This window comes from Musca vetustissima, unplaced genomic scaffold (genome assembly GCF_032173495.1).
Source record: "Musca vetustissima isolate MV318-11 ecotype Yass unplaced genomic scaffold, APGP_CSIRO_Mvet_v1 utg8445, whole genome shotgun sequence".
In the NCBI taxonomy this organism is placed as follows: domain Eukaryota; kingdom Metazoa; phylum Arthropoda; class Insecta; order Diptera; family Muscidae; genus Musca; species Musca vetustissima.
In genome coordinates this window covers 147,890-219,978 of record NW_026881887.1, presented here as the reverse complement: position 1 = coordinate 219,978, position 72,089 = coordinate 147,890, and the positions used below count along the sequence as shown (strand labels likewise).

At 35.5% G+C, this 72,089-nt stretch overlaps 1 protein-coding gene across 1 annotated transcript; it reads left to right on the top strand.

Moving 5' to 3' along the window:
- The first annotated feature begins 34,038 nt into the window (after positions 1–34,038).
- Positions 34,039–55,237, top strand: LOC133327957 (uncharacterized). The gene is made up of 19 exons (XM_061536503.1): positions 34,039–34,214; positions 34,281–34,334; positions 34,855–35,100; positions 36,987–37,516; positions 37,601–38,298; positions 38,365–39,571; positions 39,641–39,913; positions 40,045–40,401; positions 40,461–40,526; positions 43,351–43,395; positions 43,694–43,905; positions 44,039–44,187; positions 44,257–45,984; positions 46,075–48,104; positions 50,961–51,082; positions 51,491–51,886; positions 51,961–53,056; positions 54,852–54,973; positions 55,062–55,237. Exons 1-19 carry the CDS (start codon positions 34,136–34,138, stop codon positions 55,216–55,218), a joined length of 9,567 nt encoding a protein of 3,188 aa, XP_061392487.1. The 5' UTR covers positions 34,039–34,135; the 3' UTR covers positions 55,219–55,237.
- Positions 55,238–72,089: the final 16,852 nt, after the last annotated feature.

The following is a 72,089-nucleotide window of genomic DNA, read 5'->3' as shown; positions in this document are numbered from 1 at the left end:
CTGACAGAGAATGACAGTCAGTTAGCCAGTCAGCCGGACAGACAGACAGAGCAACAGTAAACAGCACCAGCAGCAAACACCGTTTTTTTCTCTCCCTCCTTCTACATCGCCTTATTTTGGAAGATTGTTTTTATTTCAATAATAATTCTATTAAACCGACAAACAATCAGACAGTCAGCCAGCCACAGCAGCAACACTGGTGACAGTATTGAAACTCTGTTGCGACAACAAGCAAAACAAAATAAAACAACAACAGCAATGAATATAACGAACGCGACAAGGTACAGTGATTTTTCGGTTCGGGTGTAATCATATTTAATAATTATGTTCAGAAGAGGGTTATGGAGGAGCTGAAGGGTCATGGAGTCTTTTTGGATGGGCTGAAGGGCCAGGGAGTCTTTTTGGAGGAGCTAAAGTGTATGGGAGTCTTTCTAAACAAGTTGAAGCTTCTGGAAGACTTCAGCCGAGGTTAAGGATAAGTGAAAGGGAGTCTTTATAGACCAGACGAAGGGAGTCATTATAGGCCAGCCGAAGAGGGTCTTTAAGGCCTACCGAAGGGAGTCTATATTGACGAGCGGATGGAGTCTGAAGGCTTGGAAGTTTGTATGGACGAGCTGAGTCTTTATAGACGAGCTGGAGAGTCAGGGAGCCTTAAGATTAGAGCTGAAGTTTCAGGCAGTCTATCTAGTAGCAGAAGGTCAGGGATTCCATATAGGCAAGCTGAAGAGCAGGGAATCTTTAAATACGAGTTTATACAAAAAGTCTTCATAGGAGAGCTGAAGGGTCAGGAACTTTTTATAAACCAACTTAAGCGCAGATATTCTTTATAACTTATCTAAAGGACCAGTGCATATTTATAGACGAGTTGAATGTCCAGCGAGCCTCTATAAAAGAGCTGAAAGCCCAGGGAGTCCATAAAGACGAGCTGAAGACCCAGGTATTCTATATAGACGAAATGAAGATCCATGGGGTATATATAGACGAACTGAAGGACCAGGAAGTCTATATAGAAGAGCTGAAGGACCTGGTAGACTATACAGACGTGCTGAAGGCCAGGAAGTCTTTTTTTAGACTGAAGGGCCAGGGCGTTTATATAGACGAGCTTAATGGGCAGAGAGTATTTTTAAACAACCTTAAAGGCCTTCTGATGGTTCAGGGAGTATTTATATATGTCCAGGGGTTTATTTAGATGAGCAGAAGGCCTGAATAGCTGAAGAGCCAAAGAGTCTATATAAACGAGCTGAAGGGCCTGGGAGTCTATATAGACGAGCTGAAGAGTCAGGGAGTCTATATAGACGAGCTGAAGGGTCAGGGAGTCTATATAGACGAGCTGAAGGGTCAGGGAGTCTATATAGACGAGCTGAAGGGTCAGGGAGTCTATATAGACGAGCTGAAGGATCAGGGAGTCTATATAGACGATCTGAAGGGTCAGGGAGTATATATAGACGAGCTGAAGGGTCAGGGAGTCTATATAGACGAGCTGAAGGGTCAGGGAATCTATATAGACGAGCTGAAGGGTAAGGGAGTCTATATAGACGAGCTGAAGGGTCAGGGATTCTATATAGACCAGCTGAAGGGTCAGGGATTCTATATAGACCAGCTGAAGGGTCAGGGAAACTCTATATTCGAGCTGAAGCACCAGGTTGGTTATATAGATAATCTGAGGGGCCAGAGCGTTTATATAGACGAGCTGAAGCTCCCTGCGACTTTAAGCAATCTGAAGGTACATGGATTCTATGGAGCCCATCTGACGGGTCAGGGAACCATTATAAATGATCTGGAGTTCAAGGAGTCTATAGATAAACTGAAGGTCTACAAACGTTTTCTAGAGTTGAAGGACCACCTCTATGTACGAATTGAAGAGCCAGAAAGTCTATAGCGAGGTTCGCGAAGGTAGACCAGAGATTAATTAGAGAAAGGCTGATCTTTTAGATGATCTGAAGGGTCTGTAAGTCTTTATAGACAAACTGATTTGCCAGAAAGTCTTTATAGATGTGCAAAAGGCAGGAAGTATAGGGATGAAGGGCCAGCAAATATTTATAGACGTGTTGTATGGCTAGGAATCCCTGCCAGGGCATATTTGAAGACATTCTGAAAGACACAGTGTGTTAAAGGTATGCTGAAGAGCCAGGAAGTACCTATAGATTAGTTGGAGGGCCAGAGAGTCCTTATAGGCGAGCTGGGGGGCCAGAGAGCATTTTTAGGCGATCCTGTAGGTCGGTAGGCATTATAGAAGACTTCAGCCAGGATACCTATAATGTCAAGGGAATCTTTATAGACGTGTTGTAGGCAAGGGGGTGTTTAATAACGAGCTGTTGGGCCAAGAGATTTTTATAGATGAGCTGGAGCGTAGGGAGAGTCTCCATAGCACTTTATAGGACCATGAAACTATAGGCGAAGTGTGAGACCAAGTAGATGAGCTGAAGGTGCAGTCTATATTTATATAGATGCTGGAGATGAAGGTCGGAAGTCATTATTGGAAACACCAACCAGGATGCGTATAAATTTAATGGAATCTTAATAGATGCACTGAAGGCCAGGGAGTGTTTAATGACGAACTGGATTGTCAAGAAGTCCTGGATTGCCTAAGAGTCACAAAATATTATAGACGACCTGATGCAGGGCTGAAGACGGGGACTTATTATAGACGAGCCGAAAGCCCTCCACCTAAAAAGGTGCAGGCCAGGAACACATCAAGATATTAACTACAAACTGAATGCTATGGAGGCTGCATAAAAAGGGCTTAAGGGCAAGGGAGTCTCAATAGACCAGCTTAAGGAATAAGGTATATGTATAGTCGTTCCATTGAGTACTGAAGACGAGCTGAAATGTCAGGGAGTCTATGTAGATGTATGTCTATGTAGCTGGAGAATAAGTAGTCTTTAAAGACAACTGGAGACTTGGGAGTCTAAATGGATGACCTGAATCAGACTGTCTTTGTAGAATGCTGATGGCGCTAGAGTTTTTATGGGCAAGCTGAGAAGGGAATGAGGGTATCTTTAAGCCAGGGGATACAGAGAGTCTTCTTAGAGGACCTGACCTGGGAGTTATTATAGACGAGCTAGAGGTCTAGGTGTCTTTATAGATGAACCCAAAGACCTCCGCCTAAAATAGGTACTCTTTGCAGAGTGCTGAAGGCTAGAGAGATTTTATAAGTGATCTGAAGAAGCAAAACAAGAGGCCTTTAGGCCAAGGTATGTAAATGCGGGCTTAATCAAACCTACGGAACACATTATAGGTATTGGTTACCAACTCCATCCTTTAAATTATTAATTTTTTGCCTTTTCACAACCACTGTCCCCCTAAACAGACAGACAACCATATGGACCGCCGTTCGACAGACAAACAAACCGATAAGTATGTTTGGACATTTAAATTGTGGACAGACATTTGGTCATACGACAGCAAACAGCAACTTTCGCAGAAGCAGCCGCCGCTGTAACTCCATTTCATGAGACAAAATAAAGCAGCCGCTTGTCTAAATTCTGTTCCAGTAAAATGCTGATGATGTGATGGTGGGAATGAATGGCGGTGGAGCTGTCGTTTAGTTTTCAGCTTGTTGCTGTTTCTGTCGCTGCTGCTGATAATGCTGGTGGTGGTGTTGGTGGCATACGATTTAAGATTCAAGATTTTTGGTTTTGTCTGTGTTTTTTGTATTCAAGATTTTTCCTTTAATATTTTTGTGGTGTTGTTGTTGCTGTTGTTGTGTTTATTTGGCTTTTTATCTGCATTTATCGATTATCAATGTTTGTTGTCGGTTTGGCAGGCCTTTTGGCTCTGTGGTATCCATCCATCCAACGATCGATGTATCCAACCAACCATTCATCGTTGAATTTTTGCTTTGATTTTTCTTTAATTGGCATGTTTTTGTGTTTTTTTGCGGATTTTTATTATTTGTTTTTTGTTCCGTTTTGTTTTATTTTTTTTAATTTTAGCAATGTGGCTGATGATGGTGTTGCTATTGCTGTTGTTGGTATCGTTTTTGTTTTAGTTGTCGATTTTTGTTGTTTTTAATATTTTTATAATTTATCACATGCACATTGTGGTGTAGTTGTTGCTGTCTGTCCTACCGTCCGTCCGTCTGTCTGTCTGTCGATGAGATTTTGTTTAAATAACAATTCGAAAATATCGTGAGATTGGTTGGATGACTGGTTGTTTGGTCCGATTTGTATGACTGCTGCCTGCCTGCCTATATATCTCTGTTTATCCGTCAATATGTATGCATAAATGTAGATTGTATGTATGTACGTCTGTCTGTCCGTCTGTCTGTCTGTATGTTTGATTATCTGTTTTGCTGTATGTGCTGCGCACATTCATTCGCCGCCGCTGCTTGTTTGTGAAACCAATAAATTCCAATAATTTATTTATAAAGTATTTAATGAGTGATTTGTATAAAGGTCGAAAATTCCCGATGAGCTGTAGTAGTTTTTTTCTCTTGGTTGTTGTATGTATGTATGCTTGTGTGTAATTGTTTGTTTGTACTTTTTTTTTGTTTTAAGCCTGAGGAAAATTTTTGTTCTCATAAAATAATTTTCCTCTGTCATAGATGAGTGTGTGTGTATGTCTGTTTTGTTGGATGTAAAGACGATTTTTTTCGATCAGCAATTGAAATAATTATTACGAAGTGTCTTCAGAGGAAAGAAGAATATTTTTATAGAGTAACAGCAAAAGGTTTTTCTCAAGACAAATTGGGGTTTCTATAGGCTAGCTGAGTGCAAGGGAGCTACAGGGCAGATATAGTCATTATAAACGAGCTGAATCAGAAGTCTTTATAGGGGATCTGAGTGCCAGACGAGCTTAAGGCCGATGACTCTTTATGGGCGACGTAAATGCCAGGAATAGCCTAAGCGGGAAGTCTTTTAGGCGAGATGAATAAAAATCCAGGGCGTTTGTACAGACAACTTGAACATGTATTCGCAGACTGAAGGACGCGGCCAATGGTTGCCTTGGGAGTCTTTCTAGAGGTCGTAGAATTTTTATTACGAAGCTGGAGGTTATTGAGCCTTTATGCTTCGGATATGTTTACAGGCGATTTTGTTTTTTGTAGACGAAAAATCAGTGATCCTTCGTAAACGGTCTGAGGGCCGAATGTTTTTACCGACGATATGAAGACCAATGAAGGTCAGAAAACCATGAGGACCAAAGATCCTCATATAGACCAAGACCAAAAAGTCCTCTACTCATAGAAGTCCAACATGTGTTAGAAGACCAAAAAGAGTCTACATATACAAAGTCTTGGTGGATTTTTAAGTCAGGGAGTCTTTATAATAATAATGGAGGACGAAAAAGATGATAATCAGGAATTCTTCAGTATGAACTAAAGTTAGTGTTTTTTTATATGCAGATTAAGCTTAAGGTAGACTGAAGGCAGAATCTACAGATTAACTGTAGGGAGTCCTTATAGTCTAGCTGATGGGAGCCTTTATTGAGGAGCTGATGTGTGTCCTTATTGACGAGCTGAATAGAGTTACAGTAACGAAAAAAGGAGTCTCTATATGCGTGAAGGGTGTCTTTATAGGCAGCCCAAAACAGTTTTTATAGGCAATTACAGATATATTTTATAGATCTGGGAGCCGGAGAATTGAGAAACAGGGGATTATGGAGTTTTCATTGAACAAAGTATATCCCGGTAGTCTTCATTGAGCAAAATATACACGAACTGAGGAGTAAGATGTCTTATAGACGAACTGGGGAGTCAAGGAATCTTCAAAGTTTTTCCAGACATGATACATACCAATGAGTCCTTATATACGATCGGAAAGTAAGGTCTTTATAGACAAAGTTAACGGGAATTATTAAAGATAAACTGAATGCTAGGGAGCCTTTATAGACAGACCTAGAGTTAGAAGATCATTATAGACGTAGCTGGGATTGCTCAAGTCGAGATGAAGTGTCAGGGAGTCTGTGTAGAGAAAACGGATGATGTAGGAGACCTAAAGGAAGGCAGCCTCTAAGGGGGATATGTTGGTCACGCAGTCTCTGTTGAGGTCTGAAGTGCAGAGTATCTCTTTATAGATTATGAAGAAGTAGGGCTGAATCAAGTCACTTCGTAAATAATGCCAACTCCATCCTTTAAATGTATAATTTTTGGTTTTTTCACAGCAACTGTTCCCCATAACCGCCGTTCGACAGACAAACAGATGCGGAATATCTTTGGCCATTATTTTTGGGAGTCTTCATTGAGCAAAGTATACGAACTGAGGATGTAAGATGTCATATGGACGATGTGTAAGTCAAGGAATCTTCAAAGCTTTTCCAGAAATGATTAAGGCCAATGAGTCCTTATAGACGAGCAGAAGATAAGTCTTTATAGACGAGGTTCACAAAATCTTTACATATGACCTGAAGTAGGTCATTATAGTCGAGCTTATGGCCAGAGAGTCCATTTATATGATCTGATGACCTGTGAGTCTTTAAAGATGAGCTGAAAACCAGGAAGCTTTCTTCACGAGCTGGAGGCCAGGGTGTCGTTATTCACGGATTGGCGGCCTGGAAGTCTTTTTTCACTAGCTGGACATTTATTCACGTGCTAGAGGGATGCCTTATAGACAAGCGGAAGGCCAGGATGTGTTTATAGACAAACTGAAGTGCCAGGGTTTCTTTATAGATTACCTGAAGAGGCACACCGTCTTTATAGGCGAGCTGAAGAGGCAGATATTCTATAAAGTCTCCTTACTCTTCAAGGCAATGCCGAAAAATTATTTTAAATTGGCTGAAGAAAGTCTGTAGATCAAGATGGATAGGCACTTAGTTTTTATGGTCGATCATAGGGGGCAGCCAGTCCTTATATGCGAGCTGAAGAGGCATATTTATAGAGGCCCCTAAGGGTCCAGGGGTCTGAAAACAGTCTTTACAGCCAAGCCGAAAATATCTGAGCTGATAGGGCGAGCTAAGGACATGGAAGATGTAATGGACAGCATAAGACTTATTAAGCGGCATGAGGCCATGAATGTCTTATGGAAGCCTTTATATGAGAATCGAAGTTCCGGGGGACTATAGACCAGCGCGTCTTTAAATAATAACTGAAGAACCGGCAGTTTATTCACGAGCCGGGTACCAGAGAATATATATTAATTTGAGGCCAGAAAGCTTATAGACGACCTGAAGGCCAGAGTGCGTTTCTAGATAGAATGGATAGGCACAAAGTCTTTATGGGCGATCTGAAAAGGTAGGGAGTCTTCATTGGCAAGCCTTCAGCCTTCTTTATAGGCGAAGTCTTTATAGGCTGAGAGTCTTTATAGGCGAAGTAGGCAGCAGATGTTTTTTGTAGACAACCAGAAAGACTTCTTATAGAATGCCAAAACGTCTTTTTAAAGATGATTAGAAGTTCAAAAGGACTTCTCATGGAAGACCAAAAAAATGAGACCTTCTAATAGAAGACCTGAAAGGTAATCTTCCAGAATATCAGTAAGGAATGCAATCTTCTAGAAAGCAGAATGTTATTCTTCTAGAAGACCAGAAGTGTCTCCTTACAGTAGATTCTTATAGAAGAGCCTGAGGTCTTCTTAAAGAAGGCCTTCTTATGCCTTTTTTATGTAGATCTGCTTATAGAAGTCCCTGAGGACATCTTATAGTAGACCCTAAGGCCTTTAGAAGACCCTTATCTATATTTATAGAAGTCCTAGAGTATCTATATTTATAGAAGTGATAGAGTTCTACGATGTCTTCTTAATGTAGACCAAAAGTACTTCTCATGGAATACCAAAATAGGAGACCTTCTTATAGAAGATCTGAAAGATCTAGAATACCAGAAGGGTATTCTTCAAGAAGACCAAAAGTGTCTTCGTATAATAGATTATTGTAGATGACACTGAAGTATCGTAGAACTCTATGACTTCTATAACCTAGAATTCTATGATATCTTCTTATAGGAGACCATGGGTTCTGCTTCTAGAACACCCTGAGATCTTCTTATAAAAAACGTTATCAATGTTATTAAAGAAGGTGGTCCTGAGGTGTTCTTACAGACGATCAAAACGTTTTCTTTTAAAAGTCCAAAAGGTCCTCATATAGACCAAGGCCTAAATGTCCTCTACTCATAGAATACCAACATTTGTTAGGAGACACAAGTTCCTCTCTTATCACAAGTTCTGGTCTTATCATAGAAAAGCAAAACTTCTTATAGACAAAGACCAAACAGTCTACTACTCATGGAATACAAGCATGTGTTAAATGATTCCAACACCTTACTCAAAACTTTTGCCTCTATCATTTCCATACTCGAAATTTTGGAATTACAAATATTATCGTTCCGTTTCGCTTTTTCATTCTTCTTCTTCTTAAGTTTTTGGCTTTAACCATCCATACAGGTGCCTACTTCACTTCCCTAAAAAACCATGTGTTCGATGTTGGTGCTGCTGCCGATTGCTCCGACTTTCTGCTATGTACATTTTGTATGTTTGATTTATAGCCTTTATTGAATTTCTTACTTTTTTCGCATTACAAGCATAACCACTATGGTTCCGGTTTCATATGGTCCAGTCAGCCAGCCAGCCGAACGTAAGCAAACCGAAACTTAATTAAAATCAACCACATTAACAGGCGTGCTACAGTCAGTCCGACAGCAAGCAAGCAAAGCGTATTGTGAAGAATATTTTTTTTTTTTTTTGTGCAAAAAACCCAAGTGATACCCCGACAGATACACATTGTCTGTCAGTCGGTCAATGCTCACTATTTTACGATATAAAATACACAGATACACCACCACCACCACAAACATCATCGGCAGCAATACATACGTACTAACACCACCAACAACAACGTTAGCACTCTTATCATTCAAATCGAAACAATTTTCTTTTGTTTGTAACGTTTTTCGCGACATTTCTGTTTGGTGTTTTTGTTGTTGTCTTTTTTTGGATACTCTTTGATATGGTGTATGTGTCTCGTGTACTTTTTTGTAGTGTTGTTGGTGTAGTTGCTATAATGTCGAGAGAAGAACATTCTTGTAAGAGGGTTTATTACAGAGTTGCCACTATCCTTTAACGACGGAGAACAGGAAATTGTTTCAGGCTGTCAAATATTGTTTCAATATTATTATACTCTTCACCACACTGTAGTACAGGGTTTTATGTCTTTGTGCATATGTTTGTAACAGACAAAAATATTCGAGATAGACCCATGGTTCCTTTTGAGAATATGCATAGAATCACTTCCTGACTCGATTTACGCATGTCCGTCTGTCTGTTCGTCCGTCTGTCCATCCGTCCATGTATTTTTGTGAACAAAGTACAGGTCGCATTTATGATCCGAATTGGATGAAATTTGGCCCAGCTCATTTGTTTGGCCCAAGGACGAACCCTATTGAAATTGGGAAAAATCGGTTCAGATTTAAATATAGCTCCCATATATATGTTCGTCCGATTTAAGGAAAATGGTGTACCAAAGTCCCTATATATCTTTCGATTTGCACGAAATTTGTAATAGCGCACTGAATTAAGTCTAGAATGATGTGTGTAAAGTTTCCCATATATAGTTTCGCCCGATTTTAGGTAAATAGTTCACTAAAGTCCCTGGAAATCTTTTGATTTGCACGGATTTTGGCATAGCGTACTGAATAAGGTCTAGAATGATGTGTGCAAAGTTTCGTGAAAATCGTTTCAGAATTAGATATAGCTCACATATATATTTTCGTCCGATTTTATGCAATTGGTGCACCAAAGACCCTATATATCTTTCGATTTGCACGAATTTTGATATAGGGTACTGAATTAAGTCTAGAATGATGTTGCTAAGCTTCGTGAAAAGATCCATAGGGCACAATGTGCTGAAGTAATATAAATTAGTCTCTGACAAGTTTCCCTGAAATCGGTTCAGATATAGATATATGACAAAAACGCGACGTCTGTTAGGATACATATGTAGAATATACCCAAAGTGGTGAAGGGTATCATATAGTCGGCCCAGTCCGACTTTATACTTTTCGGATATTCTATTCGTTTAATATTGGATTTATAAAAATTTTGATTTCCCCATCTTCGAACTAGATTTAAATTTCGAAGTAATATTACGATGTGCAAAGTTTGGATGAAATCGGTTACTCCAAGTTGTCTGAAACGGATTTGTAGCACATTTTTGTCGTATCAAAATGTATATACCCTCATTAGCCATAAGGAAGCTATCGTCAGTAAAGTAATTTACACACATGTCTTATATAGATGGACTAGTTGGTTCAATAGTAAAAATGGCCCCCAACTTATTTAAAATCACATAAAAGTCACCAAAATCAATTAGTAATTAAAAATGGCGCCCAATGTAACTTAAACTGTGACCTAATGTCAAAAGTCTGTTCATCCTGACATAAAAATTACGTTCCAAACTAACTCATTCTCATTTTCTGTGAAATTCCCACTAAGTCTTAGAAAGCTATTGGCATATTAGTTGATGAGGACTGCTAACAAGTATAGTAAATGGGCTCTAATTTATTTGGAATCTTAAAGAAGTCTCAGCAAACAATAAGTACATCAAAGAGCTGCGTGATGCATAAAACATGCAAACATATTGTCATCTCATACGTAATCCTCCCCAACAACAAAAGCCACAACGACTTCTAAAAAAAAACAAATCGTTGTAAATTTAGCCCAAATCTATTTACATTAGACAAATTAAAAATGGCGCCCAATCTAAAATTACAGTGAGACCTAATGGCAAAAGTCTGGTCATCCCGACGCAAAAATTTCGTTCTAAACACGCTTTAAAATTTTGATGTTATTTTGAATATTTTTGAAATCTCCACTAAGTCTCCGAAAGTAATTGACATAGTAGTAAAACGTGACATATTTATTTGGAATCTTTTACATATGGAGCCCAATCTACATCAAAACATTTTGAAAATTTCCAGAATTCAAATGACACCTTAGTCACAGTTCAAAAAACATTCGGTCAAAAACTGTCGTCTACAACAACAGAAAACTCAAACTAAAATCCTAGAAGATGGCGCCCAACATAGAAAACGCAAATTCGCCATAAAGTGGTCTTGACGATTCCCATTTCATAAGAACGCATTTGAAAGGCATCGACATTTTCGCCACTAAGACCAACCCATTGTCTCATTGTCAAAATATGAACTGGACTTCATTTCAAGAGTCAGATTTTTTGTAATTGAGAACGCACTTCGACCAATCCGCTGTCTCACTGACATGGCAATATCAAATAGACTCAAATTCTTGCACTACAAAATATATTAGGTTTGGGACAAAGAAAATGGTCGTCGAAGTGTCGATAAAATCGGAGAAATGATCGAAGTTGACCGGCATGTTAGCAGTCGCAACATCGTGAAGGAGCTAAAAATCGACCATAAAACTGTTTTAAACCATTTACACAACGCTGGCTTAAAAACGAAGCTCGACCAATTAACAGAAAAAAAATATGATGGATCGAATTTCCATCTGCATTTCCTTGGTCAAACGGAATGAGATAGACCAATTTCTTAAAAGGATGGTGACTGGAGATGAGAAATTGAACACATACGATAACCCTGTGCGAAAACGACCGTGGTCAAAGAGTGGTGAAGCAACTCAAACGGTGGCCAAACCAGGATTTACGGCCAGGAAAGTTCTGCTATGCATTTAGTGGGATTGGAAGGTGATTATTTATTATGAGTTCCTTCCACATGGCCAGACGCTAAATTCTGATCTCTAACAACTGGACCTTTTGAAGATAGCAATTGACCAGAAACGGTCAGAATTGGCCAACAGGAGAGGTCTCGTGTTCCACCAGGACAACTTTGGGAAACATCGATTATCATCTTTTTCTGGCATTGCAAAATTTCTGGCATTTTTTTAAATAGAGAACAGAACTTCAATGAAAGAGGCATTATGAAGTTACCTTTAAAATGACAACAAATCTTGTTGTATGAACGGTGCATATTAGGCCCAAATCGGACATTCCGAAGCATTCCCCAACCAAATAGTATTGATTGACTACGGGGGCTTTTCGGTAATCGACTCCGAAATTCGTTAGTTAATTTGTATACTTTGCCGACGTTATTCGTTAGCGAACTTTACAAACTAAATTCAAATTTGTCATGTCCTTTTTGGCTCTAAATATTAATATGAGTGTGGTCTACACTTTTAAAACTTTCGCCTGCAACAACAGTAACCATATCTTCTAAGAAACTTCGAAAACGAAAATATAGTAAAAATGGCGCCAAATAGTTATAGTTGATATGGCTATCAATTTGTGAAATCAAATATATATGTGCAACTAACATTAATTTATTTTAAATTTAAAATCTTAAAAATAAAAAATAGAATGGGAATTGAAACTTGTTAGTGACACCGAAATCACCCAATAGCTATTGGGCTATAAGCTACATATATTCGGTAATCGCTAAGTGTTGGAATATAAACAACCCTATAGGTCTTTATTTTGATAGTGTCTGATAACTATTATCCTGTAACTACCGGATGGCCCAACTTTATTCTCCTTGTCATAATTCGCCTTAAACATAAAATGGCAACCCTATGCAGAAAACAAATTCTAGAGAAGAGAGCGAGAAACATTTTAATGCGTTTGTATTTTCTTCCACGAGAGAGAAATCGAGAGAGTCCACGCAAGAGTATGGGATTTACTTCATTACTTGCCAATTGTTTTATTTATTATAATAACTGTATTATTTTGTTAATATTTATTGTTGTTGGCATTGTTTTATATCTCGTTAACAGCTGTTGTTGTTGCTGCTGTTTTTTGTTATTATTGGGAAGGGTCAAAAGGCCATAAAAGTCCTCAAAGGATTTGAAACCAAGCGAGCGAACACATGAAACTAAATCCATTTTTAGTACAGAAGAAGATACCTTTCTTGAAGAAAGAAAATCAGCTTGTCAATCAATCATCAAAGTCTGTTGGCGGTGTTGTTGTTGTTCTTGTGGCTCTTTTATCCTACAGTCGTTGTTCTCGCCGTTAATGTTGTTGCTATTTTCTGTTTGTTTTTGTAGTATTTTATCTGCTGTGTATCTGCGGCTTTGTGTATTGAACAGTTTATGGATTTGACAATGTCGTCGACGACTTCGTCTTCGATAATATTCTACTTCTTCTTCTTCTTGCGACAACAAAACCGAGAGTAGATTGTTGTACCCCGACTATGATGATGATGATGATGATGCTGCTGAAGGCAGCATCATCATGGGATTGAAATGAATTGAATTGTTGGATTGTTGGTGTGTAGTATTGTCTTCGGCGGCTGCTGCTGTTGCATGCCTGCTCGCCTTGCCACTCTGCTGACGATGATTCGACCAACAAATCGAATCGAGGGGGACTTATGGCTTAGATAGATATTGTACTGTATTTTATATGCATGTTGGTCTTATTATTATTATTGTTGTTATCGTTGTTGTTGTGCGATGTGGTGGTGGTCTTGTTGTTATTGTTGTAGTTGGTTATGCCGCCTTCCTTGCCTGCCTGTTAGCCAGCCAGCTATCCAGCCTAGCTAGCTTGACTTTGCCGTAATCGTCACATTTATGTCTGTCCACTACTGCCGTTGTATGACTTTACTATTGTTTGCCTGCTTGCCTTGCTTAAATGGCAGGCTGGCTGGCTGGCCGGCCGTTTGGTTGACTGTTTGCCTTTGTACTTCTCTTAACACTCATTTAGCAGCATTGTCTGCTCACGCTCGCGCTCCCTGGTTTAACGATTTATACTCATTAAGCACACAGCCACACTTACTTGGGATTTTTTTTCGGATGGATGGTTGGTTGTTGCAGAGATGGATGTTTCGAATGTAATAATGGAAAGGTAGTCCTTTATTGGGATCAAGGAAAACAATAAGGAATTGACGGAGGATTAATCGTGAATTTGTGTACCCTCCATAATTGTATGAAGGACATTTCGTTTGTAACACCTTAAAATATTCGACTCAGAAGAATTTTATTTGTCGAATATATTATGAACCCAGGACAATTTCGTCATTGATCAAGTTTCCGAGTTATGGTTTCATGCATTTTTGCTGGTAACTCAAAAGTTCAGAGTAAAAGATTTTATACCTTTGTTTGGGGCAATTGCAGGGTTTTTTTCTGAGATGACATATCCTCAGTCAAATCGAATGGCACTTTTTTTTATTAAAACATATTCTCATTAAATCTCGAGTCCTTTTTGGGTCCTTTTATACAAGTCCACCATAAGGTGGAGTGTATATTATATATATATATATATATATATATATGGGCAATATTGCCAATTTTTTAACATAGCTGAAGCGGAGGTTCACCCCTTTATAACTCGGGAACTACTTAAGTATATGAAAAAAGTGAATAGTTTTGGGTTAATTGATCTGTCGTTGCAAACTGTTCATGATATTGACCTAATTTATTTTGATATGTATTTTGTGTAAAAAAACGTGTTTTTTAGTATGTGACTAAACCACATTGCTTCGTGTCAAAATAAAACTAGAAGCCAACAAAATGGGGAGCATCTACCTTTAAATGATGCTGACATTTTGAAGCTCGATTTTGAGTGTTTTTTTTAATTTTACTTCTAGCTTTAATACGCAAACAGGAATTTATAAACATCGATTATAAGATTATTGTTGTCGCGAATCTGCGTAATTTGATATGTATTTTGTGTATGTAGTATGCACAGCTTCAGAGTAATACTCATCCGAAGGTGCGAATTTTGTGCGATCAAATTTCTAAAAAACCTATTTTTGGGGCCAAACTTTTAGATCTGTCAACTGAATGATATGGGTACCCGCGATCAATAAGGTTTTTTACGTTTCGGATGATATAAAATCTTCTTCGTGAAAATCCATCTACTAGAACGGCGGGAACTGGCCTTCCAAAAACACGAAATTTGGCAAAAAATGTTTTTGAAAATATCGCGGATTTACTTGCGTTTTCTGCGTATCATTTCCGCTTCAATAAATGACTTCATATGGATTTTGATCTTTTTCGAAAAGAGAACTTTAAAAACTTCAGCCGAAAGAGAGATGTACTCAATATATCTCAAAAATAGATTTTGCTGGCACATCCATGGTTCTTAATGGACCACATTGAAATGGTATAGATCGATGTATTTTTTTAGGGTGCACACCGAAATCGGATGCGCGTTAATGGCATATGGAGTTTTCGGAAATTATTCACGTTTTACGATTTTTTGGGTGCTTCAATGTAACGTGCGGCACATCTTTAACGGTAACTTCATAATGCCTCTCTTATAGAAGCCTTGCTCACTATTTGCAAAAAAAAAACTCTAGTAGTCGATTTTCACAATCCTCCCAATGAGTAGATGCCATTAAAGAAATTTTGCAATGCAAGAAAATGATGATAACGCTTGGTACCAAGTCCGGACTGTATACGCCATACAGTATTACCAAACTCCCGAAATTTCTGGCGAGTCACTGCAGATGTGTGCGACCTAGCGTTGTCCTGGTGGAAGACGACACCTCTCCTGTTGGCCAATTCTGGCAGTTTCTGGTCAGTTGTTATCTTCAAACGGTCCAGTTGTTGACAGCAGAGATCAAAAATTAGAGTTTGGGCATATGGAAGCAACCCATAATAAATAATCCCCTTCCAGTCCCACCAAATGCATAGTACAACTTTCCTAGCCGTTAGTCCTGGTTTTGCCACCGTTTGAGGTGTTTCACCGCTCTTTGACCATAATCTTTTTCGCACAGGGTTATCGTATGTGATCCATTTCTCATCTCCAGTCACCATCCGTTTAAGAAATGGGTCTATCTCATTCCGTTTTGCCAAGGCTTCGCAGGTGGAAATTCGATCCATCCTATTTATACCCTACACAACTATGTTGTCAGAGTATTATAGCTTTGTGCAGCCCCAAAACTTTGTAACGCCGCGAAATATTGGTCCTAGACCCACCTTTACCGATCGTCATATCTTGACTAGCTTAATCGATCTAGACATTTGCATGTAGGATGGGTTCTGGTCAATGAAGACCCCTATTGTTTTTAGAAAAGATCGGTTAATATTTAGGGGATGAAATGGACCAACTACTAAATTTGGTCGCTCCAGAGGCTGCAATTATGGCCCAAACACCGCGAAATTTTGCATGGAGAAGGGGATCGGGCCAAAGAATAAGCCCTGTTTTGATAAAGATCGGTCAATATTTAGCGGGTCAAATGGACCTTGACTTTTGTGTGAAAAATGACAAATTTGTATCCTATAGCTTATAGATTTGCCCCTGAAGGACATAGACCCGAGAAGTTGATAGTATACCCAAGAGGAGAGGTTGACCTTTAAATTGATACCAATTTTATTGTCGTATATACTCGAATGTGGGAGTTACACATACAGGTACTTACGTACTCAGATATTATTTAGTAACCACACTAGAGGTTGGAATTATAGCGCTCATCGCTTTGAAATTTTTCACTAGTCAAGGTGATGATCAGATAATAATTTTGGGATGAAGTAGACCGAAAACGTATTTTTGTTTTTTTTTTTCGAGTCGATCTGCAGGCCACAATTGAAAGCCGAACATCACAAAACAACCCAGGTTGAAGGGAATGTGGACAAGTAATTAGAAGGACTGTACTGAATATTAGTAATATTTGTTGCAAATATCTCCAAATATTGCCCAAGCTCAGAATGTGGTACCACAGAAAGTTAGATGTTCATGGAAGTTGTGTAGGGTATCATATGGTCGGCCCCGTCCGATTATACTGCTCCACTCACTGTTTTTTTCTTTTAATTGATGTGGCTACCAAACATCGAGTTTCTTTTTGAATTCAGCTTTGTGTAAATGGTTTAAAACAGTTTTATGGCCGACTTTTAGCTCCTGCACGATGTTACGACTGGCTAACATACCGGTCAACTTCGATCATTTCTCCGATTTTATCAACATTTTCGACGACCGGCCTACCTGTGCAAGGTGCATCTTTAACATCAAAAATTCCTGAACGAATCTAAAAACCAAAATTGGACATAATTGGCTGTTACAGTATCGGAACCATAAACACCAATCACAATTTTAACCTCTTGACTTGCATTTTCGCCTTTGTCAAAGAACAAACTGTAAAATGTACCGAATTTTCTCTTTGTTCTCTTCCATATTTTTATCACCATGTAACTCACAACTGAATGCACCAAACAAAAAGCAGCAAAATATTTTTTTTTTTACTGCGAAATGTCACTCTGCCAACGAGCATAAATCTGCCGAAACAATAATGGGTTTCTTTTTCCCCAGCCTAATATATGCGGAAATTTACAAACCTTAACAAGCATTGGTTATCAGCCCATTGAAAATCTTGAAAATTTATAATGGAGAATTCAGGGTTTCCCTTAAGTAATACTACAACATTTGAATAAACTTCGTACACACTTTGAAATAAGCGATTTAGAACCTACTAGGGTTTTTCTATTACAAATTTTAGCACCTGTCCCTTCTACCTTTGTGTACCTTCACTGATAATCCCTATCCCTCTGACCAGTGACAAAAAAATAAGACAAGTGTGTTATCAAATTTCCATCTCTGGTTTATGTGTTGTTGGTTTGTTGGGTTGGTTGTGTTTGCCTCTTTTGTTGTTGTTGTTGTTGCTGTTTGGCTTTGCTCATTCTCTTCTGAGCACCACCAAACAAGCCAGCCAGCTATGGCAGCATACACAATGACAACAACGACGACGATGACGACGACAGCGACAACAAGAAGCAATAGTATTGGAGTAGTTTGAGTATCCGTCAGATACTTTGCTGGTGTACTAAAGTAAACACACATGCGACGCGCATTTCAAAATATTCTCGGAAATCATCATCAATTTTTATTCAGTGTGTTTTTGTGTTTTTTGTTCTACTCGGTGTCGCTAGCGTTGCTCTGTGTGCCCTGCTAACCGTTTGAATGGTGGCTTGCCGTTTTGCATTTTTTTTTTAATTTGGAATTAATGATTTTTCGGTAGTCGAAAAAAGTGTTAATAAAAATTATTATTACACACATACAGCATAAGTGAATGAAAAAAAAAAGAAAATTTGCAACAACAACAAAAAGCAGAAAAAGTGTTGAAATGTAAAAACCAAACGGAAGTTTAAAGTGAAAAAGATATTTACTACTAAACAAATAAAACAAAATTGTGAAGTAAATCATTTCTCAAAAAAAAAGAATTGAAAAAGTGCGTAAAAACCCAAGGAATAACCTAACTTCTCTGTGTATTGTGGTCTGCTGCTGATGCCTGTGGTTCTTCCTTTTTTTTCATCAACAACCCCCAATTGAATTCATTTTTCTTGTATTCTTCTTCTTCGGTCACAATAAAAAAGGTGTGTAAAAAATTATTATTATTTGCCCCATAATAAAAATGTTTATAATAATAATGAAAAAATAAATAAATGTCATGAGTGAGTCGATTAAAAAACCAAACAAAAAATGTTTTGAAAAAATATTAAATTTGGTAAATAAAAATGGATATGTGACTGTGAGTTTCCTTAAAATTTTAGTGCAAAAAAATAAAAGAACAAATCATTCAACTGGAAATTTTTTGAAAAATAATTCCAAATTCCATATAAATGTGAAGAAAATCCTAAAAAAAATGTTTGCGAAAAATTTGGTGAAAAAAATCCGTAACCATTTTATAAATTATTTAAAAAAAATTAATATTTAATAATTTAATAAAATTATTAAAAGTGTTTCACAAACCCAACAATCATTTTGTTAATACAAAAAAAAAAACTCCCAAATAAATAAATCTAGAAGAAAACGAAAAAATTAAATTGATTGATGGCGGATGAATGAGTGAAACAGAAATACTAGCCGCCAGTCCATGTGTAAGAAAGAAGAATAAGAAGAGCAGGCAGAAATAATACAAAAATTCCAAGAAAATTCGTATCTCTGTCTGCTGGTCTGGTCTAGCCATTAAAATTGTCTTTATTATCCAACCAAGCAATCGAACGACTCGGCGGCCGACCAACAAACAAAAAGCCCAAAGCCAGCCAGCCACTACAACAACAACAACGACACAGCAATAACTAGCAATTAAAATTTGTTATTACTCAGCGAAAATAAATACCAACAAAAATAAGTCCACCTCCAACAACAACAATAATTACAATATTATTATTTCAGAAAAAAATAATTTCAAAAAAATTAAACCCATTTTTATTTGTGGAAATAAATCATTAAAATTTTCACAAAATCAAAATCAAACAAAAATTTTCTTGCCACCACAATAGCTGGCCATTGTTAGTGTCATATCGCAGTGTTTTTGTGTGTATGTCTGTTTGCATCGAATGTAATATATTTTTTTTGGCTTTGCTAAATGCTCTGCTCTAATGGGTGTATGTATCTTCGTTCTCTCTCACTCTCTCTCTATCTCCCTGTTGAGTATCACCAGTGTGTGTGTGCGAGTGTACCACCTTTAATTTAAGTGTATGTATTGTGAGTGCATTGAATTGTAACAATACTCAAGAAAAACGAAAAACCAGCAAAAGAAATCATCATCATCAGCAGCAACAACAACAACACGAAAAAACAACAACACCAATAAAAAACAAAACACCAACAAGCAATTTTATTGTATTCACAGCAGATGTGTTATGCGGAGTACTCGTTCGTTCGTTTGTCGCGTACGTTTGTGTGTGTGTGTGACTGTGTATGTTTGGCTGTGCAACATTGCCACCATATAGTCGTCATCTTGGGTTTTGCGTTGCGCGTAATAACAAGAAGAAGAATAAAGCAGCCGAAAAAACCCAACCAAACGACCAACCGACCGACCATCTTAAACAACAGATACGATACAACACGAGACATCATCACCAGCACCTCTTCGACATCGTCGTTGTCTTCTTCTTGTTATTATTTTTATTATTGTGATTGTTGTTCTTTCATTTGGCCATATTATTACTTATGACTATTGCCTCTTGTTCTTCTTTGTCGTCTGTTTGTTTCATTTATTGCTTGTTCCTGCTTCCTTTGCTTCCACATTTTTTGTTTGCCCTCAAATGTTTAGTACCACACAACACCAGCAGCACCACTTAAACTTCATTTCCTCCTACATGCATACATATCCTACCTTTCTTCTTCATACATTCGTAGTGTATATGTATGGTATATGTAATTTACCTCTCATTGTCATCATCGTTTTCTTTTTGAACTCCGCATTGTCTTTTTACTGCTAAATGTAACAGCAGCAGGCACTTTTTGCTTGGTTTGTTTTAGTATTACTCTGCACAACAGCAACAACAACGAAAAATAATTTACATTACATGCACTTTAACTATTGTTGTTGTTTCCATTTTTGTTCTTGTAAATTTCATATCAAAACAACAAAAATTGGTATATGTGCTCACCACAAATAGTACATCAAACGAATTTTCTATATTCTCCCTGAGAGACGACTTCATTCTCCGCCTCCCCATTGCATTTTTATTAGTTTCCTTCCACTATTATTTGTTTTAACTAATTACAATAAAGTTTTGTATTTTTTGTAAAATGCGAAAGAGTGATGAAAAGAGAACATGAAAAAACTTAATGTTTTGTTTTTTATTTAGTTTGTTTTTATAAACAATCTGCACTAAAAACATTAATAGAAACAGGAAAATATAAAAAACACCACAATTCCATAAATGCCGTTCTCTTTCTCGCTCTCTCTCTCACTGTCGAGAGAGTGTTGTTAACTGGTGATTTTTTTATAGAAACTCGCAGTTTATTAAAATGGTAAATTGAATGGATTTTATTCCACATTTGTGTTGCAATGAGAAAACTGCATGAAAAATTATTATAAAGAATATACCTAAAATAAATACCCTCTTTAAATAAATAAATAAAACCGCGGTAAAACCATACGAGTTAGGACAGCTTGAGATGGACAATAAAAAGGCAACTTTGTAGATAGTGGCTTCTTCTGTCAAATATAAATAAATATATGTACATGTTTTTGTGTCATTTTTCCAATACATGAATAAAACAAAAAAAGTTTTGATTTCTTCCCATAATCCATCCTATCATAGGGAATAACGTGAAATGTTTGTTTCATACATTACAAAGTAATTACTTCCAGGCGAACGGGATAAGAAATAATTTTCATTTCGATTAGTTTTGAATATATTTTCATTTATTTGACATGGTATTTAAAACAATACAAAAAATATGTTTTTTTGATTTGATAGAACAAGCCAAATTGAGAAAAAAAATTAATCAGATGGTAACTATGCTCTACCTTGTAAGAAATATACCACGAATAAAACCAAAAGGGACAATGACAAAATTAAACAACTTTACATAATAAAGGTACGTTTTATAGTACTTAGGAGACATATATTAGGTTATTTTTATATGAACTATTGCACATTGTTTAATATGCTTCGGAAGTTTGTTGCAATTTTAAAGGTAACTTCATAATGCCTCTCTCATAGAAGTCCTGCTCTCTATTTGCAAAATCTCTAGTAGTCGATTTTCACAATCTTCCCTATATACCATTTTTTATCATTAAATCAGTTTTGCAATGCAAGAAAAAGATGATAATCGCTTGGTACTAAGTCCGGACTGTATGGCGGATGCATTAAAACATTCCAACCAAGCTCCCGAAGTTTCTGGCGAGTCACTGTAGATGTGTGTGGCCTAGCGTTGTCCTGTTGGAACACGACACCTCCCATGTTTTCCAATCCTGGCCGTTTCCAGTCAATTGCATATGGTTTAGAACAGTTTTATGATCGATTTTTAGCTCCTGGGTGATGTTTCGGCGCGATCATTTCTCCAATTTTATAGACATTTTCGAAGATCGGCCTACCTGTGTGAGGTGCATCTTTAATATCAAAAATTGCTGGACGGAATCTACGAACACAATATTGCACCTAATTGGCTTTTACAGTATCGAAATCATAAAACACCATTCACAATTTTAGCCGCTTGGCTTGCCTTTTCGCCTTTGTCAAAGAAATACTGTAAAATTGACCGGGATACCGAAGGCAGACTATATCCTTAAGCTGTTTCGAAAAAGTCAACATTGTTGTAAGGTTTTTTGTGGCCCCAAGAGTTTGTAACGTCGTGAAATATTGGTCGAACTTTTAGTATACCGGGTAACAATTGTGGCCTCTAGTTTCTATAGAGGCCACAATTGTTACATCATGAATGTTTACACAGACAAATAAAACTGGCCAAGGAATAAGCATGGCTTCTTTCATGATAATCAGTCAGTACTAAGTGTGTAAAATGGGCCAAGACTTTTGCGGACAAAATTGAAAAAAATTAGGATTTTATGGTGTATATATTAACTCCTGAAAGACATAGACCAATGAACAGGACTATGGTCAAAGATAGCGCCTATTTACATGCATAGTGGTGGTCACATAGTATTTAGAGGATGAAATGGACCCGAAAAATATTTTTGTCTACCTTTCTAGTTGGCCTAGAGGCCAATATTATAAGCTAAACATCACATGTGGAAGGGTAGCTGTCCAACTAAACTAAAAAACAGTTTTTTAATAATCATTAGTCAATATTTAGCAGGTCAAGTGCACAAATACACTTATGTATAAAATGACGAAATTTATATCTTATGGTGTCCATGTCCAATCCGGGAAAATACGTCCAATACGGAAAGTTTACAGTGTAAGGATGCGGGGCGATTGACAATCTAATGCCAATTATATTAATGGAAGAGGTCGTATATGGGAGAAATACTAAAAAAGGCCTATATACGAGTATTTTAGTATTATTATCATTAACATCAAAGTAATTACTAAGAAATCAACTTCAATTGGAATGTCCACATATTTTTTAAGAGTTGTTTAAAAATGCCAGTGATTGATTTATTCCAAAAATAGAGCGCACAGTAGTAGTAGTAGAAAAATCTCCCTTTATATAGAAAATAAAGATTCGAATGGAATTAGTAGATATCTATCTATAATTCTTAAAATGAATACATATTTGAAATAAAAACTCAAAAGATGGGAATTAAAGGTATTATAGAATATTTAGTCACAACATTTCGTCAAAACTGAGAGTTACTTGGAAGTAGTTGGCTTCTTATCAATTGAAAATTCTCCTTGCAAAATAAACAATATAATTGCATAGTTTGATTATTTATTTATATTATTTAAATTAAATTAATATTAATTGCCTTTTAACTATATTATAATAATGATAATCGTAGCATAACTATTATTTCATGGAATTCAAAATTGGTACATTATGAAATTTGCCTTCTCATATTTTAATTTTGACTCACTTCTTGTTATTGGTATTCTCTCTTTAGTTATACTCTCCGCAGGGTTTCAATTGATGTACCCATAACAATATTTGTATTTTTATTCCAAGAATCGAGGAACAAGATTTATTCCTTTTTTACCTACATCTATCCCTTTATTCTTAACTAAATTAAGTTTGAAATAGTGATAAGCCATTCTCCATGAGTATTTCAAATGTTGGAATTATCCCTTGTGTTTGGCAGGTATTATTAAAATAAACAATCTATCAAGTTCAAGGTGATTTTAAACTCAATGCGAAAAACTGCGTTTTTTTACTACAACGTACATGTTCAACACTGTTCGGTGCCGAACAACCATTAATATTTGCAAACATACTGTTCTATGAGATACAAAAATGTTTAATCTGTGAGATAAATTGCGATATCTCAAAAATAAAAGATAATACCAGAGAATCAACGAGTGAGAGAGTGAGAGCGCGAAATTATAGCAAAGTAATGACACACTCATACTACGAACAACCATTCAATCCGTCAGTCGGTCGGTGAGAATAGCATACACAACACAACAACAATAAAAAAAATAAATGAATGAAACTACGACTAACTGAAACAGAAAAAAATAAAAACAACAAAACGTAAAAGCAAAACCAACAACAACAAAATAAAATAAAAATTCATAAAAAAATTGCAAAATGTGAAGTAAAATAACCAAAGCAACAACAACAAAAATTAAACAATACAATTAACAAACAAAATAACGCGGTATTTATTTTATTTAATTTTTTAATGCGTAGATATCTATGTGAAATATAAAATTTTTGTGGAAGATTTTTGGTTTTTTTTTTGAATGGCCATCATCATCAATTCGCCGCAAAAGAAAATGAGAAAGAGTAATATGGCGGAGTATTGCCTGGTCTGTTTGTCTGTCTGTTTGACAGACTGACTCGTTGGTTGGTTGGGTTGGTGGCTGGCTGGCTAACTGCTGCTGCTGCCACCGATGTTGTTGCCTGCCGCCGCCTGCCTGTGCCTGGTGGTTATGTGGTATACAGATTGTGGATTACTTGGTGGGATTCATTCGTGTTATTTCTCGATAGTTGTTGGTTGCTTGGTTGGCTGTGGATGGTTGGTTTGGATGGATGGATGCGTGGGTTCAATGTCCGACCTAATGAATGAACAAGACAAACGAACGAATCGAATCGAAAAAAATAATGAAACGAACTCCTCAGTAATTTCAAGTAATGCTCTCGATATAAAACAGCAAAAAAAAACTAGAAATTGAAGGTTAAGAATTGTTTTTCGACAAAAAATAAAGAACGAAGTGTCTATAAAATAATAATTTGCAAATTTTTATAATATGAAATGGAAAATTTGAAAATAATTCATGTGTGTGCAAAATGTTTTCAAATTAAAATTACAACAATTTAATATTACTCACTGGATGTGTAACAATATCAACATGTATACAAATATAATATGAATACGAATAATAATGTTAATACGTACTTGCAAACCTATTGAAATATCTTGGTGCTGCGGCGATTGAAAGAAATTCTACATGTGTGTGTTATTAAAAATCAATTACATATCTACTGTGTAATCGACTTTATCTCTTACTGGAGTTCAGTTGTTTTGTTTAATAGTGAGATTTGTGTGTGAAATGATTAAACGAATCTGTATAGTGTTTACAATATTATTTATTCATACTTATGGCAAATATAAAAAAAATAAATTTACTAAAGTGAACTGAAATTAATTCACCTTCGCAAACGTACAAAATGATTACTCATATTTATAACTTTGAGATGAAGTCTCCATAGTATTAAAGGAAAATTTGTTTTTTCGTCTAATATTTCGCAATTTGATATGTATTGTCTACAGGAACAAGTTGAGTTTATGTTCCTTTTATATCAAAATTTCTATTACATAGCCGACCTTCGGCCGAGGATTTTAGACTCTATCATATGACAGATTTCCATCTCGGCGCGATCGAAATTTTTTTTTAAATAAACATGTTTTCCTAAATAGCCGCTAATATTACCATAATCGGTCAATAAATGAAGTTATGAATTCCGGAACTTCAGAGATCCATATCCATATCATGGGGAAGTCCATACTTCCCCATGAATGTCATATATTTTCGTGATCAGGGAGACGAGCTCTGCCAGTGGTAAAACTCGTCTCCCCCAAAACTCAACTTAAGCCAAGTTACATATTGGAGTGTTTTTCAATCTGTCTTGAAATTAAAATTTTCTCAAATTATTGGTCGACTTTGGAAACATCAATTGTAATATCTGGATTAGCTGGAGTCATGGTACAGCTCGCTATATTTAGGACATAACTATGTTTTAGAATAGCACATATTTGCTGGATTATGAAGTATTTAGGGCATTTCGAATGGTAAAATAAATCCACCCAGACATTTATTTAATACTAGATCTCCATTCCTTATTTTAAAGACCTTAAACGCATATTTCTATTAAATTTTCTGTAATAGAGTTATAATTTTCACCTATATATGAGTTCATTTTTTTTTTTTTTTTTTTTGAGTAATACCATAGACAGACGACAGCCTTCATTTGCATTAAAAAGTTCTTAATTTGAATTAATATTTACCCTTGACAGACGAGAGTTTCTGCATTTATGAACCAGTTTTTTATTTCAAAACTATTATTTGTCTTTGTGTAGGATGAAAATTTTCACAATTCTTTCCAATATTTTTAGGGATTACATCTTTATGAAATAGATACATGACAGAACGAAAGAATAACAGCTAAAAATGTAGTAAAACAGATCCCGTTTTAAAAAAAAATGCCTTTATTTGTAATATTTTTTTCATAAACGTAAATAAATTTTACAACAATCAATTTCTACAGCATTGCCATATTAGAATTGTTTAATTCAGCTTGATTTTGTGCATTTACGATACATAAAAAATAATTTTTATTAAGGCTGTCAATGCTAATTAAGGCTGTCGTCTGTCTAGGCTATAATCCTGCTTATTTTTCTATAAAAAATAAATAAAGAGCAACTGTAGAAAAATTAGTCCTAAAGAATTTGAATTGTTTCTATAGAAAATGAGTCTTCATGGCAATATTTTTTTAAATCCGAAACATATATAAATGCATTCAACTTCTTGAGGACTGATTTGTATACTTGTGTATACTTGTATACTTTGTTATTCCGTTCGCAACACCTCGAAATATTCACCTGAGAGTCACCCATAAAGTATATATAATCTTGATCGAAATAATATTCTTTGTCGATTTATGCATGTACGTTTGTTGAAAACACGTTAGAGATCACAATATTGAAAATAAAGCTCGGAAAGTTTGCACCGACATTACTAGTACTCCTAAGATGTTTGGTATTGAATATGGGATATATCGGTCCACATTTTGGTGTAGCCTCCATATATCGGGTTTCTCCAAAATTCGGTATTTTGAGGATTTTGGAAATGTTTTCCAACTGAGTTGACTGTAATTCTGTATTTTGAGTTCTCAATTACATAGCACATGCAAGTACCAAAAATTATTAATATTGATTAAAGTTTCCGGCTGGCCCCCATATAACTGTATCCCCATCAGTATTCAATATTTTTGGTATTTTGGACATGTGTTTCAATAAAATTGTCTGTAATTTTGGGTTATATAGCACATCTCCGTACTTAAAATATTTATATTGCCCTAAGTTTCAGGTTAGCACAATATTCGTTTTTTTGGGATTTGCACACGTTTTCCAAATGAATTGACTGTAATTTAGTATTTTGGGTTATTAATATTGACTCAAGTTTCAGGTTAGTCCCCATATTACACCCGCCACTATCGGTATTTTTGTGATTTTGGTTCTAATTACATAGCACATCATTGTTCTTGAACGCGTCTATTTCGGTATATTCAAGGTTTTATCACAACATGAGTTTTCTCCTAGTAGCCCCTACTGATTTTACATATTTTCGGCCGGGCCGAACTTAAAATCTTTAAACTTTTTTATCAATAATTTATTATACCGTACACAACTATGGTGGCAGGGTATTGTAGCTTTTTGTGGCCCCAAGAGTTTGTAACAGCGCAAAATATTTTAGCATACCGATAATCATATCTCGACTAGTTGAACCGATCAGTCTGTCCATTAACATTTGTGTAAAAAGACTAGATGTAGTAAATATCGTGCTGATTGCCAATATTACGTAAAGTTCCAGTTATGGTCTAGGGTATAATGTAGACGGCACAGTCCGACGATACTGCTTCGATCGCTTGTTTTTAATTTTGTTCTTTTCAAATTCTACAACTGTCCGTAGCTTGGACGTTTTAAGCAATTTTTCCCAGGTTAATAATTTACTGCAGAGTATATATTTTTTTTTCAAAATAATTTTCATTGACAAACGTGCCTTTTTATACTCTCAGTTTTATGGATAACGAGAGTAAAGTCTGTTCTAGACCCCTTTTTTATTTATTTATTTTTTTTTTAACAAATCCATTTCTGGCAATTTGGGATCGAATACGATTGTTCGTCCTTCTGTTATGATGGCTGATGTGCTCGATGACTCCTCAAAGAGGAAAGATTTCATCCAAACTTTGCACATCGGAATGTGTCTTCTTAAAGCTAGAATATCATTTGTAGATTTTTTTCTCTAAACAATGAAATAAAATATAATATTAATAATAACATATATTAAATATGTAATAAAGAATATGATTATTTAAATGTTTTTTTTTTCGGTAGAAACATTTTTGAGCGCCTGAATTGCAACCCAAAAGTTCATTTTTATCAACATTTATATTTTTTCGACTTATAATAGTGTATTTTGTAATAAAATCTAGTAAAAAGTATTGATTTTGTAAGTTTTCATCAAACAATCTTATGGAAGTTTCGTAAGTCAATTTTTTTCGAAAGGAAGTTTGAGAGCGTTCATGATACCAACTTTTTTATGAGGATTGATTTTCCTTCCGGATTTTTTGTTCATGATAGAATGAAAACTAAAAGAGAAAAATTCCTTACGGCTTAGGTATTCATGATTGGGCTGATGGATTCTCCCTTGAATTTTTAAGTTATTTGAAATCCTATTGATTCCAAATTAATACCTTTTCTTTATTTATTAAAAAAAACTCATTTTTCCCCATATAAAACATATCATATTTTCCCGTAAAATAAAATATTTAGCCTTTATCAAATAATATATTCTCCCATGTTTGCATTTGTATATGTACTACAACAACTAAAACATGAGAAATAAAATAATTATCAATGAATCACTGTATTAAAATTAACCATAAGTTGTCATTCCCCTTAATTGCAATTACAACTTTTCCATTTAATCGTCATTATTTATTCACACATTGAGCAAAAAAAAGCCAAAAACAACAACAAAATTACAATAAACTAAAAAACAATAACATTACACGAACAACAGCAACGACGACAAAGCCGTAGCAGCAGCTACACCAACAACAACAAAAAATCTCAAGTGCCAAAACAACAACGTCGAGTCATAAATAAACCTTTAGGCAAATTAATTGACCAATTTTCTCATTTGTTGTATACCGACGATGGCTACGACTACAACAATAAGAAAACGTCAACGGCGACAGCAATAACGGCTAAGAAAGACGTCGTCGTCATCGGCATCGATGACGCCGATGACCGAATACCCAACATCATTGTCTCAATAATAATAATGCTTGCGCTCACACACACAGTCAAGTCACTCGATAGTTTTTTTTCGTTTGTTTGTTGTTTGTTTTTCCCCACTACACATTTTTTTGCAATGCATTTGCTCTCTGTTTTTTTCTCTTTATTTTTCTGAAATGTACATAAAATTTTGTTGTGGTGGGGAGATAGACTTTCAATGTGTGTGTGTGCACAAATGAAATAAACGTTTTTTTTTTCATTCATTCATTTCACCATTCTGTTTTATATTTTGTATATTTTTTACTATTTTCTTTTATGTTTATTTCTTATTTTTGTATATGCCATTTACTTGCTTTGTTTGTTTCTCTGTTATTTTGTTTTGACATTTCTACTTTGTTTTCAGTTTGACATTCGTTTTGCTGTTTTATCAGTTTTGTTGTGGTCGTAGTCTTTGTCTTTTCTTGTTTTTCTTATATTAACTGTCGCTCTTTCGTTGAGTTGCGCATATGGGAGGAGAAAAAATATTGAGAGACTGAAGAAGAGAGACTTCGAACATGCAACATGTTTGAGAGAGACGAGAGTGGGATTGCTATATGTATGGGTAGCATTGCATTGATGCACATTGCGAATTGTGGTTAACCGGTTTTATTTGGATGACAGTGTTCGTTTTATATTTTATTTTTCCCACCAAAAATTATTGTTTTGGTTTTTAAATGAAAAGGGAAATATAAAAAAATTAAAAACAAAGGAAATGTAAAGAAGTAAAAATGTGTCTGTTAATTTGGGCGATTGCTCTTATCGGGATGTTCGGGATGTACTTGCAATCGGAAGTTCTTGTAATCGGAATTTTTACAAATAAATATCATGTTTACAAAAATCGTTTATTTTGTAACTAATAGTAAAATTCGATGTAGAATAATTTTGTTTTTGAGGAAATACTCCTACGATGCAGTCTGAAGGTGTTTAATTGACACTTTCAAAATTCAACAAAGAATTTGTTGCCAATATTGTTAATTTTATACTGTAAATTTGTTAAAAAAAAGCTATTAAATTTTATATATAGTTTGTTTTAAGACTCAAAGTGAAATGTGACGTAAAACATCATGCTCGAAAAATGAAGTTTTCATACAATTTGCTGAAAAAATACTAGGAAATTTCTAATATTTTTATTTTAATTAATATTTTTTGAATTTTTTTTCCTAAATTGATGCCCATATATTCGGTATACATTATATATACTGATTTCTCTTGTTCAGTGACTTATACTAAAATTTGATGGAGAATATTTGTGTACTTCGTAACATCCTTCTAAAACGAAATATAGTGGAAAAAAATTGGTACAAACTCCAAATAAGATCGATTTAACCCTACAATGAGTTTGTATATTTTTACGATTTTTGACGTTTAAGCTGAATTTCGAGTTTTGATCTATTCTGAGACTTATAGTAAAACTTTATGGCGAACATTTTTGTAGAATATTCGCACATTCTATAAACCGGTTTTAAATGAGTTTTCAATCATTTCTGGAACAGGCGATCTAAATGACCCCTTCAGAGAGTCGACTGAGGGTTAACGTTTTATACAAAAATATTCCTCACATTTATATCAGTATTATTGCCAAAGACACTATATACGTAAAATGCAAGTATGTGCAAAAATCCTTATCCGTATATTTTCAAATGTCTTGGCTAAAGATCCATCTTTTTCAAAAATGTATTTTCAACGACGTAGATAATTTTTTGGCTCAATCGGTACATAAAGACCAGCCAAGAAGCATTGCAAAAGCTACTAATGATTTCATCATTGGTCCGCACTTCCTCAAAGATGTTGCGAATAAGAACTGTGAATGGTGGACACAATCGTGAGATGATATCCAACTTTTTCCCCAAAATGCCCAAGAGCTTGGCTTGCATAACATGGCTTCCGGAATTTTTGGAAATAGTATACCAAAATTGGATATATTAGGTTAGGGAAAAAGAACTCCATAACTTTTTCGGCAGATGTCTGTACTGATAGATTTCTCGTAAAGTATAGATTAAACAACTTCAGATTTATGCTCATTGGAAGGGTGACATTTCACCGTAAAGAGAATATTTTGCTGTTTTTTGCTTGGAGCATTTAGTTGTGAGTTACAGGGTGTTTAAAATGGAAGTGAACAAAGAGAAAATTCGATACATTTTACAGTTTTTCCTTGATAAAGGCAAAAATGCTGAACAGCCAATTATGTGCAATTTTGGTTTCGTAGATACCGTTCAGGAATTTTTGATGTTAAAAATGCATCTCGCACAGGAAGGCCGGTCGTCGAAAATGTCCATAAAATCTGAGAAATGATCGAGAAATGCCTTTAAAATGACAACAAAACGGAATATCCGATTTGTCAAGTTGCTATTAAAAAATGTTATTTGCAGAATACCTTAAATGTCTCCAGGTTATTTAAAGCTTTTTGATATTCTCAGAACTGTTGACATTTGATAAGAATCGTTTTTATACCCTCAGCCTGTTGGCTAATGGGGTTATATACACCTTGATACGACGAAAATGTGCTTTATCAAAAAAAAAAAAAAATAGACCCCACGTTTCCTTTGGACCAAATTTGTTTCACACAATTTGAATTGGCCCGTCAGTCTGCCGATTTCATCCAAATTTTGCACTTCGTAATATTTTTTCAAACTTTGTTCTAGTTAGAAGATGATCAAATTTTAATTCATTTCGTAATATCATGCAATAGACTATCAAATAGACTATTATAGACTATACCTTAAATGTCTCCAGGTTATTTAAAGCTTTTTGATATTCTCAGAACTGTTGACATTTGATAAGAATCATTTTTATACCCTCAGCCTTTTGGCTAATGGGGCTGATACGACAAAAATGTTCCTTATAAAAAAAAAAAATTAGACCCCATTTTTCTTTGGACCAAATCTATGTCACACAATTTGTATTCGTCCGTCAGTCTGGCCGATTTAATTCAAATTTTGCACTTCGTAATATTTTTTCAAACTTTGTTCAAGTTGAAGGTGGGAAAAATCGGTCCATTCACTCTGAGACGTACCCACAAAATGGTCAAAATTTTACTGAAATTCTCATTCATGCGATTTGAACCAAACTTTGCACAACCTTTACCAAACCTAAATCAATTCCCAAGATGAACCCATTGATCCACACCTTCTGGTACCTCCCCCAAAAAGTGTCAAAATGTTTAAAATTTGGTAATCCTACATCAAGCGAATGGTTGTCAGAATTGATCCAAACTTTGAGCATAGTAATATTTCTTTTAAACTCAAATGAAGTTCGAAGATGGGGATACCTCCCAGCAAAATTAACATTTTAACTAAACTTTGTGAAACCTAATATTTTAACCCTGCCTGTATAAAACGGCATTTACATTAGAACTTTTTACCGGGTTAACCTGCTTTATGAGGATTTATTTGGCATATATTCAAAGGAATTGACAATTAAAACCCACAGGGTTAACGAAATCCAGTACAATGTAAACGTACAATAATGTTGGAAGATGGGACTTATCGGTCCTCTCCTTCTGGTACCACCTCTACAAAGACACAACACTTTGAAAACTTTTAAATCTCATATGGAGCGAACGGAATATCCAATGACGTCCAAATTTTGCACATAGTAATATATTTATCTTACATAGATCCAGCTTGAATATGCGTCCCGTTGGACCACTGCTTCTGATACCTTCCCCACAAAGTGTAAACATTTTGAAATCAATATCATGATAATGGAATGTCTTGTTTGATGGAAACTTTGTAATATTTTTCAAAACCTACATTAAATTCTAAGATGGCGCGTATAGGTCTGGAACCTCCCCTCATATGTAATACGCTCTGCGAGCGTTTCTTCAAATCCTCCGGTTTGGATTTTTCACGTTAAACTCTTAAAGCGATCAAATCGTTCCCATTTCATTGTCTTCAATTTTGAGAAAAAAAGCAAAAGGCAGCGGTGGCCAAGTCCACGCAGACCTATCGATGTGTGAGCAGGTGCAAAATCAATGATTGGATTTCACAATCCTTTCTGATGAATTTCTTCGCACAAACGGCGCTTGACTTCAAGATGGTATATCTTATTGACTGTACGACATTGTAGCAAGAATTTATGATGCAACACGACATTGCAGTCGAACAAAACCAAAGCCTTCAAATTTTTGGGCGAACGTGACGTATTTTTTTTTAGTTCGTGCACTTCTGAACGTTTCCGTTGGAATGATTTGGCTTTGATTTCCGTACACCCCTGATTCGTTATCAGCTATGACGTTTTTGAGACATCCCGAGAGGTGTCCATGCGACCAAGTCTTCCTTAAACCGGATATACCACAAATAAACTTGTTTTCTGGTCTTAGCAGAACGCATAAGGCAACATTTCAAATGTCCTTCGGCATTTAATTCCTTCGGTCCATTTTTTTTTTCAAATAATAACCAGTAAGTAAGGGCTTACTATATGATATATATTGGATCTATATCCAAATCTGTGGGTCTTTGGTACACCATTTACGTAAAATCGGACAAAAATATAAGTGGGTGCCATATCTAAATATAAACCATTTTCTACAATTTCAATATGGTTCGTCCTTGGGCCAAATAAGTAAACTACGCCAAATTTCATCCAATACTGATCATAAATGCGACCTGTACTTTGTTTACAATTTAACATGGAGACATGCATAAATCGACTTAGAAAGTGATTCTATGCATATTCTCAAAAGGAACCATGTGCCTATCTCCTTTCCTTTTGCCTGTTACAAACATATGCACAAAGACATAATACAGTGTGGTGAAGGGTCCAGCTTTTGGGGAAGTCCCCTTTCCCATGTCTGTTTCCGTTATATTTTCGGGTTAAATTTTGGACTCTAGGCCGATGAGAAAAACAAAAATAAAGCTCGAACCGGACATACATGAAAAAATTTCATAACTGTGGCCTTAATATATATTAATTATTAATATTTTAATAAATTGATATTAATATTTTTGATCGTAACTCTGATATACACATATGTAAATACAATTAAAATTATCACAAATACTCAGTTTTACATAAAAAAAATTATATACATACATATTTATATATTTCTACTTAAAAAATTAAAACAATTACATATTAATTTTCTATTTAATTTACGTTTCACTTTCAGATAATTTACAATAACCACAGTAACAGCAAAAACAACAACAAATTAAAGATGGCACAACACGCCTGAAATGAATATCAATCATACAAATGAGTCAATAAAACTCGACTCCCTCATCCTCCTCCTACTAGTATTATTAGTTATTACTAGTGCAAGTAGTATTAGTAGTAACGGTCAACGTAACGCATCGTTAGCGACGCGTTCTAATTTCTTTTCCAATCGGTTAAAATAAAAGCCACAAAATTAAACGCAACAATAGACCCTTTGACCCCCATACATTCATGAAAAACATGGATAAAAATGCGGGTGAGGGTGGACAACAAAATGATGGAAGTAGCGGTGGTGGAGGTGGTGGCGGCGGTGGCAGTGGTAAAGGCGGCGGTGGTGGTGGCAAAGGTGGTTCTGGCGGCAATTCAGCTGCCGGAGCGGCTGGTGGTGCCCATGATCCGGCGGCTCTGCTAGATGCGGCCTCTTTATTTGGTGAGTAGAAATGGATGGGGATGATTAGGAAAATATTATACACCTAAGTCTGTTTTCACACGGTAGATTGGTTCCAGAAGAAGCCGTGTAAAAAAAAAACCTGTAAAAAAGGGAACTCCCCTAAATTAGTGCTATTTACATTTGTTTTGACCAGTAAAAATTGTTTGTACGCGCTAAAGGTGAATTCACTTAAATCTTTAAGCTAGTGTTCGCAAACTATCGATGTTTCAGACTTTTTTCTTTCATAAATACTTTTTTGTGATATGAACATACTTCGCAAAAATTAAATTTGACAAAAAAAAGTACATACAATTTTAAATCTTGCTAAATGGAAAAAATCGTGTAAAAAAATAAAAATATTCAATTTTCAAACCATGTTATATCAAAACCGTGTACAAAAAGACCGTGTAAAAACAGACCTAGGTGTATTTAAAAAAATTAAATTATATTTATGTCCCAAAATTTGTTTGAATGAAGAATTTTAATTTTACACATTTTTTTGTTTGTTTTTATTTCCCAGCTTATTGGGGTCGTGATCCTGCTTCTGCTGCCGCAGCTGCCTCAAATCCTTTGTTCAACGCACAATTTAATGCTGCCGCAGCAGCTGGCCTAGGTTTATTACCCAATCCAGGTGGTGGTGGTTCGGCCAATGATCGTTATTCGATGGCAGCGGCCGCTGCTGCCGCAGCAGCTGGACATCATCATCAGAACACAATGGCGGTGGCAGCATCACAGGCCGCCAGCTTGGCGAGCCTTCATCCAGCAAGTGAGTTGTTGTGTAAAGTATTGAAGGAGTAACAACACAGGAAAAATGGTCAACAATATTTAATAAAAAATAATATTTACAAATATTTATTTTTTTTTTAATTAATATTGAAAGGAAGAAGATGAAAAATATAGTCAGGGTTGTGTTTATAATTTTATTTCCCCTATATCTGAAGAAGAAGAAAAAAATACGAACATTTGATTATCCCCATTTTTTTAAAGAAAAATCTCCACACCAAAAATACCTTTAAATTGTTTAACAATCTGGCATCACTTACCATTTTCGGTTCATACATCAAACATGTTGCATCATACATTTAGTTCACATCAAAGTTTGAGTAATTATTTTACCGTATTGTGTTCGAACCTTGGGTTGGTTGAACTGTCTAGCGGCTTGTGCGTTTTGTTGTGTGCAGAAAACTTGCAAACATTTCGAGGTCTCAGGTTCGAATCCCCGACCGTTGATTCTTCTTTCTCCTTCTTCTTCTTGGGGTAAAACAGCAGACACATTTGAATTTACAAGAATGTTGTTTGAAGAAAATGCTCCTAGAATAAAAAATCAGTCCATATTCAAATTTGTTGGGAATTTATTCCCGACAAATAAGGAATCCGAGAAATGCATCTCAATTCCGGTCGAGTGTGGGTGGTTGACAAATCTTTATTTTATTTTTCAATTATCTTTTAGATGTTAATAATTAAATTGAAAGGAAGTTTTTTTTCGATTTAGCGAATCCCATTGAAAATTGGGCTCATTTTGAAATTTTGAAGAATTTAGTCGCATTTTCAATCGGAAAGGGTTGTTATTTGAAGTCCTTTTATTGCCTATTTAAAGGTCCTAGCCGTATTTTCCTTTTATAGGAGGCATTCTTTTCCTCGGAGCACAAAATATGTCCTGACATAAATGTTTCAATGGGGTATTTTGAAAGTCACAGACTCTTTTTCCAAACGAAGAGACTGCAATTTAAAGTCTAATTTGCTCTGAGCATAAAAGACCTACTTTCAAAAAATGTCAAACTATGATATAGCCTTCATAAAAGGTACAGGCCGAATTTAGGTATTTTTGAGGTCCTAGCCTCACGAAGTAACTGTAATTCACAGTTTCACTGGCTCCGAGGATAAAATATCTCCTTCCAAATACAATTTAATTTGCCCTACGATAAAAGACCTCCTTCCAAAAAATGTCAAAGAAATATGTTACTATGCCATAGCCTCCATAAAAGGCACAGGCCGAATTTAGGTATTCTTGAGGTCCTAGCCTCACGAAGTGATTGTAATTTACAATTTAATTTGCCCTGACCATAAAAGGCATTTCGGTTCCTCAGAGGGTCAATATATGTTCATGTTTTAAATTAAAATGAACCCATATATCAATTCGGACGATCTTAGTTATTTTACAGCGAATTCGCTCTGATATGTCATATCACTATCTATGAAAAAAGAAAGCTTTGAAAGTAAATCTGTGCCTTTAGGTATTTTGAATTGATGGAATTGGTTGAAGTTTGGAATTTCTGTTTCTCCGATATTTCTTTAGATCAATTTTTCCAATATATCAGTGCCGCATGATTCAGATATTTTTGAGGTCCTATTCCCATTTTCAAACAAAAGTGGAGTTATGGAATCCTCCTTGTCTTCCAAATTCTATTGTTATCTTTTTATTACGACGAAGGTTGGTAAATGTTCTGATCGGTCGAACTTAAATCCACTTGTATTATGACTTACGTTCTAGTTTTTATGAAAAATTATATCAAATTTAATTTAAAAAAAAAAAATATTTCAGAATTTTGTCTCTTAAAAATATATTAAAAATTGTAAATAACCTCCATAAAATCTCCAAAATTAACCCCCCTGTTTTTTTTTCGATTTTCCCTCCTTTCATTTACACTACAGATTGGTGGGCTGTCACCCAACTAGCTGCCCAAGATTATTTCAATCGTTTGCAAGCATCTGGTCTAACACCTTTTCCACATGATTTGGCGGCGGCATTTAATCCAGCCGCATTGGGTTTAGCTGGTGCTGGTGGTGCAGCGGGCAGTGCCGGAGTTGGTGGTGCTGCCGGTGGACAAAATGCCAATTCTGGTGGTAATGCCGGTTCAACAGGTGGCAATAGTAACTCGTCCGGTGGTGGTGGTGGAGGTGGCAAATCAAGTAGTAAATCCCGCAAAGAAAAACAACGTCAACAGCAGCAGCAACAACAGCTACAACAACAACAGCAGCAACAACAATCATTGGCCAATAGCTTGAATGCAGCAGCGGCGGCAGCTGCCGCAGCAGTGGCAGCCAATCCCGCGGCCGCTCTATCAAGTATGCATGGTCTGGTGGGTGCCGGCACAACAATAACTCCATCATCGGGCCTAGGTGGCTCCGGCGGCGGTGGTGGTGGTAACAACAATAGCGGTAGCTCTAGTAATGCCTATAAGGTAGGTTTGCCCCCTTTAATATTTTTCCAGGAAAATTTATCTAATTCCCTCCTCTTCTTCTTCGTTCATTTTTGTTATTTACAGAACAACTCATCCAATTTTGGCAAATCGTCATCATCATCATCGTCCTCATCGAATCAAATACAGGTTCAATTGCCTCCACCACCTGGATCGGCATATGATCCGGTACAATTGCATAAAGAATTATTGGCCATGCAACAGGCTGCAGCTGCAGCAGCGGCCTCTGGTGCACCAAGTTCATCAAAGAAATCCTCATCCAAACAATCAAATAACAATTCATCAACGTCAGGTAACACTTCATCCTCTTCTTCTTCTACTTGTTCTACTTCTACTACTTCCCATCATCACTTAACTGGTGGCTTAAATACTTCATTACCCACTAATGTTTCATCATCATCATCAGCGAATCTAATATCACCGCATGGCTCAATGGGGGGCGGTGGCAGTGGTGGAGGTGGCGCTGGTGGTGGTGGCTCCAATTCTTCTTCCTCATCATCCTCGCGTGACAAGAGCGCCGCCGACAAGAACAATGCTTCATTGAACGCTTTGAATTCCCTATCGCAATTTGGTGCATTGTGCATGACACCGCAGCAGAGTATGCAGGCAGCGATGAATGCATTTGCTGCCAGTAATTCAGCGGCAGCTGCTGCAGCTGCGGCTGCTACATCAGGCAATAATTCTGGGGGAGGTGGCTCAGCCTCTTCACAAGCTGGAGGCAATAATAAATCTTCTAAAGATTTCATACCAACTGGAGGATTAGGGTAAGTGCTGTGAAAACACCAACGGAGATCCGCAGAACTTCAATTGTCATTTTCTCTAATTTGCAGTGACCACCCCTCATTGCTGGGAGTACGCTTGCCACCCGATACGGAGATCATCAAATACACCTCATCTATTGTGGGCCCCAAAATACCCGGTACTACTTCACGTGGTCGTAAAAAGACCATATCAGATGAACAAAACCAACTACAACAACAAAAAATTGACTTAGATTCAACAACAAATGCTCTTTCCTCTTTGCTTGCATTTCCAGGTCTTAGCCCAGCGAAAAGGGCGAGACTCGAAATGGAGTATGCTGCCATAGCGGCGGCGGCCAATGCCGCCCAACAACAACATCAGCAACAGCAAAATGCTGCAGCCGGTGGCAGTGGTGGTGCTGGCGTTGGCGGTGGTATGGGCAATTCAAGTGCCACCGGTTTGCCGGGTAATCTGACTGCCTCACAAATGGCCGTTTTGAGTGGTTCATTGGGTGCGAACAGTACAGCAACACCGGGCTCCTCGACATCGGGTGGTTCGTCGCAGAACACCCCGCATCTGGATTTGACCGGCCCCAGCAGTGGTCGCACCAGCCGTGACTCTTCCACCGATCGTGTAGAGGTCATTAAATTGCCACCTACTATTACCTCAAATGGAGCGTATAATTTATCGAATAAAAATAAAGATATCCACGATCTGACCGGTAGTAGTACAGATCTGAGTTCGGGTGTTAATCTTAGTTTGAAGCCAGCTGCCAGTTCGGTATCCAGCGCAGCAATGGCCAGTAATCAGAATGTGATCGGTGCCACAATAACCATTGATGATTTCGATGCACCCCTTAATTTGTCCATGAAACCGGATAAATCATCATCATCGAGTAATGATTTGTCTGGAGGTGCCAATAGTGGTGGTGCTGGAAGTTCGGGTAATTCGGGTGCTTCAAGTTTGCAAAGTTTGAGTTCTATTACAGCTGCCTTGGGTGGCGGCGGCGGTGGTAGTGGTACGGGTGGTAGTGGCTCCTCGGGCAGTGGAGCTGGCGCCACTGGCAATAGTTCCAATTTGGGAGGTAATAGTAGCAGCAATTCATCGACGGCCAATGCATCAAATGATCGATCCTCACAACCATCCAACTTTAAAGAGGGACGGCCAAGGAATTTGGGTCGTGGTGTGTCAAAGCCCAAAAAGAATACCGTGGCATCGTTGCTGGCCCAATCAAGGGCCGTTGGTATCAAACCCATGTTGGCCACTCAACAGTTATTGCAGCAGGGAGCTGATATTGTAAGTCCTTACCGAGAAGGAGTTTAATAAAGGAGGTTTTCTACAATGTAGTTTTTTTTTTCTTTTTAGGAAAAAATCCGTCAGGCTTTAAGCGAAGCCAATGCTCAAATGGAAGTCTCAACTGACTCGGAAAGTGTGGCTGCCGAATCGGGACTTTCTGAATCTGAGACTGAAGAACCGAATCTCTTAAATGTAACAGAACTGAGAGTACCACTCGACTTAGGCTGGAAACGTGAAACCGTAATACGTGGCCTAACCAAGGCGGGACAAATTAAGGGCGAGGTTACTTATTATGCACCGGGTAGCAATGTACCCCTTAAGTCCATTGGACAAGTTTTCTCTGTGAGTTGTTTGTAGATCAAAAATTTTAGTAGAACCACAAAAGACAAAGATTGAAATGCTATATGAGATATTTCACATAAGAAATCCGGAATTTTAATTCATTGTGTGTGTTTTTTGTTTGTTTTCTTTAGTATTTGGAAAAGAATCCCTCAAAATTATTGCGTGAAAACTTTAGTTTTTCGGCCCGAGCCATTGTGGGCACGTTCCTGCAACCGGCTCCACCACCTTATGCCAATGATGGGGAATATATACGCATGACCGATGAGGATGTGGCCAAACGTTTGGAAGATTTGAAAATATTTACACGTCAGACATTAAATGTCGAAGAACGTATACAAATTGCCAAGCAACAACAGGCTCTGCGGGATGCTAAAAAGGCCCAAAAAGAAGAAATGGCACGAAGTAAGGAGAAGGCACGCCAAGAGAAAAATGAAAAGTTGGAACAACAGAAACGTGAACGTGAACTGAAGAATCAGCAAGCCATTGAGGTATGCCGATATTTAATGTCTTATGAATTATATAATAATTTATGTTTATTACACTTTAGGCCCGCAAGAAAAAACAAGAAGAGCTGGAACGTTTGAAACAAGAGGAAATACTCAAAAAACAACAGGTTGGTATTATATTTTTATGAATTTTTTTTCAACAAATTTCTACAAGTTTTAATTATTTAGAACATCTTTTGTTTCTATCTTTGGGCTTTATAATGTGTTTGATCAAAAATTATACCAGTTTTTTGTTCTTGAAGTAGACTCAAAAATTTATTCTGGAGTATTTTTCTTTTTAATTTATAAACAATATTTGGTTTTACGTTAAGTTGTCGAAAGCTAATTTTAATACTGACATAAAGGCAAGAAGGTTTATCTTCTCAGTGACATGAGGAGGCACTCTGGCGGCTAGCCGCAGACCGATCTGTTGTTTTATATTAGCCATGTGATAGGTTGGGTTAGGGATGTATGGCTGCTGATTGCAACCGCGTTCGCTTAGGATCTGCTTGGGGTCTATTCCGGAGAAGAATGCTGAATTATCAATTTCATATTTGCCAAACTGTCTGTGTCTTCTGCCACTCAGCGATGTACACCTACAGATGATATGTTCAATTGTTTCTAGCTCTCCCTCATCTTCAAATAGACCGTCTATGATAATGTCCCATTTTGAAGTGAGAGATCTAATACTGCGGTGACCTGTTATGACCCCCAAAACGATTTCTTATTATGGGACAACAGCGAAGTTTGACCTCAGCCGCTTTCGTGATTGCCAGAATTTCTGCTTGAAAGACGCTCCAAAGATCTTTAAGTTTATATGTGTTATAGATTTCTAGTTCCCTGCAATAAACGACCTTCATCTTCGACCCGTCTTAAAAATCGACAGACCGGCGGTCAGAGGTAAGGGGCCATCAATCCAGGATTCCCTACTAGGAAACTCTACTCTCATGCCATTAAAGTCCCTATGAGAGGGAGTATAGACACTGATGTGACTACTCCTCTCCAAGATGTCACAACGTCGTGTGAAAGATGCTAGCATGGCCAAAATTCAGCGACTTCCAGCCATCCGTTTCCCGAAGCCTCAGAGCACATCTAGCAGCCTGAAATTTAACCAGAAAGACCAGTGGTTGGAGGTTCAAGATTGTATTCAAGGCTGCTTGTGGTGTGCTTCTTAGCGCTCCAGTTATCAGGATCGAAGCCAATCGCTGTACGGTATTCATTTTGGTCAGCAGTATCAGCCATGTGATAGGACAACATAGGATAGGACAACATAGCTGGTGCATGTTGTCCTATCTGAATGCTAGGCAAATGACTTTTGCATGTTTGAAAATTTTGCTTCTGTTATAAGGACTTCAAATATTCCGTTCTTCCAATCAAGTATTGGGCAGTTGTCTGAAAAAATAATTGGTAAACTCTAAAATTGTCTTACCAATTTCAGAGATAATAACATTTTTTGGTCTGATAAGTAAGAAGATTATGGCGAGGAGATTATGACGAGGAGGTCTATCTAGAATAAAATCTCCTAGCGTCAGACGGATGTTACCATTCAAAAAATGTTATCGCGGATGTATGGAAATTAATAAGAACAGTAAAGAATTGTGTTCTAAAATTCCTATTTTTTACGAAATTATATTGAAATTCCCTAGAGTAGGATGGATATAGATTCAGTCGAACCCTACATATTTTATTTTTTCAAAAATGAATTAAAACTTTGTGTAAATTCATGTTCCGATGTTGTAGCTTCTTTTTTTCATTTTCAAATCTTATTTTTTATGTATTTTTATACCCTACACAACTATGTTGTCAGGGTATTATAGCTTTGTGCAGCCCCAAATGTTTGTAACGCCGCGAAATATTGGTCCTAGACCCACCTTTAAGTATACCGATCGTCATATCTCGACTAGCTGAGTCGATCTAGACATGTGTGTCCGTCCGTCCGTCCGTCTGTCCATTATAATTTGTAAACACGATACAGGCCACAGTTATGGACCAATCTTCACGAAATTTTGCATGTAGGATGGGTTCTGGCCAATGAAGACCCCTATTGTTTTTGGAAAAGATCGGTTAATATTTAGGGGATGAAATGGACCAAATACTAAATTTTTGTCGGTTTTTCTGGTCGCTCCAGAGGCCGCAATTATGGCCCAAACACCGCGAATTTTTGCATGGAGAAGGGGATCGGGCCAGAGAATAAGCATGCATGTTTTGATAAAGATCGGTCAATATTTAGCGGGTCAAATGGACCCTGACTTTTGTGTGAAAAATGGCAAAATTTGTATTCTATGGCATATATATTTACTCCTGGAGGATGTAGACCCCAGGAGTTGATAGCACATCCAAGAGGAGTGGTTGGCCTTTAAATTGATACCAAATATATATCTACTCAGATGTGGGAGTTACAGTCAAATATTTACAGGTGCTTACGTATTCAGATATTATTCAGTAACCCATTACCACATTAGAGGGAGAAATAGTTCCAGTTATGGTCAAGAACAACGCCTATAATTTTCGGTGATGATCAGATTAAAATTTTGGGATGAAATGGACCGAAAACATAATTTTTTGTGTGTTTTCGAGTAGAGTATAATCCGAAAATCACAACGCAACCCACCGTGGAGGTAATCTGGACAAGTAATTAGAAGGACTGTACTGAATATTCGAAAAAAGTAAGGAAGGGGTGTTGTTAACCTCTAATCGGACAAGAGGGGGCAAATATCACGAAATATTACTCAGACTCGGAATAAACATCCTCAGAAAGTTAGAGTTCGTGGTAGTTGTGTAGGGTATCGCATGGTCGGCCCCGTCCGACTATACTGCTCCGCTCACTGGTTCTTCCTTTATCCTCATCGTTTCCTTATTTCAATTTAATCTTTTGTTTCCAAAAATGAAATAACCAACTTTATATGAAAAAAACTAAATGTTTTATAAATATTATGAACATTTTTTGTTTAGGAAAAGGAAAAGAAACGTCAAGAAGCTATTTTAGCTAAAGAACAGGTACAACCAAACAATTAATTAAATAATTGTCTATCCATTCATGCATTCTTTAATTTTTAACCACCACTACCTATATAATAATATTGACTACAATTTGAAAACACTTTGTAGATATTCAAAAAACATATGTACATCATATTCTTGTTCTTTAGAATAGAGTAGTTAATCACTCAAATTCCAAACTGAACGTAGTTTTTCCCCAACAAAAAAATCTTTCTTCTTTCTTCTTTCTTATGTGTTACCGTCGCTCGCTATTTATAGCAAATTTTAATAAATTATGTTTTCCCTTACCCTACAGGAACTTCAACGGCAAAAAGAAATGCTATTAGCTGCCGAAATGGAACGTGAACGAAGGCGCCAACACATGAATCTGATACGCCAACTGGAGATACGCCGTAAATTTGAAGAGCGTGAGAAAAAGAAACATCAAATGGTCTTGGATCGTTTGATATTGCGTGAGAAGCGTTTGGCAGCACGTAAACGTGATGCTGAAATTTTAGCACAAATAAGGTGAGATGAGGTGCTGTTAGAATAACAAAACAAAAACACACAAAAGGGGTTTCTCGAGCTTGGTTGTTTTGTGTGTATTGTATTGGGATTTAGATATTAATATGTTTCTCTCTCACCTATTTCTTGTCATTAGGAAACCCCAAGAGGATTCTGAATTGGTACAAACCAATCAAATACCAGATTTGGAACGTATTGCTGGTAATCGTTTGCCCGGTCAGGCCATGGCTGATTTGTTAATGGTCTTTGAATTCTTGCACAATTTCGGTGAAACTCTAGGATTTGGTAAGTCACAGAGACATCCCTTCGCCTCACACTTCAAACATTTAATAATTCATCTTCGATTGTTTTCAGATATGGAATCTCTGCCCACTCTACAAAATCTCCACGATGCTTTGGTCAGCGACAGTAATGCCGATGCCGAAGAAGAACTCTTGTCTGTGATGACCCACCTGTTGGTGTGCGCCATAGAGGATCCCGGCATACCGAATCCCGGCCGACACACCACCTTGCTTGGACAATCTTTACGTAATGCCGACATCACCAATTCCAATGTGGCGGAAATTTTACGTATCTATTTGTATGCCACTGCCACCGGGGAGATACGCCAAATGTTCGGTGTAGTTATGGATCGTGAACGTGAACGTCGTGTACCCGATCATCATCAAATCGATTCCGAGACCGTGGTACATTCGGGCAAAAATGCCGAATACTATAAACTGTTGCATGAAAATGAAACCTGGAAATTATCACAGGCTCTCAAGGATCGTCCATTTGTCGCCTTGAATCCAACTAAAAAGGCCCAGATATTGGCCCATTTGTGCAATGATTTACTCATGAATAAGGCCGTGTTGAAGCAGATCGAGAACAGCATAGAGACATGTAATCAAATGCGCAAAGAGAAATATATGACTGATATGAAGGTGAGGAAATACAAGGCTCTGCATATGCGCAAGTCACGCATTGAGGCCTATGAAAAATTACAAGCCGAAAGGGAATCGGCCATGCAGGCAATGGCTGCACAGCAAAAGTTGGATGCTGAACGCCAAGAAAAGGAAAATGCCGAAAGTGTGGGTGGTCCCAATAACAAAGAGGCGGATAATGACGGCTCGGCCAGAGGAGAACAAAATGCAAACCCCGATACTGGCCTTGGCGAGCAAAACAACAATGCCAATAACAACAAATTGGAAAGCATGGATATTGATGGTGATACATCTCCACAAAAACATCCACTTGATAAGGATATGAATAACCTGCCCGCCGGTCCATTGGATGATTCGAAATTAATGGGTCTATCGTCATCGGATATCACACCCACCAAAATGGCCAAATTGGATGATTTGTCATCTACCTCATATCACAATGGTGGTGCAGCGACGGGAGACATCAATGCCCTGTTGGCTGGTAAAAAGGTGGGTGGTGATGACGCCTGCACCGATGGTGGCATGGATGAAGATATGTCTGACATAGAATCAGAAATGACAAATGCTGAAGAAGATGAGGATAATCGTTTATCGGCCGATGAGCTACAAAAGAAACTTGATAAAATCATTAGGGCTTCGTTGAATTGCAAAGAAGTTCTGGAGAAATCCACAAATCAATTGCGGGCCACATGCTTTGGTCAGGATCGTTTTTGGAGACGTTATTGGCGTCTGCCCAAGGCTGGTGGTATTTTCATAGAGGCATTGGAATCGGCACAGAATGATATATTCCAATATCAAGAAATATTGGAACAGGAGGCAGAAGAAAGGAAACTCAATCAACCGTCATCTGATGACATTCGTCAAGAAGAAGAAGACGAAGAAAATGAGGAAACCAAGGATGCCGCAGTAGCTGAAATTGAAGGAAACACTAATGAACTTCATGAAAACAAAACCACCGCAAACAATAATCTTGACAATGATGTGGAAATGACAAATGCAGAAGTCACCACAAATAACGAAGTTACAACCACAACAACAAACACAAATACAAACGCAAACGCAACAACAGAAAACAACACCGAAGACTCAGATGATGATTGTGTTGAAACCAATCGTGTAGAACCAGAAATCGTTGATCTACGTGATGATGACGATGATGATTACGATGTGGCCATAAAACCCCAAGCTATACAAATTGATAACAACGGTGCAGCTAAGGTGGAGAAACCAGATGCTGCTGGTCTGCTACCACCACCGCCTCGGCCGAGTGCAATATCCAACAATCCAAATTCCGCTGGCCTTTCCAACAATCCTTCGATGGAGTTACCAATGACAGAAGATATCGAATTTGACATCAAAATGCCCCCCGCCCCTGCCATGGCCTCTCAGAATCTTTCTCAGAACTCTTTAACGACAAACTGTGATAAATCAGATGCAAATAATACAATGATGAATGCAAATTCGATGGCAACAACAACGCTCAATAACACCACCATAAAACCGGATCCCATGAAAATTGATGACAAAAAGGAAGACGATTGTATAATTGTCTCCTCGTCCGGGCCAACGGATATCAAACCATTAATGCAGCCACCAGAACCACAAGAGAAATGGTTTTCCATTGTTAATCGTGAAGTGCCATTAACAACAACCGAACCTCAAAATGCTACCAATCTCAAAGAATTCCAAAAGATGTACTCCAACATAACGTGCAGTTCGCAATATCAGATCCAAGGCCATCCCTGGGATCTGCCCAACAATGTCCAGTATTTCACCGTTACCATGGATGATTGCAAAGCCGATCTATCGAAATTAACACAAGAATGTATTATCTCCCTCTCCGGTTTGGATCAGGACGAAATTGACAAGAAACTAAAAGAATTCGAAGAAAAATTACAAAATTCAAAAAACTCCTTGGAGACTCCTCGTCATCATCAAATGAAAACTGAATGCGGTGAAAGCGACAATATGGATTGCGATGACGAGGAGGTGGGTGAAGAAGCTCTGGACAACAAAAAACCATTGGTAAAACATGAAATGGAAACGAAATTTTTTCCTTTTCCCAAGGACGAGGTGAATGATAGCGGGGGTGGAACAGCAGGAGGCAGCAGTGGCGGCGGCGGGACTGTTAGTGGCGAATGCGGTGACATCTATGATATAAAACCTAAATTGGAAATAAAGCTGGATGAAGCCTTGCAAACATCATTACAAAATATGCACAATATGTCGCTGACAAACATCAGCAACTTCATACAATACGATGTGCCGACACCGCTACAAATGACCCTCGAAGAATCACAAAAGTTAGAGGAAATCAAACGTGAGGGGTTTCCTAAAAAAGTGAAAAATAGTTTCGTACCCTACGATCTGCGTTACAATTGGTGGAAAATTGACACGATGGAACTCTTGCAACAGGTCATTAACTCCCTGAATTCTTCGGGTCTGCGAGAAAAAGAATTGAAAGAGAATCTGACCCGTTTCATTAGCCAAGAGATACCATTGGGATTGCCCTATCCAATGGGCGAGCCAAAAGAAAATGATCCACCATTCGTGTTGCCCGATAAACCCAACGATTGGACACCAAAAATTGCCAAACGTGTGGAAATGGCATTGCTAGAACAATTGGAGGCACTGGAAGATAAAATCGCCTCAGCCTCAATGCAATTGAAAAATTGGGTGCTGCCACCACGAATTGAATCGGAGCTGAATTTAGAAAGTGATGCCGACATTACAGAAGAGGATTTTATTAGCATTATACCGATGATAAGGGAACGTATTATCGATTTAGAAGCCAATATTGAAAGGCGCTATTTGAAACCACCACTAGGGGCACATACGGGTGATGCCCACCTAGCTGCCATTGCTCAAAATCAACAGAATACCCAAACACAAAATTCCGCCAATGCGGCAGCGTACTATCAACAAATGCAACAACAACAGCAGGCTGCTGCTGCCCAACAGCAACAACAACAGCAAGCATTCAATCCATCAGCATTCAATGAACGTGCAATGGCTTTGGCTGCAAATAATGCTGCTGCAGCATCGAATAGTAACACAGATGCCCAAAATTCAACACAAACGCACAATGAAAATAATTCTGGTGGCGATTCACCTTCCAGCAATTGTGATAGTGATAAAGATGAAAAGGTGGAGAATATACCGAAAGGTTTGGTATCATGGCGTGATGCTGTCTCTCGTTCACATACCACGGCACAGCTGGCCATGGCATTATATGTACTGGAATCGTGTGTTGCCTGGGACAAGAGCATTATGAAGGCGGTAAGTGTTGTTTAGTTATGTTTTGAAAAGAAAAGAAATACAATAGTAAATAGATTATATATGCATAGAATATCAAGTGTGTCTTCTATACTATACTACATATATAAATGAAAATTATTTTTTTTAAAGAAATCTGGCCAAGATTAATGAATTAACCCATCCACTCACTTTTATATACACCACAGAGCACACATTTTGTATCATTGTTGTTGTTATTGTGTTTTATTATTTTTTTTTTTTTAATTTGTTTCTTTTATTATTTTGTGTAATGTCCGTCTTCTTCTACAATTTTTTGTGTTGTATTTTGAAAGCTATTAATAAACATTTAGATTTTTTTACTAACATATGAATCGCTTATTTCCATCATTCATAATTTTGGCTGCAATCGTTTATCATTTTATATATTTTGTTATGTTTACTCAGCTTATTTCTTACTTGGTGCATGTTTTGGCTTTGCAAGTATAATTCTCAAAGTGGAATCTGACTCTGATTTTGTATAATTAGAAAATTTTGTCGCGGAGGAAATCAATTTTTGATCCCAAACAATAAGAAATATCTTGAGAATATATCAATTTGAAACATGCGGAATCTAATGTAGGAAATATTTAAAATGCTTCCATAGTCACAATTTATAGATTTTATCTCCAACATATACAATATTATAATAAACAATTCGCAACAATTGCTGGTGGCACCATCGAAAGGCCAATCATTCGATGGTGGCACCAATGGCACCAATAGAAGATTTCGAAAATGGCATCAAAAAGCCTGCCGCCCCTGTTATGGCATCTCAGAATCTTTCTCAAAACTCTTTAACGACAAACTGTAATAAATCAGATGCAAATAATACAATGATGAATGCAAATTCGATGACAACAACAACGCTCAACAATGAGCGGATGACTCACCTTTGTCAGGGAGGCTTTAAAATACCCGAACTGAAACAGGGTAGTTATAATTATGGGCCATTGAAAATTATCTTCAAGGAAGTCTATTGACCTCAGAAAACCAAAAATGTCTAAACAACCTTTTGGCTTACAACAGATCTCTTACACTATAGTTTATTTTTTTTATCGATGCATTAGAAGTCCGTTTAAGTATTTTTTTACTCCCTAATTTCTATTTTATAAAATATAGAGACTTATTCTTGCAAAGATCTCCATTCATCACCCTCCCTTTTTCATAACCCCTATTATACCTAAATGTAGTTGTTGTTGTTTTTTTCTTACTCATTATGACCGTAATTAAGAAATAAAGAAATTTACAAATAATCAATCCAAAAAAAAAACTAATTTTCTAAAAAAATACCTTTTTTCGATTTTTTTCTTTTCCAAATAATATAATAAAAAATATATATTTGTTGTTGTCCAATTGCTACGCACTTATTTTAAATGTTGCTTGATAACATAAAAATCCTTTAAATTTTAAATTAAACCAATACTTTTTGTATTTTTTATTCGGTTTATTATGACTTTTGTGCTTTTATATTTATTACAAATAATTTTCTATGTTTCTTTGACTAAATTTGAAATCAATGGTGAATGTTTTTTTGTTTTGTTTTGGAATTTTTTTTAATAAAAACAAATATTTACCCTAAATCATTTACACAAATATAACTACACTATTTTACGATCACAACACCGTCATCTCTTACATTCATAAATTCATAATTATTGTAACTTTAAATTTGAAAAAAATCCCTAATTCCTTTACACAACACTACCACGAACACCCACCACCTCCTCTTCTCTTGTAATGTGTAATATTTTGATTTTGGGTTAATGGTATTTTAAATATTAAAAAAATAATTAAATATTAAAAAAAAACTTCTTACAATAAATGTAAATATCCACCAATTTCCTTAAATTCCCCTTCCTCACAAACAAATCCTTAATGTTGTTGTTGATTGTTTACATTTTGGCTTATTCGTTCTTATTCACCTCTATAAAAACAACCAAATCTTCCATCAACACACACCTTTACCACCGATTGTCATATGATATTCGAAAATTCGTTCGTTCACCCCACCAAAAGAAAGAAGATATGAAAAAACAAGAAAAATCATCCAAGAAATCGAAAAAGGAAAAGAAATCCAAAGCCAAGAAAAATTCCCACAAACATGATGAGGAAAATGCCGGCAAGCAGCATAAACACAAACATTCCAAGAAAAAGAAATCGAAAAATAAAGAACAAGAACAAGATAGCCTGGAAGATAATCTCAATATAAAGTCATTATTTGAGAATGCAACAACCGCCAACAGAACAACAGCCCTGACAAATGATGATAGCTCAAATGATGCTTCCCGCACCACCACCACAAATGATGAGGAGAACAATGCCTTGAGAGTGTGTGAAACAACAGCAACAACAATCAAAATCAATTTAACCTATCAAACTCCCAAGCAACGTTTTAAGAATGCCCTCAAAGCAGCCAGTTCAACAACAACCTCAAATTCCTCTTCCCCACTTCCCCCTACCATTCCCTCAAACAATATCGTTCAACAAGAAGATGTACAAAACAATATATCTTCATCAAATTTCCCAACAGATGATGAATCTCTATCATCACTCGATTCTAGTCATTTTGCTCAAGAAAATTCCAATAAAAAGAAAAAATCGTCAAAAAAGAATTCCAAAAATTCAAAAGCCAAAACATGTTCACCACACAAGACAACAAATACCCATTCCACAAACACCACCACCAACACAAAACACACAAACGATTCCCATAATTCCCCCCTTTCAAAACTATCGAAATCCAACACAAAAACAACAACAACAAATACTAAAAAATTAGGTAGAAGCCGTAAAAGAACCACATCTACAAACTCTTCCACATATTCGAATTCCTTACAGAATTGCCAGTTCTGCACATCTGGCGAGAATGAGGATAAGCTATTGCTGTGTGATGGCTGTGATAAGGGTTATCACACCTATTGTTTCAAACCGAAAATGGAAAATATACCCGAAGGCGATTGGTAAGTATTTTTAAAAAAGCAAATATGAAAATAATAAATTTTTTTATTTAATTTTTTTCTGGTCTGAAGTTTTTTTGGTTGGTTGGTTATAGAAGTTCAGCAGCATTTATTTCTCAAAACAACAAATTTCAAATTTTTCATTCATCTCATAATCATCGGAATTTTAAAAATCGTTTTTTTACTTATTGTCCGTCTCAAATTCTTGTTAATACTTGTTCGCTGCTACCCTACCATTTTTCAATGATTTCCACCCATCACAATGAAAACATGTTGTCATAATCCACCCTCCTCCCCAAGAAAGCACCAATCCAACACTAAAATTTCAAAATTTATTTGATTTTTTTTCAACTGTTTTTTTTTTTAATTCTCATTTTACTAATCCCTGATGTTCTCTCCTTCTCCTTCAAGGTATTGCTATGAATGCGTCAACAAGGCCACCAATGAACGCAAATGCATTGTCTGTGGTGGCCATCGCCTACCGCCCGTGGGCAAAATGATTTATTGTGATTTGTGTCCGCGTGCTTATCATGCCGATTGTTACATTCCTCCACTGTTGAAAGTGCCTCGTGGCAAATGGTATTGTCATGGTTGCGTTTCAAAGGCACCACCACCGAAAAAACGTTCCTCCACCAGCAAACCTCGCCGTGATCGTGATTCATCCTCATCCACCTCGCTGTCAAAACGCAAAGACAAACATCACAATACATCGTCCAGCTGTGAACAATTAAATACATCGACCGATCATCATAATTTGCACAATTCATCACACGATGAATCAATGACTTCCTTGCCGCCACCATTAAGGTAAGGAAATTTGCACAAACACGCCGAGGGAATGTAGAAAAAAAAATAAAAAATCATATTCTTTAAATTTCTAGTCCCGCCCATTCAGTGGCTTCCACCTCCTTTGATGATCATCACAATAACTCCATAGATACAACGCGCTTCCAAAATCAAGTTAGCAATCGTCAAGGAGCTATGAGTCCGCATAGCAACACCACCGCCACTACCACCCACAATGAATACAACAACGATAACAGCAACATGGATCCCAGTGGAATTAGTACATCCAACAGCAATGCGCCTGCAGTTAATCATGGCCTCTTAATATCTGCCCAACACCAACAATTGATGGGTGGTAATCTTGCCGCCATGGCAGCTGTACAAAATCCCACAACGCCACAGACACCCATGTCCATGCCCATGACAATGCCTTCTCAGCAACAGCAGCAACAACTTTTCAATACAATGACAACATCATCATTGCTGCCGCCTCAATCTCAGGCCATGTCATCATCACTGTTTGCCAATTTGGCCGGCTCGCCTGGCATTGTGGGTTTGAATCAAGCAAACAATCATTTACCACCATACTCAATGAATTCCACTGTGGTGGGTACATCTCTGATACAACCACCACCACCCACCTCAATGGGCATCCCTAGTAGCGGTTCATCGCAACAACCCCAACAAATGCCACCTGTTAGCAATCAACCAATGCCCATTATACCCAGCCAATTACCAATTTCCATCAATATGCCAGTATTATCAGCAGCCGCAACATTACCCACGTCGATGACAACAGCGGCAACATCTTCGTCTACATCTTCGTTAATGTGTTCAACCACTTCGCCACAACATTCCCTAACATCACCACGTTCCTCAACACCCACCCAGGGCCAGCAACAATCAATGCATTTTAATACACCAATGCCGCAACAATTTCAACAACATTCACCACAACTAAATGCTCCAGTCCCGGCCACATCACCAGCAGCAGCGGCATTAACACCACCTATTGGTGGCGGTGGTGGTGCCACAAACACATCGACAGCATTAGGTCCACCACCACCCCTTAACATACATGCAGTGCAGGAGGCTAAGGAGAAAATGAAACAGGAGAAAAAGGAGAAACATGCCACCAAAAAACTAATGAAGGAGTTGGCTGTGTGTAAGACTGTTTTAGGGGAAATGGAGGTGAGTTTTCACATTGAATTTTTTAAGGATAATCATTCCTTAGATCAGAATAATAGTTATCCTTTGTATAAAAACTAAAAGACCAGTAACGACATAGACCAGAAAATGTTATCATGTATGTCTGATCATAATATAACTGAAAATAGGCATAGGAGGACCTAATTATATGACAAGCGTCTTCAAATGAAAGGCCTTTCTTTATATCATGATAGGAAACTCACAAAAATTTATTTTTTCCTAGAATCAAAAATTCTTCAAATTATAATCGAATGAAAAAATCGAATAAAAGATTTCATGAACACTTTCTCTTAGAAGTCCTCACAGTTTTATTTTTCAAAGGTGTCCGTTTTTAGTTCTTCTTTCAAAGAGGACCAGAAATTCTTCAGTAGTAGAAGACAATAAGTAATTAGCATCTATCCCTCCGTAAAAATCAAATTCTCCTATCTTCAATTGAAGACTAAAGACATTTAACCATAGCATAACAAAATGTCTTCTGAAATACATATTTCATATAAGACCAGAAGCCTTATTCCATAGAAGACAACAAAGTATTCTTCTATTGTATTCGCCTTTCATTGAAGATCAATGACCTTCTGCCATTGGTCTGAAAAAATTGTCTTATTTTTCAGAGCTCTTCGTTTTCAGTTCTTCTTTCAAAGAGAAACAGAAATTCTTCCTTCATAGAAGAGAATAATAAATTATGCCACAGAGGAACAAATTGCCCTGTTCCAGATGTGACTAGAATGCCTCCCTCCGTAGAAGACAAACATTTTCCTTTCGTCATTCATTCAAGACCATAGAAGAACATAATGTCTTCTTCTTTAGAAGATATGAAATACTTATATAAGACCTTTATTTTATATAAGACCAGAAGCCTGAATACATAGAAGACCACAAGGTATTCTTTCATAAAAGATCTAAAATACTTATTTCATATAGACTGTGGCGTGTCATTTTATAGTAAACCATTTTATAGTAAAACCGCTTTTATTCTTTTATTCAAAACAAGAGGGTCTTAGTGAAAGTGGGTCTTCTTTCATAGAAGAGCCTCTTCCTTCATAGAAGACCAGAGGGTACTCTTTCATAAGGGTCGCCTTACATGAATGAAGAAGCATCAACTGATCTTTTTCATGCAAGACAAGGTCTTCTTTTACAAAAAATATGGGATCCTTCTTCCATAGAAACAGATGACGTCATTTCATTGATAACCCGAAGGTCTTGTTTCATGAAAATGGATTTTTTATAAAGGATCCTTTTAAAGAATATTTTATTAAGGAATCTAGGCCAATAGACGTGGATTTTAAAGAATATTTTATTAAGGAATCTAGGCCAATAGACGTGGATTTTAAAAAATATTTTATTAAGGATACCTACCCCAGTAGAAATGGACTTTAAAATAATATTTTATTACGGATACCTACCCCAGTAGAAATGGACTTTAAAATAATATTTTATTAAGGATACCTAGGCCTAGGGGTTTTCTTTTATAGAAATCGAAGGGTCTCCCTTTATAGACGAGCATCTTAGAATATCAGAAGATCTTCTTTCATATAATAACACAATATCTTCTAGAATCAGAGGGTCTCCTTATATTGATGACCGGAAGGCTTTGTTTCACGAAAACCTGGATTTTTCAGAGAAAATGGGAGGGTCTGCTTCTATATAGATCAGAAAACCTTCTCTTAAATGAGTTCATATTTACAGTTATAGTTATTTATAGAACGATATCATTTTTATTTATTTCAACTTCAATTAATGAAAAAATAAATTTTTTATCCTCTTTTATTTCACACAGCTCCATGAAGATTCATGGCCATTTTTATTGCCAGTAAATACCAAACAATTTCCTACCTATCGTAAAATCATTAAAAATCCTATGGATTTGTCAACTATAAAGAAAAGACTACAAGAATTAAGGTAAGCACGAAATAACTCCCATTAATTTTTTCAACATTACTAACAAAATTTCAACCCAATTCCCCCCTCGCTCTCTTTTCTTCTGTAGCTATAAAAGTCGTGAAGATTTCTGTGTTGATGTACGGCAAATATTCGATAATTGTGAAATGTTCAATGAAGATGATTCACCAGTGGGTAAAGCTGGTCATGGTATGCGTAAATTCTTTGAAATGCGTTGGGCTGAATTGACCGATAAACATTCATGATATCAATTGCAACAACAACATACAGCCGCCACAGCAACAACAGCATCATCAGCAACAATTGTAACAGCTGCGGCAACATTACCACAGATCCAACAACAACAACAGCAGCCACAACAAACACAACTCAAATATAATAGTGAATAAGTGAAAAAGATGATGAAGAAGAAACAAACTTAATGGCTAAGGACGAAGCTGAATTGAATACTATCCCCACACAATAATACATACATGCATACACATACATTAATACTGTAAAACAATGAAATGTAAAACATTTTATTTAATTTTATTTTTTGTTTACAACAAAAAATCCAACACACACACAGATAAGTAAATTAATTTATCATATTATCTCTATATATAGTGACATAATTATAAATATTAACGAAATAAATAAATAAATAACAAGTGGAACGTAAGAGAAAGCTAAAAAGAAACTCTTTCACATACACACACATCCCAAAAGAAAAAACTCTTCCCGCGTAAAATTTTTTAGAACTAATATTTCAAAATCTTATTGATAATAAAAGAAAAAAATGCTTGAACAGGAAACAGAAAAGGAAATGTATTTAAAAAGAGATGCATAAAAACACAACAAGCTCACATCTATAACTATAAAACACCAAAATACATACATTTACAATCGGCTGAAGAAAAAAAAATTAATAATAATTGGATTTTAACAAAAACACAAGAAAAAAGGCTTGCAGAATATTTTTGTTATAAAAAATTACGAAACACAAGAAAACATCTTAGAGATTTTTTTGTTTTACAAAATAATTATGTGCCGTAATTACATGTTTTTTGTTATGGATTGGATTTTAAAGGGTAAATTAATACAATTTTTGAACAATAAAGCCTACGTTGGCTGTTCTATTTTTCTATGACCGCTATTAAAATCTGAAAATTGATTCGAAAATCCCTCCCAAAAGTTAACTTGTATTAACGGTCGTATGAAATATGGTGCATCATGTTGGTCTGTGGCATTGATTTTTAAAGTAAATCAGTAAATCAGTCTTATAAATAAAATCGGGAATATTTTGGATATTTAGTTATAAAATACATTTTTGTAAAATATGAAATAACAAATTGCATGCACACATGGTTAACAATTATTTGTATTATTTAAAATTGTGTATTGATTTGATTTGTTATATTATTATATATTTATTCGAACATGGGATACCCAAAAATTTCAACAAAAATTAAGCGAAAATTCTAGAGGATTTCAACTATTAAAAGAATGAAAATTAATCTGAGAATAAATATTTTTTTCAGATATTTTTTTCATAAATTGTGAATTAATTGTCGTGTTTTGTTCCCAAGTGATCATTTAAAACACACGACGATTATTGTCTAGATTTTCCTATTATAAAAACCAGTTTCGATTTCAATTTTGAAAATATATTCCTGTTCTAGGAAAAACTTTTTGTACTTTCATATTAAATTCCTTTAGAATTCCATTACTTTAAATACCATAGTTTTTTTTTGGAAACAGAAATTTGCTATCGTCTGCCCCATTTGCTAATATGTTGGCTAATTTGGGGAGTAATTGTTTCGTCGTATTCATGGACCGATTTATTCTCATTATCTTTGGACTATGCGAAGATATTCAAAACTATTTCTTCTCTACGAAGTTTTTGTACTAAACATGATATTATTGTCTGCCTCCAAATAAAAATTTTCGGGTCAATAATTTTTGCCCTTTTTGACTATTATTTCCTCCGAACACTTCATTAAAAAAATGGTTTTATACTGAGTCATGTTATATATTCCTATTTTTCCAGAGGATTTTAAGGTTTTACAAAACCCAAAAGCTTTCTGAAAAAATAAATATAAATAGTTTTTTTTGAATAAATGTAGAGGTTTTATGGAAGACCGAAAGGCATTCAACAAAAGGCCACTATGAGAACTTGTTTTACAGAAGACCATCGACCCGCTTCCATTGAACTACAGAGAATCCATAGATGTCTACAAGTTCTACTTTCATGGAAATAACTACATAAAGATCCCAGGGGAATCTTTCATAGAACATCAGAAACTCTTTTTATAGAAAAACGAAAAATAAGGTAAAAAATCGTGTAATAGGCATTTATCTTTTCTACCTTTCTTGAATTCGTACATCAATTAATTTAGCTAACAGATAGATACTATAAATTTAAGGGCTTAGAAATATAAATTAATTAATTTATTATAAATTAATAATTTCTTATAAACTTCATGTTTCACAATCAAGAATTTGAGAATCAAAAACAATAATTTTCATATATATTGTATTATATACTATTTTCAATATTATATGCTTGCATCCCATTTTTATATATATATATATATATATATATCTTATATTGGCAAATATCCAAAACATTCCCCTGAATTTTTTATCTTTTCTGCAGTAAATACGGTAATCTAATAAACGAATTATTTAAAATCCGGGCCATAGGACCAACAGCATTTTAATTTAAAACTAAAAATGTAACTTTATAAAAATCCTTGCAATAATAAAAATCGTACAAAATTGCCAGCAAAGGAAAAAAAGAACAAAGCAGTAACCAACATATACATACACATAATTTCCACAAATTTTAATTAAAAAAATAAATAAAAAGATATACTGAAATTTATTTCAGTTAAAAAACGTATACTCATTACTAAAAAAACAGAAACAAAACAAAATATAAATGTATTTTATTTTTTAACTTAAATTATTTTGTTTTAAGTTATGGTTTTAAGAATTTATTTTTATACACTAACTGCTACACAACTATTTTGTATTATTATTAATTTTTTTGTATTTTTTCGCAAAAGTAAAATATATATATATATGAACTAACTAAACAGTATTTTCTTTTTATATATTAGATATATTAAAAACAAAACACAAAAAAAAATAAAAATGCAAAAAAAACTAAATTAAAATATAGGCTTTCTTTAAAAAGGAAAGGCTTAAATAATGAAAGAACAAAAATGAAATAAAAAAGAAAACAGAACAAAACAAAATTCGTATTATAAAAAAGTATATAATAAAGTAAACAGAATAATCACAATATATAAAACATTAAAAAACAACAACATAATGTACTTTGTAATTTATAAATATTTGTATTTGTTGTACTTAGTTTTTAGTTACACAAAAAACACACACACACAAGAAACTTACATTCTTAAAATTAAAAGAAAAACACAAACAATGAACAAGAAAGAACAAAACAATGTATAAGAAATAAAAAAAACACAATTAATATAAATATTATTTTTTAACGTAAACACAAAACTGAAATCATTTTACACTCACACACAAAAAACAATGCATCATAAGAGCACATCAATACACACACAGAATATAAATATATATAAAATAATATTATTATTATATATAGTTGCATTATTACTATAGTTATTATCATTATTAATATAAAACAACAAACTACACACATTTTTTTAACTATATATACAAAAATATGAAAAATACAGTACCAGTATTTAAGTTGTAAGATTCACAAAACATATAAATATATAAAAATTAACTATATATACAATATAAAACAAAACATATATCACCAATTAATTTTAACATTTCCTGGCAGCTTGTCTCACTCTCTCTCTCCCTCTTTAATGAATTCCTTTTGAAAAAAAAATTATTTGTATTGTTTCGGTAATGTATGTTTTTTAATTTATTTCCTTTTATTTTTTACGAATACTACTCGATCTTTCGCCACACACTCGTATATACAGATATATATATAAATACTTTTGTATCGTTTTTTTAGTTATTTATAAGTTTTAAACAAATTTAAATGTTAATATAAATCCTACTTTTATAAATATAATATAATACACATATTTTAAAACAAAAAAGAACAAATTGATTTTTGATTGAACCTAGTGCAGACTTCGCTTTTTAATTTTAAAACAGTCTAAATTTTTTGCCGCAGCCTGTGATCATGAAAAAAAAAATATTTTTCCAATTCAGACTTCAAAATCTTAATAATTGGTTTTAGAATTAGTGTCATGGAAATGCATGACATTTTGGAAGCTTAATGTTTGAAATAGAACGTGAAAAATAAGCTAACATGGTAGTTTGAACCCATATTTTTGTCGCAATATAAAGTCAGATTTTTAGAATTACCACATCAATTTGAATATATGTTAATGTAAATTTCCTGTTCTCCAGCAGAATTGTTTTCTATGACGGCTTTACGACCCACGAAATACTCATCCTTTATGTGCTTATATTTATAGAAGACCCGACGAAATCTTTCTGTCTAAATATCTTTAGTAGGTTTTCAATAGGTTTATGCTCATAAAATTTCCTCTGTCTATAGAATAGTTTTAGGACGACACTACTAGTTTTCGAACATTACCCCAGGAAAATCAAACATCAACAATTGACTTGTTTGGTTTTAGACATAGTAATTGCCGCAAATAAAAATTTAAAGAAACCGCAGACAATCTAAGTTATCAACTGTGCATGAAGATCAGTTTGCCAGAATTAGTGTAGACATTCATAGACATTGATTTGTAGATGAATTGCAAGGACTTTGTAACTAAACCTAATACTCCTCGAAGTGAACAGTATGAACTAGGATTTTTGACTTCGCTCTAAATTTAACAAAAATGCGGACCTTTGAAAAAATATTTTTGAAAATCACCGATTTTTTTACCAAAAACCAAGTTAAAATATAATGAGGATCTTCACCGATTGGCTTTATCCTAGTAGTTCTTCAAGAGTTCTTGAGATTTTCACTTGAAATTTTGTAGGGACATTCATTAATTAGTGTAGATTCGAATTATATCAAAAAAAAATGACCCCGAGAATGGGGGGTCCCCTTAAATGATTTTCTTCTTTGGAATATAATTAAGTATAGAGAAAACCATCAGAGGAATAATCTTAGGTGGTCTATAAAAAATTCTCACTGATCCCGCCGCCGGCGATGCTGCCCAGATACCGGCTCGTACCCGACTGTATTCGAATAAAGTCGGGTACGAATTCACATAACACCCCAGCGTTAGGTAGTCATCCTTTAGGGTAGACGGCTAACAACCCCTAAGACTTGTTAATTATAGGGGCGCCAAAAACACTTCGCGTCGTCGGACCATATGATCATTGACACTTGAAAAAAATGGGATTGGGCTTTCTACTATCCACAAACTGTGGTCGCGTCCGATAGAATTCACATTACATTCGCTTGATATTGGATTTACAAGTTTTCGAAATGATGAGAGGTATCAGAAGGTGTAGATCTATGGATCCCATCTTCGGACTTAATCCTTTGAAAACACTTACTGTCTGCGACTGTTTATTTAAAAAGTACAGCAGTGGCAGCTTTCTACTATCTGCAAACTGTGGTCGCGTCATCTAAAATTCGAATAGTGGAGATCTCCCAGAAAAATATTACGATGTGTATTTTTGGATTAAATTGGGAATTCCATTTGTTTACAAATTATAAGAGATGCCAGAAGGAGTTGATCTATGGGTCCCATCTTCGGACTCAATATAAGTTTGGTAAAAATATTACGAATTAGGTTGTTTGAATCGAATCGGTCATTTCATTCCTTTTATATTTGACTAACGAATTTTTAAAAATTTGACCCTTTGTGGGGGGCTTGATCTAGGCTTGGCAAAAGTATTACGATTTGATCAAGTGCCTAAAGGAGTTGACCGATTGTTCCCATTTTCGGACTTGATCTAGGGTTGGTAAAAATATTACCATGTTAAAATTTCGGATCAAATTGGATATACCAGCCGTTTTTTATTTGATCAACAGGGTGGGGGAGGTATCTAAAAGAGTGCACAGGTTGGTCTTTGATATGTTTCCCCATTCACAATATTTTTCACACCGTGAGTTCCAAAACATACCCATATATATTTTTTATCAATTATGAGTAAGAACACCTCGAGAATTATTCTATAAAATTTGATCTAAATATATCCAATATTGAAAATTTTACTGCATTTTTAATCAAAAAAAGGGTATTAATGTACCCGGTTATTGAGATGCTCACATCAGCCCAATGGTTATGGTTGTCATTCCCGTCAACTCTCTCACCTAGAAACTACAGAATTGAAGAATTTAAAAATTGACTAATGTAATTGTCAGGACTTAGGTCGATAAACTCGACTTGGGACTTCCAAATTAAAAAAGAATCGAGGAAAGACTCCTAAGGCCAATTAATGATAGACTTTTTAAGGGAACCCCCCCTCATTCTGGATTTTAATTTTTCAAGATTTTCAATTTTTCAATCAATACCAGTGTTTGATAAGGTTTGTAACTTTGCACATATATAATTGAAGATTTAAAATAGAAGAAAAATATCTTACAAAAAATTTTGTTATTGTTTTGTTGTTGTTTTTTTGTAATTAAAGAAAAGTCCTTATTTTTGATGGCGGGCATGACAACTGCTCACTGGAACATCTAAATCCGAAAATTCCAACGATGTTAGAAAGAGTACATGAAAATTAACAAAAATGCGGACCTTTGAAAAAATATTTTTGGAAAATCGCCGATTTTTTACCAAGTTAAAAAATAAGGAAGATCTTCACCGATTGGCTTTATCCTAGTTCATACGATAGCTAGTTAGTTTAAAGTTTGAGAAACCCTTCAGTCGTCACTTGATGCTGACACAATAAATCGGTTATATCTTCAAGAGTTCTTGAGATTTTCACTTGAAATTTTGTAGGGACATTCATTAATTAGTGTAGATTCGAATGGGGGTTGGGGGGTCCCCTTAAATGACTTTCTTCTTTGGAATATAATTAAATATACAGAAAGCCATCAGAGGAATAATCTTAGGTGGTCTATAGAAAATTCTTACACAGATATTTTTAAAACGGTGCTGGCGCTGCCCCAGCTGCTGCTGATCCCGCCGCCGGCGGTGCTGCCACTGTTTCTGCACCCAAGAAGGAAGAAAACAAGAAGGAAGAAGAACCCGAAGAGTCCAGTGACGATATGTGCTTTGTTCTCTTCGATTAAACTTGGGACACACAACAACAACAAGAATATTGAAATTGTTGACTATTTCAGAATGATAAATAAAAATAAAAACCAGTGAGTGGAGCAGTATAGTCGGACGGGGCCGACCATATGATACCCTACACAACTTTCACGAAAATCTAACATTCTGTGGATCTATATTCTGAGCTTGGGCAATATTTCGCGATATTTGAACCATCTGGACCAACCAGACGCCGACAATTATTAGTAATGTTCAGTACAGCCTTTCTAATTACTTGTCCGGATAAAGGTGGGTCTAGGATAAATATTTCGCGGCGTTACAAACTTTTGGGGCTGCACAAAGCTATATTACCCTGACAACATAGTTCTGTAGGGTATAAATATATAGTCTAAATATAGAAGGTTCATATTGACTATTTATCTATAGAAAATTCCGACACTAATTTCAGTCCTAAAAGGGTTATAGTCCTATAGAAGACTTTACAATATGTTCAATTTGTGTAAGGGATTTTAGGAGGTTTACCGGAGATCTGTGGCTACAAGTCGCACACAAGTTCATATATAGAATCTATAGAATATATTTTGAATTCTTGTTTCAGCTAGTTCATAGATGGTCCTTAGAAATTCCTCTCAGCAATGTAGTGCTGTATATTGCGTGTCATTGTATTTAAAAAAAAATATTTTTTTATAATTTATCATTTTGGGTTTTAAATTTTGTATTTTTATACGCTATATTGGATATCTTCTGATTCTACTTATCATGATTTATTGTCCTTACTTGGTTAATTTCAAATATAACAGCCTGTTTTTGTAAAATTCTAAACCTTTGTTTATGTAAGCAAATATTTTTTGATTCAAAACAAAAATAAATGACATATTTTTCAAAACCAAGGAGTTTGGTCGTAAGTCACTCGAATTCGTTCGTTTAGAATTTTACAAAAACAGGCTGTAAATTTAGTAAATCAAAAAGAAAATATAATATTTTTATTTGTTTTTAAAATGATCGAAAAATAGACTCAACAAAAAAAAAAAAAATAATAATAACAGTGCAGCACAATAAAAAAACTGAAAATAGAAAACAAAAACAACAACAACAAAAATTATATATTTCACAGCAAAACAAATAAAATAATAACACAACAAAAACTGATTTTACATAGACAACAAAAATAAAATAACAACAAAGTAAAAAAAACAAATAGTTAGTAATGGGTAGATCGACAAATATATATTTTAACAAATAGCAAAACAAATTTTCATTTATCCACAGAAACAACAAACATGAAATAAAGTATACAAACAAAATAAAACAATAACAACAATAAAAAAACAACTGTATTATAATTTACATTAAAACAAATAACCACTGTAAATAATATAACAATAATAATTATTATAATCTATATATATAGAATATTTTCTTTTAATTTTTAAGCTTATTTTTTGTTTTGAAAAATTTAAAAAAAAAAATCACACAATGGCTACATTTTCATATCTCTAACAATTTATGTTTCCTAATAAATACAAAAATATATACGAAATATAAAAAAAATATTTACAAAAATATTTTTTGTCTGTGTAGAAAAAAGTCTCAAATAAAAACAAAAACAACAATAATAATAATTTTTTTAATTGTAAAAAATATACATAAACAAATGCATCAGACAAAAAAGAAACAGCAAAAACCATACATTTGGTATCTCGTATAAATGAAAAAAGAAAAAAAACAACAACAAATCTACTTTGCGATATGTAACAACTTAGTGATGATATAAACATAGAAAAGTAAAAAAGGAATAACAAAAATAAATAAAAACTTAAATTAGTTACCCTCTTAAAAAGTAATTACGCCGAAGTAGAGAAGACATCATTCGATGACGAGAATAAATAAACAAATAAAAACTACATACGCAATATATCAGTTAAAATAAATAAATCGATAAAAATAAGTGATGAAATGCATAATGATCGGATGGATGGCAACCACAAGAACAACAACAAGAACAAAAATTATACAATATTATATTGAATCATAAAGAAAAATACACATAAAAAATAATTAATAAAAAAAAATAAATAAATTTGAATGTGTTTTTATTGATGTTGGTGGGATAGAAGAAAGTTCTGTGATATTGCAGGGTGCTCGGAATGATTAAAATACACTCTTTCTCACGGCGAGAATTCGAATGTTTTCAATTTATCGCGAATGATAAAGTTACAATGAATGAACAAGCATTTGCAATCTTTCGCGAATGTTCGCATTTTACGAAAAATTCACGAACGATAAAATTTCGCTGCAAGCGTCGTCGATTCGTTCGTTCGCGAGCACTTGTTGCTGAAGAACATTCTTTTGAAAAACTCAAAAAACAAATGCTCGCGAGCACTGTTAAAAACAACCAAAAACAAAAATAAAAAAGTAAACACACACACAACAAATGAATGTGTGAGCAACTATTGGACATGTGTTGTTTTTGTCGTTGCTGTTTTGAGCATTCGCGAGAATTCGGGAATGTTTGTTTTCATTCGTGAGAGAATGTCAGAAAGAATTTCAACCACCAAACGAAACGAACGATAGTTATTGTGTGCTCTCACTCGTTTGTTATGTGTGTGCGAACATTCTTAGGCTAATGCTCGTTTGGTAAAGAATTTATCGCCATAAATGCCATAAAAACCAGTAAGGAAAGTAGTAAAGTCGGACGGTGCCGGCTATATGATACCCTTCACCACTATGGGTATATTAAACAGGACTATTATCATGAAATTGTATGAAGAAAAATATGTGATATTTATCTAAATGTGAAACGACCTAGATCTATTTATAAACATGTCATTGGTTTGTTACAATGGGACAAATGCAGACATCAATCAATTCAGAAGGTTATGCCAAATTTCCTGCAAATCGAAAGATATATAGAGACTTTGATGCACCATTTACATGAAATCGGACGAAATTATATATGGGAGCTATATCTAAATCTGGACCGATTTTCACGAAACATGGCAGACATCATTCTACGCTCAATTCAGTACGTTATGTCAAATTTCGTGCAAATCGAAAGATATATAGGAGCTTTGGTGCACCATTTACTTAAATCGGACGAAACTATATATGAGAGCTATATCTAAATCTGGACCGATTTTCTCGAAACTTGGCAGACATCATTCTAGGCTCAATTCAGTATGTTATGCCAAATTTCGTGCAAATCGAAAGATATATAGGGACTTTGATGCACCATTTACATGAAATCGGACGAAACTATATATGAGAGCTATATCTAAATCTGAACCGATTTTCACGAATCTTGGCAGACATGATTCTAGGCTCAATTCAGTACGTTATACCAAATTTCGTGCAAATCGATATATATATATATATAGGGACTATGGTAACCATTTACATTAAATCGGACGAAAATATATATGGGAGCTATATCTAAATCTAAACCGATTTTTCCAAATTCCAATAGGGTTTGTCCTTGGGCCAAACAAATGACCTGTGCCAAATTTCATCCAATTCGGATCATAAATGCGATCTGTACTTTGTTTACAATTTAACATGGAAAGACGGACGGACAGACATGCATAAATCGACTTAGAAAGTGATTCTATGCATATTCTCAAAAGGAAACTTGTGTCTATCTCGTTTCCTTTCGCCTGTTACAAACATATGCACATAGACATAATACCCTGTACCACAGTGTGGTGAAGGGTATAATGAGCACAAAACGATAAGAATGTATTTTAATCCATACGCGAGCGAATTTTTGCGCACCCTGTGATATTGACAAAAATAAACATAGGTTCGTGTCTTAAGTCTTTTGTTTAATAATAACACTGCGACAAAAATGGTGCTCGTGCATAACTTCATGAAAGCTCGTAGCGAGTATATTAAAGAACTAATACACCTAGGTAAGTTTTTGAGGTATGACGTGTGATTTTTCCTGAAAACTATAACATTTTCTGAAGAAAATGCTTTATATTAGGATGGGGAAAAAGAAATCCATTATTTTTTCAGCAGATGGCTGTATTGATCGATTTCTCGTAAAGTAATAGTGGAAGGGTGACATTTCGCAGTAAAAAAAATTATTTTGCGCCTTTTTGTTTGGTGCATTCAGTTGTGAGTTACTGGGTAAAAAAAGGAAGCGAACAAAGAAAAAAGTCTGTACATTTTACAGTTTTTCTTTGACAAAGGCGAAAATGTAAGCCAATCGGCTAAAATTGTAAAATCGGAGAAATGATCGAAGTTGACCGACATGTTAGCAGTCGTAACATTGCAAGAAGAAAGAAAATAACTTCTCTTTTGATAGAAAAATAACTTGTTTTCAGTTTTTTATTAAACAAAGGTGTCTTCGAGAGTGATATCCTGATGATAGCGATAATTTTCTATTAAACAATCGCCAATTTAATCGACGAAAATTTCTTCCTTTGAAATTCATGGTAAAATAAGATAAATTGGAATAATACCCGGCGACTTGATATGTCCAATACCTTAATACAATGCAGTAGTAATCTTATTTTATTTATGTTCAAACTCTAAATCCGAATTGTACTAAATTTAGTACCGTCTAGTACATTTGGTACAAATAAGTAAACAATTTCTAAAGCTACGTATATATTCCAATTATATACTCCGATAGTAATATTAATGTCAAATTTCATATATTTATTTTCGTATATATGAGTACACACTATCAAAACCACCTCCTTATATCAACCGTACTTCTCAGCCTTGATTTGCGTTTCAAATTTCAGGGCTTTAGTACATCTATCTTACACTCCATCAGTGGCCCTCATTCTAAATTTAAAAGTTCTAGCTCCACCGGTTCGCAAAATACAAATGGTTTGATGTTTAGTACTTTTCGTGTCGTTCTAGTACGAATTTCCAAAAACCCAGCCTTATCTGACACCTTCGGACTAAGAGTGACCCTCACTCTAAATTTCAATATTCTTACTTCAGACAATCACTCTACGCTTTTATTCAATCACTTTACGTTTTTATTAATATAGATATTTTCCAATATATCGGTAACTGTGATGTCGCCGAGATGCGTCGTAAAATTAAAAAAAAAAAACTGTCAATATACAAAAGGCGTAGTGCCATCTACATTTTTCTATTCGTTGTTTTTTTTTCTGCGGGTAAATTTGAGTTTTAATAATTGTTTAAAAATGTTTTTTTTTTATTTGATATTTCCGCCTAAAAGTAAGCTATGCATATGACGTTTTATATTCAAAATTCTTATCAAAATTCATAGTTGACATTTAGGCGATTATATAATCAAATAGAAATGAAAATATCACACTCGTTGTTATTGGTAAGAATCTAATGTCAAATACAGATGGCGCTATTTGACATTAGATACTTACCAATAACAACGAGTGTGATATTTTCATTTCTATTTGATTATATAATCGCCTAAATGTCAACTATAAATATTTATGCTTTACAACAAAAGTTGCTAACCTGTGGCGTCATCTAAATTCCATATCTATATCTATTTAATTTTTATTATACATCAATATGAAGGTTTTTCTTTACATTTCATTATAACGACGCCTAAAAGGATGCTCTATTTAATTGCTTTTAGTGTAGCACCATCTACACTCTATTCTACTCAAATATTGTGTTTCATTTCCATAACGTCATTGCTATGTGTTCCAATTTCATTCATGTAATTAGCGCCTAAAAATAAACTATAAATTTTAATACTTGATGTTCTAAATATCTTAGACACATACCTAAGACATTGCTGGGTGATTCAGCAAACCCAATTTTAATAAGTACAACATTATCACTGGGTGTTTCATATACTGGCCAAATTGCAACGCCTAAAATCACACACTTGAATGGATGAATTATATGGGGGAAGACAAGTAAAATTCATGAACAGTTGTATGAAAAGGTAGTAAAAATCGTAAGGAGAATAAAAAATAAATAGTAGAAATCAAAAGCATAAATAGTAAACCAGTAAGGAAAGTAGTAAAGTCGGACGGGGCCGACTATATGATACCCTTCACCACTATGGGTATATTAAACAGGACTATTACCATGAACTTGAATGAAATAAAACATGTGATATTTATCTAAATGTGAATCTACGTAGATCTATCCATAAAGTATGTAAATCGACTTCAAACAAATATAAATAGGTCATCCGTTGGGCTATGTCTGTACTTCTAGAAAACGATACTACATAATTCTATGCTCAATTTTGTACGTTGTGCAAAATTTGATGTCAAACTGACTAACATGAGGAGTTTGAGGCCCAATTTACTTGATATCGGGCCAAATATTAAGCGATTTCAAACAAACTTGTCACAGGATACGTTATACTAATTTCAGAACGTTTTGTTCCTATTGGTTCCTTGGTTCGTCAAGTACTTAAAATCAATCTTTAATAAAAGGGAGCTATATCTAAATGTGGACCGATTTTCACGAAACAACGCAGACATCAATCTAGGCTCAATTCTGTACGTTATGCCAAATTTCGTGCAAATCGAAAGATATATAGGACTTTATGGTACCATTTACATGAAATCGGACGAAACTATATATGGGAGCTATATCTAAATCTGGACCGATTTTCACGAAACTTTACATACATCATTCTAGACCTAAATGATTAGGCTGTACCAAATTTCGTGCAAATCGAAAGATATATAGGGACTTTGGGGCACCATTTACATGAAATCGGACAAAACTATAAGTGGGAGCTATATAGAAATCTGGACTGATTTTCATAAAACTTGGCAGACATCCTTCTAGGCTCAATTAAGTACGTTATGCCAAATTTCGTGCAAATCGAAAGATATATAGGGACTTTGGGGTACCATTTACATGACATCGGACGAAACTATATATGGGAGCTATATCTAAATCTGGACCGATTTCCACGAAACTTTACATACATCATTCTAGACCTAAATGATTAGGTTGTACCAAATTTCGTGGAAATCTAATGATATATAGGGACTTTGGGGCACCATTTACATGAAATCGGACGAAACTATATATGGGAGCTATATCTAAATCTGGACCGATTTTCTCGAAACTTGGCAGAAATCACTCTAGGCTTAATTCAGTACGTTATGCCAAATTTCGTGCAAATCAAAAGATATATAGGGATTGTGGGGCACCATTTACATGAAATCGGACGAACCTATATATGGGAGCTATATCTAAATCTGGACCGATTTTCTCGAAACTTGGCAGACATCACTCTAGGCTTAATTCAGTACGTTATGCCAAATTTCGTGCAAATCAAAATATATATAGGGACTTTGGGGCACCATTTACCTGAAATCGGACGAAACTATATATGGGAGCTATATCTAAATCTGGACCGATTTTCACGAAACTTGGCAGACATCATTATAGGCCTAAATGATTAGCCTGTACCAAATTTCGTGCAAATCGAAAGATATATAGGGACCGTTTACATTAAATCGGTTAAATATATATATGGGAGCTATATCTAAATCTGAACCGATTTTTCCCAATTTCAATAGGGTTCGTCCTTGGGCCGAATAAGTGACCTATGCCAAATTTCATCCAATTCGGATCATAAATGCGACCTGTATATTGTTTACAATTTAACATGGACAGACAGACGGACAGACGGACAGACGGACAGACGGACGGACGGACGGACGGACATGCATAAATCGACTTAGAAAGTGATTCTATGCATATTCTCAAAAGGAACCATGGGTCTATCTCGATTATTTTTGCCTGTTACAAACATATGCACAAAGACATAATACCCTGTACCACAGTGTGGTGAAGGGTATAATAATATCTGGACAATTTTAAAATTCACAAAGAAAACATAAAATTAAATCAGTAAATGACAGATTTTTTTATAATAATTCTTAAACAAAGCAATTATAAAATATCATACAGCCGAAATAGTTTATAACGACATATCGATTATAACGACCGTATCCAAAGTCCCGAGAAAGGTTCTGCAGTTTATTTGATATCGTTTATAACGACATAGCGACCGATTTTGTCGGTTCCTTGGCCGTCGTTAGAAGAGTTTTCGACTGCAAATAACTACAAATCACAATTTAAACAAGATTGTAATTTTTTACCAAACTTCGAGTAATGGTATAATTTTATTAAAATATTCACACAACTAGGAACACATTTTATTATTATTTTTGTGTTTGAAAAAATATTTAAGACGATAAATCTGTTCCTACATTTGTATGCCCCGGAGCTAAATAGAATAATCCGACAATATCTATTATTAGAAAATTCTTTAAACAGTTATAATTTAAAATCAATTTATTATCGATAATAGGAGATTATCTTTAGTTTTATGTGTTTTTAATCAGTTTAAATCTCATTAGAAAACATTTAAATCTCATTAGAAATGTAATAAACGAAAATGTAATAAACGAAAACGAAATGAAACCTGCCTTTGGGAAATTCCTGTGAACAGTGATAATAAAAATAATCACGCAATTATTACGCCTCTTCTTTACTATTTTGGGATAATTTGTTAATATGGGAAAATGATAGTTTTTAAACCAAAAAAAAAAAAAAAAAAAAAAAAAAAAAACATTGAGGGGAAACATTGTGTGATAAAAAAAACAATGGCGGTTGCATGATAAGAAAATAATAAAACAAAGTATATGAAATCTAATACAAATGGAGAATTTATTTACAATCTAAGCTAATACATATTTTCTCAAGTAAATGTAACTAATTTCCTAATTTAAAAGTGATTTAAATGTATACAAAATTTGATATTATGCTGAATTATTATGTGGAGGAAATATTCAATAAGGACAATTTAACGAAAATAAAATAATTTATTTTCGTTAAATTGCCCTTTTGGACTTGAAAATAGAAATAGGGGTCCATGTTTCAACATAGCTCTTATGTAAAGACCCACATATAAGAGCATTGTTAAAACATGGACCTATATTCATAATTTCCTACATGAAATGCAAAGTTACAGCCGTTTAGGTTCAAGCTCCCAAAATACATACCGAACAATTATGTATAGTATGGCAGCTCGAAGAAAACCACCGCCATTTTGGTTGGGAAATGTGGCTCTTAAAATTACGCGGTTATGGAGCTATACCAAATCGTGGACCGATATATCCCATTTGCAATGTTAAACATGATATTAGGTCGGTAGAAATTTTCAAAGGTAAATTTTTAAAACATTGAATACTATTTCCATGAAAAGTGGTTTTACCCACCAATGACTCAGTTCAGTCAGTCATAAACCTAAAATTGGGCTGTTGTTTTGTATATGGAAGATATTTCACAACATGGACTTACCGAAAAACACGGAATGCTAAATTACAGCCGTGGACACAAAAAAAGTGGCACAACCTAGAGCTAGGCCAAAATATAGTCCTATATTGACAATTTCCTTCTAAGATGTTTTTAACCCCCCAAAAGTTGTAGCTTATGGGGGAAATTTCCGTCAACAAACTCGGAGGTTATGCAAAGAGCCTTACTGACGCTGTCGCGTTGGGTCAGAGCAAACGACCTTGGTGTAAATCCAACAAAGAAGGAACTGGTAATGTTCACTAGGAAGCGTAAGCTCGGCGTTTTCGCTCCACCAACACTGGATGAAGTGAAACTTCATTTATCTCCCGAAGCAAAGTACCTCGGCACACTCCTGGACTGTCAACTACGATGGAATAGGAACGTTGAGGAACGGGCGAAGAGAGGGATGATTGCACTCTATGCATGCAAGAACTCCATTGGGAAAAGCTGGGGGCTAAAACCATCGACTATACACTGGTTGTATAACACTGTGGTAAGGCCCATCCTATCTTATAGTTCTCTAGTGTGGTGGAACTGTTTGCGCCTCAAGTCGACATCCAGTAAATTAGACAAGGTACAAAGAGCCGCCTCGATTTTAGTTACCGGAGCCAGAAGGAGTATGTCAC

What these genes read in the sequence shown, in the direction of transcription:
- LOC133327957 (XM_061536503.1), top strand. Translation starts at nt 34,136, where the DNA reads ATGAAAAACATGGATAAAAATGCGGGTGAGGGTGGACAACAAAATGAT. An exon ending in GAAATTTTAGCACAAATAAG is followed by an intron (nt 43,906 to 44,038) that starts GTGAGATGAGGT and finishes TCTTGTCATTAG; the next exon opens with GAAACCCCAAGAGGATTCTG. An exon ending in ACGTGATGATGACGATGATG is followed by an intron (nt 45,985 to 46,074) that starts ATTACGATGTGG and finishes CTGGTCTGCTAC; the next exon opens with CACCACCGCCTCGGCCGAGT.